Below are 72,089 nucleotides of genomic sequence, written 5' to 3' on the forward strand. Positions count from 1 at the left end.
GTCCCCTGGGTGTGGGCCCCCTATACCCTGGTATCCTAGGTGTGACACCAACCCGTCCCCTGGGTGTGGCCCCCTATACCCTGGTATCCTAGTGTGACACCAACCTGTCCCCTGGGTGTGGCCCCCTATACCCTGGTATCCTCGGTGTGACACCAACCCGTCCCCTGGGTGTGGCCCCCTATACCCTGGTATCCTCGGTGTGACACCAACCCGTCCCCTGGGTGTGGCCCCCTATACCCTGGTATCCTAGGTGTGACACCAACCTATCTCCTGGGTGTGGCCCCCTATACCCTGGTATCCTAGGTGTGACACCAACCTATCCCCTGGGTGTGGCCCCCTATACCCTGGTATCCTAGATGTGACGCCAACCCGTCCCCTGGGTGTGGCCCCCTATACCCTGGTATCCTAGGTGTGACGCCAACCCATCCCCTGGGTGTGGCCCCTATAACCAGGTATCCTAGGTGTGACACCAACCTATCCCCTGGGTGTGGCCCCCTATACCCTGGTATCCTAGGTGTGACACCAACCCGTCCCCTGGTGTGGCCCCCTATACCCTGGTATCCTAGGTGTGACACCAACCCGTCCCTGGGTGTGGCCCCCTATACCCTGGTATCCTAGGTGTGACACCAACCCGTCCCCTGGGTGTGGCCCCCTATAACCAGGTATCCTAGGTGTGGCAGCCGGAGTCTATGACCTGGAACAAGCATGTAGCCAGTATAGTCAGGACTCCATTCGCTCAGGAAGTATTGAGGGGAGTGGACAGGAATGTGGGCGGAGACAATTCAGCTGTGACGGCGGTGGGGGGATGGCGATGATTTCATGCAGCAATCAGTCTGATTGGCCGCAGTTTTCCCGTACGGCGGAGTTTATGTTGGGAGGGGGGTGGGGAGTTTTGTTGCCGGTGTCTCCTCAGGGGAGGGGAACATGTTTTGTCCATCTGCCAATAGAATGGGGTGACATACGACTACAATTCCCATCCTCCCGCTCACCGCTGGTATACATAATGTTCTGATTGGCTGTTTGTTCTGCCTTTTAATAATTCGCCATTTTCGTGTCCCTCCCCTCCCCCGTTCTCTCTCCTCACAGCGGAGTTGGACGCCAATAACCCGGAGTCATGTGACGTCTTCCTGGACCGCCCCCCGCGGATGGGTCAGGCGGAGGCCCGCATGCATTACGCCAGCGAACGCCCGAAGAGCGCAGGTGAGGCTCCGCCCCCCCCTCTCTTCCCGCCCCTGGATCAAATTGATTTGATCGTTGCATTTTCCGCCTCTGCCCCCCTGTAACCCCCCCGCTCTTCTTCCATCCTCAGGTGACCTGGTTGTGGGATCCCAGCACCCCCGCTCCTCTTCTTCCCGCCTGCTGGTTCCTCGCTCCATGTCTGCTCCCTACCCCTCCCCTCCTCTCCTCCCCCTCCCCCCGCTCGCCGGGCTGAAGGCTACATCCTCTCTCTTCTCCGCCGCCAGCTACGCACCCCCTACATGCGCTCGGTCTCCGCTGAGCGCCCCACCCCCCCTCCTCCACCCCCTCCCCCACCTCCTCCCGCTCCAGCCTGTAGAATGACCACCACCTCTTACACCCCTGTCCATCGGGGCCCCCGAAGAAGCACCCGCCCCTGCTGAAGGGCCGCAGCGTGGAGGGCTCTCCCCCGAGACCCCCCCGGAAATGTCTGTCGGCGGAGGAGCCGCCACGGAAAAGGGGAGGGCGCAGGACGCCGCGGTCTCTGTCTGAGACGAGCCTGAGGGACCCCATCCAGCAGCAGGAGGAGTGCGCGGAGGTCGGGGTGCACGCCGAAGCGTGGGACGGCTCAGGGGGAACTTGGCGGCCTGGGGTCACCCAGAAATCACAGGGAAAGCTGGGCCAATGCCCGATCGCACACTGAGGGGTTGGGCCGACCAGCGGCCCTTCGTCCCAGAGTGGGGCCCCATGCAGGAAGGAGGGCGGTGCTACACCCTGGGCAGAGACGGGAGGGCCCCGCCGGTGAGGCTCGGCCCCCCTGCAGGAAGTGGAGATCGACTGCCGAGATCAGCGCCGGGGTGCCGGAGGTGGAGCCGCGGGTCGATTCGGAGGGGGAAGAGGAGGAGGAAGAAGGGAGCTGGTGTGGCCAATGCAGCTTCCTCCCCGCGATGCCGAGGGGCGCCCCCAGGTGTTCAAAGTGAAAGCCTCACAGGCGCTAAAGAAAAAGATCATGCGCTTTCACACGGGGTCACTCAAGGTCATGACCACAGTGTGAACCCAGCAGAGCCGCCCGGCGTACGCCATGACGTCACATCCCAGCATAATGGACAAGTGCAGAGAACAGCAAACCCCGCCCCTGGACCTCAAGATTCTCCCTGCTGAGGGGCGGGGCATGGTCGCAGTGGGAGGGGCACTGTCACAGACGGTTCCTTCACTGTTCTTCCTCCTTTGTGTGCCGGTTTTGTTCTAGTTCATAAAGTGCCAACGTAGTCTGCAGCGCAGTACAGAGCCCCGGATCCTTGGCAGAAGAGCTTGCAGTCTGGTGGGAAGTCTCTGCGGTTTCGGGCTCCACACTTCGCATTTGTGGCGGTCTTGGCGCAAAGAGCCGCCATCTTTTTTCGGGTGGTGATTATAACGCTCTGTACGTGCACCTCGTGACCTGTAGATACAAAATTCAACCAATCGGGTTTCGTTTCTCTCTGGGACCATCACATGGGATGTCTGGTTGCTATGGGCGATGGCGCCATGTTCACAGTCATACGTTCTGCCCACACAGGGATCAAAGTGCCTGAAATAAAAACTGTCTGTCGCTGGAGGCAACCAATGGGAATTCCTGACCGGCTGTGGTGGTATGATGGAAGGATCTGGTTGTTATGGGTAACGCAGACAGTTCTGATTTCAGGCCCATTGATAGGCCCAGCATCTCACACACGGTACTACAACTCCCATCGGCCTCCGATTTTCAGCATGCTATAATGGGAACTGTCTGTGCTGCACAGAGCCTCCAATCAGATCTGTTCAGAGCTGGAATCTGGAGTGCCAATCTGATTGGTGGCTTCTGGCATCAGAGACTCCTAATCCACCCAAGCTGCCTCTCCTCTACCCATAATGCTTTGCATTGCTGTGTGCCATTCACTACCTGACTGGCGTCATCCCTGGCTGTCCAGCGGGGGGCGCTGCACTGTGTATACTGATAATCAGCTGATATTGGACAATCACTTGTACACTGTCCACCTTTGGTACTGAAATTCCTGGCTGCTCCCGGCACTTCAGTTCTTCAGTGGCCATCCCTGGGGGGGGGGGTATGGGGGGGAGGCGATGTGACTGGCTGTCCCTCGGGGGCGGGTGGCGATGTGACTGGCTGTCCCTCGGGGGCGGGTGGCGATGTGACTGGCTGTCCCTCGGGGGCGGGTGGCGATGTGACTGGCTGTCCCTCGGGGGCGGGTGGCGATGTCCCTTAGTGGAGGCAACGATCTGACTGGCTGTCCCTCGGGGGGCAGTGTGACGGCTGTCCTTCGGGGGGGCGGTGTGCTCGGTGGTGGCAATTTGGCTGTCCCTCGGGGTGGGCTGCTGTCCCTTCACGGGGTGATCTGACTGGCTGTCCCTTGGGGGGGGAGGGGGGCAGTAGTGTCAGGCTGTCCTCGGGAAGGCAGTGTGGGCTGTCCCTCGGGAGGGGGCGGAGCAGTCGTGTGACAGGCTGTCCCTCGGGGGGTGGTGGTGCGCAGCTGTGTTACAGGCTGTTCCTCGAGGGAGGGGGCATGACAGTAATGTGATGGGCTGTCCCTCTGGGGGGGGGGGGGGGGTTGGCGGTGTGTTGGGCTGTCCCTCTGGGGGGGAGATCGGCGGTGTGACGGGCTGTCCCTCTGGGGGGGAGATCGGCGGTGTGACGGGCTGTCCCTCTGGGGGGGGATCGGCGGTGTGACGGGCTGTCCCTCTGGGGGGGATCGGCGGTGTGACGGGCTGTCCCTCTGGGGGGGATCGGCGGTGTGACGGGCTGTCCCTCTGGGGGGGATCGGCGGTGTGACGGGCTGTCCCTCTGGGGGGGGGGGGGGGTTGGCGGTGTGTTGGGCTGTCCCTCTGGGGGGGAGATCGGCGGTGTGTTGGGCTGTCCCTCTGGGGGGGATCTGGCGGTGTGACGGCTGTCCCTCTGGGGGGGGGGGGGGGGGGTTGGCGGTGTGTTGGGCTGTCCCTCTGGGGGGGAGATCGGCGGTGTGTTGGGCTGTCCCTCTGGGGGGGAGATCGGCGGTGTGACGGGCTGTCCCTCTGGGGGGGAGATCGGCGGTGTGACGGGCTGTCCCTCTGGGGGGGATCGGCGGTGTGACGGGCTGTCCCTCTGGGGGGGATCGGCGGTGTGACGGGCTGTCCCTCTGGGGGGGATCGGCGGTGTGACGGGCTGTCCCTCTGGGGGGATCGGCGGTGTGACTTGCTGTCCCTCTGGGGGGGGGGAGATCGGCGGTGTGACGGGCTGTCCCTCTGGGGGGGGGGGGGGGGGGAGATCGGCGGTGTGACGGGCTGTCCCTCTGGGGGGGGGGGGGGGATTGGCGGTGTGACGGGCTGTCCCTCTGGGGGGGGGGGGGAGGGAGATCAGCGGTGTGACGGGCTGTCCCTCTGGGGGGGGGGGGAAATCGGCGGTGTGACGGGCTGACCCTCGGTGGGAGGGGTCGGCGGTGTGACGGGCTGACCCTCGGTGGGAGGGGTCGGCGGTGTGACGGGCTGACCCTCGGTGGGAGGGGTCGGCGGTGTGACGGGCTGACCCTCGGTGGGAGGGGTCGGCGGTGTGACGGGCTGACCCTCGGTGGGAGGGGTCGGCGGTGTGACGGGCTGACCCTCGGTGGGAGGGGTCGGCGGTGTGACGGGCTGACCCTTGGGGGGTGGTGTTGTCACAGGCTGTCCCTCGGGAGGGGGGTGGGGCATTGGTGTGTCGGGTTGTCCCTTGGGGGCGGTCCTGGTTTTCTTCCTCCCTACTATTGGTCCTGCAGTGATACAATGTATATCCCGGGCTCTCCCCCGCTGTATATGGATGTATATATGGTCACATGGCCCTGTATATAGGATGTGTATATGTACATGCGCTGTATATACTCTGGATGGTTTTCTATTGGACGATGTAAATAAAGTGTTTCTGGTCACTTCTTGTCGCCTCGTTTTTATATATCATTGCCAAAGCAACTGAAGGTTTGTTGTGGGTCGGATGAGGGGGGGTAACTCGAGACATCGGGGGGCAATATAGAGGGGAAAGAAGGGGAGTCCGGGGACATGGGGGAATAAGGGATAATATTAGGGGGGAGGGGACATTATCGGGGGGTAACATGGGGGATGGGGGGGCTAAGGAATAATATAAGGGCAGCGGGTATAATATAAATGGAGGGAGGTGACATCGGGGGGGGAAAGGATAATATAAAGGGGGGGGGGGAGTCCAGGGACATAATTGTGGGGGTGGGAAGGGATAGTATAAAGGGGGGGGGGGGGGGGAGTCCATGGATTTAGAAATCCCCCCCCCCCTTGTCTCCTATCTAGATCAGATAAATTGTAACATTACTAAATCAAGTGCAGAGTTCCAGTCTGGTGGGAATTGGGGGGGGTTATAGGGAGTATATTGGGGGGGTATAGAGGGACTATACTGGGGGGTTATAGAGGGAGTACAGTCAGGTCCATAAATATTGGGACATGGACACAATTCTAACATTTTTGCTCTATACACCACAATGGATCTGAATGAAACGAACAAGATGTGCTTTAACTGCAGACTGTCAGCTTTAATTTGAGGGTATTTACATCCAAATCAGGTGAACGGTGTAGGAATGACAACAGTTTGCATATGTGCCTCCCACTTGTTAAGGGACCAAAAGTAATGGGACAATTGGCTTCTTAGCTGTTCCATGGCCAGGTGTGTGTTATTCCCTCATTATCCCAATTACAATCAGCAGATAAAAGGTCCAGAGTTCATTTCAAGTGTGCTATTTGCATTTGGAATCTGTTGCTGTCAACTCTCAAGATGAGACCCAAAGAGCTGTCACTATCAGTGAAGCCATCATTAGGCTGAAAAAAAACAAAACAAACCCATCAGAGAGATAGCAAAAACATGAGGCGTGGCCAAAACAACTGTTTGGAACATTTTTAAAAAGAAGGAACGCTCCGGTGAGCTCAGCAACACCAAAAGACCCGGAAGACCACGGAAAACAACTGTGGTGGATGAGCGAAGAATTCTTTCCCTGGTGAAGAAAACCCCCTTCACAACAGTTGGCAGATCAAGAACACTCTCCAGGAGGTAGGTGTATGTGTGTCAAAGTCACCAATCAGGAGAAGACTTCACCAGAGTGAATACAGAGGGTTCACCACAAGATGGAAACCATTGGTGAGCCTCAAACACAGGAAGGCCAGATTAGAGTTTGCCAAACGACATGTAAAAAAGCCTTCACAGTTCTGGAACAACATCCTATGGACAGATGAGACCGACATCAACTTGTACCAGAGTGATGGGAAGAGAAGAGTATGGAGAAGGAACTGCTCATGGTCCTCAGCATACCACCTCATCAGTGATCATGGTGGTGGTAGTGTCATGGCGTGGGCATGTATGGCTGCCAATGGAACTGCTTCTCTTGTATTTATTGATGATGTGACGGCTGACAGAAGCAGCCGGATGAATTGTGAAGTGTTTCGGGAATATTATCGGCTCATATTCAGCCAAATGCTTCACAACTCATTGGGCGCTTCACAGTGCAGATGGACAATGACCCAAAGCAGACTGCAAAAGACACCAAAGAAGTGGAATGTTCTGCAATGGCCAATCACCTGACCTGAATCCGATGGAGCATTTCACTTGCTGAAGACAAAACTGAAGGGAAAAATGCCCCAAGAACAAGCAGGAACTGAAGACAGTTGTAGTAAAGGCCTGGCAGAGCATCACCAGGGATGACACCCAGCGTCTGGGGATGTCTATGCGTTCCACACTTCAGGCTGTCATTGACTGCAAAGGATTTGCAACCAAGTATTAAAAAGTGAAAGTTTGATTTATGATTATTCTGTCCCATTACTTTTGATCCCTTAACAAGTGGGAGGCACCTATGCAAACTGTTGTCATTCCTACACCGTTCACCTGATTTGGATGTAAATACCCTCAAATTAAAGCTGACAGTCTGCAGTTAAATGACATCTTGTTCGTTTCATTTCAAATCCATTGTGGTGTATAGAGCCAAAAATGTTAGAGTTGTGTCCATGTCCCAATATTTATGGACCTGACTGTATATTGGAGGGGTTATAGAGGGGCTATATTGGGGGGGGGGGTGGTGTATGGAATATATAAGCGAGTAGTAGGATGATTCCTCTCTGAGTGTATATATATATATATATATATGTGTGTGTGTGTGTGGATCGCAGAGCTCTCGGTCCTCCGCAGTCGCACACAATGGACCTTCTGTCTCTTTTCATCCTCCGGTCGTCATGGAAACTGAATAAAAACCCTCCAGTCCAAATATAACACAGAAGATGATTCATCGGCTCTGTACGGGGGATGGATGATGTGTAGACAGGTACAGCCAATTCCAGGGGCCACTTCACTCCCTGCCTGGGGGCCAAAATCACCCCAAATACCAGAGAAAGCCGACCCTTCACTTCCTGACTCATCAGTCTCTGTACCAGAGGAGCTTACACTCTAATGTCCCCTCCCCCCACAGGGAAACCTCCACGTCATAATAAGCTGACCTCCTGGGTAGGAGGGACCTCGATCGGGCGAGCATGTCGGGTTTTCTGGACTCTACTCCAGGACTGGGAAATGGCAGTTCTCCTGTGAGTCCTGGGTAGGAGGGACCTCGATCGGGCGAGCATGTTGGGTTTTCTAAACTCTACTCCAGGACTGGGAAATGGCAGTTCTCCTGTGAGTCCTGGGTAGGAGGGACCTCGATCGGGCGAGCATGTTGGGTTTTCTGGACTCTACTCCAGGACTGGGAAATGGCAGTTCTCCTGTGAGTCCTGGGTAGGAGGGACCTCGATCGGGCGAGCATGTCGGGTTTTCTGGACTCTACTCCAGGACTGGGAAATGGCAGTTCTCTTGTGAGTTCTGGGTAGGAGGGACCTCGATCGGGCGAGCATGTCGGGTTTTCTGGACTCTACTCCAGGACTGGGAAATGGCAGTTCTCTTGTGAGTTCTGGGTAGGAGGGACCTCGATTGGGCGAGCATGTTGGGTTTTCTGGACTCTACTCCAGGACTGGGAAATGGCAGTTCTCCTGTGAGGTGACAGAGGACATCACAGCAGATGAGGTGGTGAAAGCTATTGATCAGCTTGCCATGAAGAAGTCGCCTGGGCCAGACGGATTGACAGCCGAGTTTTATAAGCACTTTACGGTTCCTCTGGCCCCATATTTGCTGGAACTTTTTAATGGCTGTCAGAGAGGGTTCGCTCTCTCCCTCCATGCGACAATCTGCAGTGATTCTTCTGTCAAAGGGTAAAACTTCTTCCAGAATTGAGAATTGGCGGCCCATTAGCCTTCCCAATGTTGATAGGAAGATACTGGCAAAGATACTTTCTTAATTGAATTGTAAGTTTTGCCGGCCATATTCAGAAGCTGGATTAGGATACTGATGTTGGATGAGAAGACCGGACTCACCATCAGCGTTCTAATTCTGTAGGGTTGAGGTCAGGGCTCTGTACAGGACACTGAAGTTCCTCCACACCACACTGGTCACACCATGGAGCTGGTCCACACCATGTTACATAGTTACATAGTCTGGCTGAAAAAAGACAAAAGTCCATCCAGTGCAACCATAAAAAAAAAAAAATCCTTCACCCACAGTGTATCCAGAGGAAGGCAAAAAAAAACAGCAAAGCACGATCCAATTTGCTCCTGCAGGGGAAACAATTCCTTCCTGATCCCCCGAGAGGCAATCGGATATTCCCTGGATCCACTTTCCCTATAAATGTTCTATCCAGTTATATTCTGTGTATCCAAGAAAGAATCCAGGACTTTCCTACAGCAATCCACTGAGCTGGCCACACCCAACTCTGGAGGGAGTCTATTCCACATTCTCAGCTCTTACTGTGAAGAAACCTTTCCGTGTTTGGAGATGACATTTCTTTTCCTCCAGACAAATAGAGCGCCCCCTTATCCTCTGTGATGACCTCAGGGGGAATGACTACACCGAGTTCACTATATGAACCACTGATGTATTTATACATGGAGATCATATCCCCCCTTATGTATTATACCATGGAGATCATATCCCCCCTTATGTATTATACATGGAGATCATATCCCCCCTTATGTATTATACATGGAGATCATATCCCCCCCCTTATGTATTATACATGGAGATCATATCCCCCCTTATGTATTATACATGGTGATCATATCCCCCCCTTATGTATTATACATGGAGATCATATCCCCCCTTATGTATTATACATGGTGATCATATCCCCCCCTTATGTATTATACATGGAGATCATATCCCCCCTTATGTATTATACATGGAGATCATATCCCCCCTTATGTATTATACGTGGTGATCATATCCCCCCTTATGTATTATACATGGATATCATATCCCCCCTTATGTATTATACATGGAGATCATATCCCCCCTTATGTATTATACATGGAGATCATATCCCCCCTTATGTATTATACATGGAGATCATATCCCCCTTATGTATTATACATGGAGATCATATCCCCCCCTTATGTATTATACATGGAGATCATATCCCCCTTATGTATTATACATGTAGATCATATCCCCCCTTATGTATTATACATGGAGATCATATCCCCCCCTTATGTATTATACATGGAGATCATATCCCCCCTTATGTATTATACATGGAGATCATATCCCCCCCCTATGTATTATACATGGAGATCATATCCTCCTTATGTATTATACATGGAGATCATATCCCCCCTTATGTATTATACATGGAGATCATATCCCCCCTTATGTATTATACATGGGGATCATATCCCCCCCTTATGTATTATACATGGAGATCATATCCCCCCTTATGTATTATACATGGAGATCATATCCCCCTTATGTATTATACATGGAGATCATATCCCCCCTTATGTATTATACATGGAGATCATATCCCCCCCTTATGTATTATACATGGAGAACATATCCCCCTTATGTATTATACATGGAGGTCATATCCCCTTATGTATTATACATGGAGGTCATATCCCCCCCTTATGTATTATACATGGAGATCATATCCTCCTTATGTATTATACATGGAGATCATATCCCCCCTTATGTATTATACATGGAGATCATATCCCCCCCTTATGTATTATACATGGGGATCATATCCCCCCCTTATGTATTATACATGGAGATCATATCCCCCTTATGTATTATACATGGAGATCATATCCCCCCTTATGTATTATACATGGAGATCAATTCCCCCTTAATCTCTTCTTCTCAGTAGAGAATACATTCAGTTCCTCTAATCTTTACTAATGATTTGTACCGGGGGGGGGGGGGGGTGATATCTCTCTCTCTGGAGTCTGTAGCTCTCCTAGTACAAGAGAGGATTTTGCTCGCTTTGGAATTCGCAACTTGTGATCTACCAGAACCCCCAGATCCTTCTCCACCATTGCCCCCCCCCCCAGATCTTTCTCCACCATTGACCCCCCCAAATCCTTTTCCACCATTGACCCCCCAGATCCTTCACCATTGGCCCCCCAGTTGTACCCCCCCTAGTATGTATGATGCATACAAATTCTTAGCCCCCCAGTGCAGAACCTTACATTTATCACCATTAGCCCTCATTGGCCCCATAGTCCCCCAATTACACAGAGCATTGAGGTCGGATGTAAGTTGGAGACATCCTGTAAGGACGTTTTTCCCCGGCACAGCTTGGTGTCATCTGCAAAGACTGAGATCCCCGACACCATATCATATATATAGATTACAAAGTAAGGGTCCCAACACTGAACCTTGGGGTACCCCACTAATCACACTGAACCTTGGGGTACCCCACCAACAACACTGAAACTTGGGGTCCCTCACTAATGACACTGAACCACGGGGTACCCCACTGATGACCCTAGACCATTCAGAGTATGAATCATTAACCACTACTCTTTGAATACGATCTTTTAGCCAGTTTTATATCCATGTCTTTATGGAGCTGGTCCACACTGGTCAAACCATGTCTTTATGGAGCTGGTCCACACTGGTCAAACCATGTCTTTATGGAGCTGGTCCACACTGGTCACACCATGTCTTTATGGAGCTGGTCCACACTGGTCACACCATGTCTTTATGGAGCTGGTCCACACTGGTCACACCATGTCTTTATGGAGCTGGTCCAAACTGGTTACACCATGTCTTTACAGAGTTGGTCCAAACTAGTCACACCATGTCTTTATGGAGCTGGTCCACACTGGTCACACCATGTCTTTATGGAGCTGGTCCACACTGGTCACACCATGTCTTTATGGAGCTGGTCCACACTGGTCACACCATGTCTTTATGGAGCTGGTCCAAACTGGTTACACCATGTCTTTACAGAGTTGGTCCAAACTAGTCACACCATGTCTTTATGGAGCTGGTCCACACTGGTCACACCATGTCTTTATGGAGCTGGTCCACACTGGTCAAACCATGTCTTTATGGAGCTGGTCCACACTGGTCACACCATGTCTTTATGGAGCTGGTCCACACTGGTCACACCATGTCTTTATGGAGCTGGTCCACACTGGTCACACCATGTCTTTATGGAGCTGGTCCAAACTGGTCACACCATGTCTTTACAGAGTTGGTCCAAACTAGTCACACCATGTCTTTATGGAGCTGGTCCACACTGGTCACACCATGTCTTTATGGAGCTGGTCCACACTGGTCACACCATGTCTTTACGGAGTTGGTCCACACTGGTCACACCATGTCTTTACGGAGTTGGTCCAAACTGGTCACACCATGTCTTTACGGAGCTGGTCCACACTGGTCACACCATGTCTTTATGGAGCTGGTCCACACTGATCACACCATGTCTTTATGGAGCTGGTCCACACTGGTCACACCATGTCTTTATGGAGCTGGTCCAAACTGGTCACACCATGTCTTTACGGAGCTGGTCCAAACTGGTCACACCATGTCTTTATGGAGCTGGTCCAAACTGGTCATACCATGTCTTTATGGAGCTGGTCACACTGGTCATCCATGTCTTTATGGAGCTGGTCCACACTGGTCATCCATGTCTTTTTGGAGCTGGCTTTGTACACAGGGGATAGTCATGGGGGCAGCAGAAAAGGGTTTTCACCAAACCATTACCACAAGGTTGGAAGAGCAGAATTGTCTCCAATGTCTTTGTATGATGGAGGGTTATCAAGACCCTTCACAGGAGACACATGAACTCCATCATTGGAGAAGTCACATACATCTCTATATGGTGTATATTGTTTCCGGCTCTCTACACTTTCCATAAAATTACAGATTGTCCAAAAATGATCCAAATTTCTATTAGTAGAGAGGGACCCATCTTAGCACATCACTTCTTTGATTAAAAGCCATTGAATACAAAGGACACTCGCAAGGACTGAACACTTGGTAACAGCACGGTATGTGTGATGATGTTGCTTCCTCCGCGAGGACCTGGAGCGGTGCAGGGCTGCAGACTGGGGAAAGTTCCTGCTGGCATTGGATCAGGCCAAAGCTTTTGATCGAGTCAATCATGAGTACCTATGGCTGCTTCTTGGCAAATATGGCCTGGAGGGGGGCTTTATCGATTGGCTAAAGACTTTATACAGAGGGGCTCAAAGCTTCATGCTTGTAAATGGTTGGATTGGATGGCCCTTTTGGGTTGGCTTAGGTGTGCATCAGGGGTGTCCTTTGAGTCCTCTGCTATATGCATTCACAATCGATCCCTTCGTTCGGAGGTTAGAGAGCGGACCGTTGTGTGGAGTTCCTTTGGGCATTCCTGGGGAGCCCCCTCTGAGGGTCGTGGCCTATGCTGATGACGTGTCTGTTTTCATCTCTGGGACGCAGGAGGAGGCAGGAGGTGGAGGAGGTGGTCTCGGTGATGGAACAGTATGCTGAGGCAGGAGGCGGAGGAGGTGGCCTCGGTGATGGAACAGTATGCTGAGGCAGGAGGCGGGGGAGGTGGTCTCGGTGATGGAACAGTATGCTGGGGCAGGAGGCGGAGGAGGTGGTCTCGGTGATGGAACAGTATGCTGAGGCAGGAGGCGGAGGAGGTGGTCTCGGTGATTGAACAGTATGCTGAGGTAGGAGGCGGAGGAGGTGGTCTTGGTGATGGAACAATATGCTGAGGCAGGAGGCGGCGGAGAAGGTCTCGGTGATGGAACAGTGTGCTGAGGCAGGAGGCGCAGGAGAAGGTCTCGGTGATGGAACAGTATGCTGAGGCAGGAGGCGGAGGAGGTGGTCTTGGTGATGGAACAATATGCTGAGGCAGGAGGCAGGAGGCGGAGGAGGTGGCCTCGGTGATGGAACAGTATGGTGAGGCAGGAGGTGGTCTCGGTAATGGAACAGTATGGTGAGGCAGGAGGCGGAGGAGGTGGTCTCGGTGATGGAACAGTATGGTGAGGCAGGAGGCGGAGGAGAAGGTCTCGGTGATGGAACAGTATGCTGAGGCAGGAGGCGGGGGAGGTGGTCTCGGTGATGGAACAGTATGCTGAGGCAGGAGGCAGAGGAGGGGGTCTCGGTGATAGAACAGTATGCTGAGGCAGGAGGCGGGGGAGGTGGTCTCGGTGATGGAGCAGTATGCTGAGGCAGGAGGCGGAGGAGGTGGTCTCTGTGATGGAACAGTATGCTGAGGAAGGAGGCGGTGGAGGCGGTGGAGGCGGTCTCGGTGGTGGAACAGTATGCTGAGGCAGGAGGCGGAGGAGGTAGTCTCGGTGATGGAACAGTACGCTGAGGAAGGAGGCGGTGGAGGCGGTCTCGGTGGTGGAACAGTACGCTGAGGCAGGAGGCGGAGGAGGTGGTCTCGGTGATGGAACAGTACGCTGAGGCAGGAGGCGGAGGAGGTGGTCTCGGTGATGGAACAGTATGCTGAGGCAGGAGGCGGAGGAGGTGGTCTCGGTGATGGAACAGTATGCTGGGGCAGGAGGCGGAGGAGGTGGTCTCGGTGATGGAACAGTATGCTGAGGCAGGAGGCGGAGGAGGTGGTCTCGGTGATGGAACAGTGTGCTGAGGTGGAGGAGGTCGTCTCGGTGATGGAACAGTATGCTGAGACAGGAGGCGGAGGAGGTGGCCTCGGTGATGGAACAGTATGCTGAGGCAGGAGGCGGGGGAGGTGGTCTCGGTGATGGAACAGTATGCTGGGGCAGGAGGCGGAGGAGGTGGTCTCGGTGATGGAACAGTATGCTGAGGCAGGAGGCGGAGGAGGTGGTCTCGGTGATTGAACAGTATGCTGAGGTAGGAGGCGGAGGAGGTGGTCTTGGTGATGGAACAATATGCTGAGGCAGGAGGCGGCGGAGAAGGTCTCGGTGATGGAACAGTGTGCTGAGGCAGGCGGCGCAGGAGAAGGTCTCGGTGATGGAACAGTGTGCTGAGGCAGGAGGCGCAGGAGAAGGTCTCGGTGATGGAACAGTATGTTGAGGCAGGAGGCGGAGGAGGTGGTCTTGGTGATGGAACAATATGCTGAGGCAGGAGGCAGGAGGCAGGAGGCGGAGGAGGTGGCCTCGGTGATGGAACAGTATGGTGAGGCAGGAGGTGGTCTCGGTAATGGAACAGTATGGTGAGGCAGGAGGCGGAGGAGGTGGTCTCGGTGATGGAACAGTATGGTGAGGCAGGAGGCGGAGGAGAAGGTCTCGGTGATGGAACAGTATGCTGAGGCAGGAGGCGGGGGAAGGTGGTCTCGGTGATGGAACAGTATGCTGAGGCAGGAGGCAGAGGAGGGGGTCTCGGTGATAGAACAGTATGCTGAGGAAGGAGGCGGTGGAGGCGGTCTCGGTGGTGGAACAGTATGCTGAGGCAGGAGGCGGAGGAGGTAGTCTCGGTGATGGAACAGTACGCTGAGGAAGGAGGTGGTGGAGGCGGTCTCGGTGGTGGAACAGTACGCTGAGGCAGGAGGCGGAGGAGGTGGTCTCGGTGATGGAACAGTACGCTGAGGCAGGAGGCGGAGGAGGTGGTCTCGGTGATGGAACAGTATGCTGAGGCAGGAGGCGGAGGAGGTGGTTTCGATGGCGGAACAGTATGCTGAGGCAGGAGGCGGAGGAGGTGGTCTTGGTGATGGAACAGTATGCTGAGGCAGGAGGCGGAGGAGGGGGTCTCGGTGATGGAACAGTATGCTGAGGCAGGAGGCGGAGGAGGTGGTCTTGGTGATGGAACAGTATGCTGAGGCAGGAGGCGGAGGAGGGGGTCTCGGTGATGGAACAGTACGCTGAGGCAGGAAGAGGAGGAGGTGGTCTCGGTGATGGAACAGTACGCTGAGGAAGGAGGCGGTGGAGGTGGTCTCGGTGATGGAACAGTATGCTGAGGCAGGAGGCGGAGGAGGTGGTCTCGGTGGCGGAACAGTATGCTGAGGCAGCAGGCGGAGGAGGTGGTCTCGGTGATGGAACAGTATGCTGAGGCAGCAGGCGGAGGAGGTGGTCTCGGTGATGGAACAGTATGCTGAGGCAGGAGGCGGAGGAGGTGGTCTCGGTGGCGGAACAGTATGCTGAGGCAGGAGGCGGAGGAGGTGGTCTCGGTGATGGAACAGTACGCTGAGGCAGGAGGCGGAGGAGGTGGTCTCGGTGATGGAACAGTATGCTGAGCCAGGAGGCGGAGGAGGTGGTCTCGGTGATGGAACAGTATGCTGAGGCAGGAGGCGGAGGAGGTGGTCTCGGTGATGGAACAGTATGCTGAGGCTGGAGGCGGAGGAGGTGGTCTCGGTGATGGAGCAGTATGCTGAGGCAGGAGGCGGAGGAGGTGATCTCGGTGATGGAACAGTATGGTGAGGCAGGAGGCGGAGGAGGTGATCTCGGTGATGGAACAGTATGCTGAGGCAGGAGGAGGAAGAGGTGGTCTCGGTGATGGAACAGTATGCTGAGGCAGGAGGAGGAAGAGGTGGTCTCGGTGATGGAAAAGTATGCTGAGGCGGAGGAGGTGGTCTCGGTGATAGAACAGTATGCTGAGACAGGAGGCGGAGGAGGTGGTCTCGGTGATGGAGCAGTATGCTGAGGTAGGGGGAGGGGGAGGTGGTCTCGGTGATGGAACAGTATGCTGAGGCAGGAGGCGGAGGAGGTGGTCTCGGTGGCGGAACAGTATGCTGAGGCAGGAGGCGGAGGAGGTGGTCTCGGTGGCGGAACAGTATGCTGAGGTGGAGGAGGTCGTCTCGGTGATGGAACAGTGTGCTGAGGTGGAGGAGGTCGTCTCGGTGATGGAACAGTATGCTGAGACAGGAGGCGGAGGAGGTGGTCTCGGTGATGGAGCAGTATGCTGAGGTAGGGGGAGGGGGAGGTGGTCTCGGTGATGGAACAGTATGCTGAGGTGGAGGAGGTGGTCTAGGTGATAGAACAGTATGCTGAGGTGGAGGAGGTCGTCTCGGTGATGGAACAGTGTGCTGAGGTGGAGGAGGTCGTCTCGGTGATGGAACAGTATGCTGAGACAGGAGGCGGAGGAGGTGGTCTCGGTGATGGAGCAGTATGCTGAGGTAGGGGGAGGGGGAGGTGGTCTCGGTGATGGAACAGTATGCTGAGGCGAAGGAGGTGGTCTCGGTGATGGAACAGTATGCTGAGGCAGGAGGTGGAGAAGGTGGTCTCGGTGATGGAACAGTATGCTGAGGCAGGAGGCGGAGGAGGTGGTCTCGGTGATGGAACGGTACGCTGAGGCAGGAGGCGGAGAAGGTGGTCTCGGTGATGGAACAGTATGCTGAGGCAGGAGGCGGAGGAGGTGGTCTCGGTGATAGAACAGTACGCTGAGGCAGGAGGCGGAGGAGGTGGTCTCGGTGATGGAACAGTATGCTGAGGGAGGAGGCGGAGGAGGTGGTCTCGGTGATAGAACAGTATGCTGAGGCAGAAGGCGGAGGAGGTGGTCTCGGTGATGGAACAGTATGCTGAGGCAGGAGGTGGTCTCGGTGATGGAACAGTATGCTGAGGGAGGAGGCGGAGGAGGTGGTCTCGGTGATAGAACAGTATGCTGAGACAGGAGGTGGTCTCGGTGATGGAACAGTATGCTGAGGCAGGAGGTGGTCTCGGTGATGGAACAGTATGCTGAGGCAGGAGGTGGTCTCGGTGATGGAACAGTATGCTGAGGGAGGAGGCTGAGGAGGTGGTCTCGGTGATAGAACAGTATGCTGAGACAGGAGGCGGAGGAGGTGGTCTCGGTGATGGAACAGTATGCTGAGGTGGAGGAGGTGGTCTAGGTGATAGAACAGTATGCTGAGGTGGAGGAGGTCGTCTCGGTGATGGAACAGTGTGCTGAGGTGGAGGAGGTCGTCTCGGTGATGGAACAGTATGCTGAGACAGGAGGCGGAGGAGGTGGTCTCGGTGATGGAACAGTATGCTGAGGCGGAGGAGGTCGTCTCGGTGATGGATCTGTATGCTGAGGATTTCTGGATGGGAGAGGAAGGTGAAGGCTTTACCCTTCCGGATGCCTTCCCAGAGCCCCAGCAGGAAATTAAAGTTTTAGGCATCAGATTTGGTCCCGGTGATTACGGCACATTGGGTAAGCAGGCTACAAGATGCCGATGCCAAGGTGGCCAGCTGGAAGGAGTGGAAACTCTCTTACAGGGAAAGGATTGACCTGATTAGAACTTACCTGATCCCGGTATTTCTGTATGTCAGCTTTGTCTGTGTTCCAGTGTCTCTCTATGCGAGGATCTACAGTTGTTTCTTCCAGCTGTTATGGGGGCACAAACTGAACCTCATTAAGAGGTCTGTAACCTACCTTCCCAGGCGGATGGGTGGCCTAGGTATGGTCAACCCGGTGGTTTTCTTTTCTCTGATGTTTTTGAAACATAATTTTGGTAGCATGCTGGCAGAGGAACCGCCTGGGTGGGTTGGTATTTTTCAGTCCTGGTTTAGGCCTTTTCTGCGGAGCTGGGAGAATGGTGGGCCAGTGAAGAGCCTGAGGGTCCAACATGGTAAGCTCCCGGCTTATGTTGCCCCGTGTCTGAAAATGCTTCGGCAATGGCGAGTGACGGCGGAGGAAATTAAATCTCTTCCTAGGAAGGCCCTGGAGAGGAGGGTTGTTGAATCTGCCTTTAGCGAGCCATTGGCCTTGAGGGATTGCCCAGGCCCGGTTATGGGGGAGGGATTGCCCAGGCCCGGTAATGGGGGAGGGATTGCCCAGGCCCGGTTATGGGGGAGGGATTGCCCAGGTCCGGTTATGAGGGAGGGTCTGCGTTTGATGAATCTGGAGAGAATCCCTTTAAAGTTTTGGGATTTGGCCTGGATCTCGTTCCATGGCAGACTCTATGTGAAGGGCAACGTGAAGCATCGCTCTGCGGAGAACCGTGGTTGGCCAAGAGTGGAGTGCGGTGGGGTGGAGGTGGTGGAGTGGAGTGTGGTGGGGTGGAGGAGACAATGGACCATTTCTTGCTTCAGTGCCCCTTCAATATAGATGTCTACAAGCGGGTGGGTGGGGCTCTGGGGATCCCTTTCCTTTCCCGCTTGAGTTACGCGGAGTGGTCTTACGGAGCCTTTCAGACGCTCCGGGACTTTGATTTTGAGACACTTTTTCTAGTTAGCTTAGTAGTCCATTACTACACGTGGAATGCACGGGGTCAGGTTTCCTCCTGCTGAGGTGGTGGTGTACAACATTCTGGGTGAGGTTGGGAAGATTCGGGGTCTTGAGAAGGACGGGTGGCGGCCGGGAACCTGGACAAAGGCGTGGAGGAATGTCAGGTCCCCAAAGTTGTTGTCTGTCTCTGGGGGCGTGGCTTCTCTGGCCTCTAACGTCCCCTAGATTTTTTTTTTTCGAAGGCTGCATGTATGGGTTCAAGGTTCAGTCGTTTCTGGGCGGGGTTTGTTGAGGGGCATTATAATGACAACAATAAATCAATATCGTATATTAAAATGTTTGGTTTGTATTTTTATTTTAGTTTTTTTTTTTTTTCTTTCCTGGCAAAAAAAAAAAGAAATTTCCTGTTTTTTGTTTGTTTTTGCTGAAGTAAGCAATTTATGTTTTATTTTTATATATGGGAGAAAGTCAAAAAATGAGAATCTGGTGCATTCATTCATTCATTCATTCATTGATTTCAGTGCAGCAACTTAGAAGGTGACACTAATATATGAGACTCATTCCATGCAAAGCAAGATAGTTCCAGCCGTGATTTGTCATCATTGTGATGATTATGGCTTACAGCTCATGAAAACCCCAAATCCACAATCTCAGAAAATGAGAATATTCCATGCAATCAATAAAACACGGATTGTACATAGAACAATATCGCACCTCTGAGAAGTAGAAGCTGCATATGTACTCAGTACTTGGTTGGGGCCCCTTTTGCAGCAATTACTGCCTCAATGCGGCGTGGCATGGAAGCTATCAGCCTGTGGCACTGCTGAGGTGTTATGGAAGACCAGGATGCTTCAATAGCGGCCTTCAGCTCTTCTGCATTGTTCGGTCTCATGTTTCTCATCTTTCTCTTGGCAATGTTCCATAGATTCTCTATGGGGTTCAGGTCAGGCCAGTTTGCTGGCCAATCAAGCACAGTAATCCCACGGTCATTGAACCAGGTTTTGGTGCTTTTGGCAGTGTGGGCGGAGCCAAGTCCTGCTGGAAAATGAAGTCAGCATCCCCATGAAGCTCGTCTGTGGAAGGAAGCAGGAAGTGCTCCAAAATCTCCTGGTAGACGGCTGCGGGGACCCTGGACTTCATGAAGCACAGTGGGCCAACACCAGCAGATGACATGGCTCCCCAAATCAACACAGACTGTGGAAACTTCACACTGGACTTCAAGCATCTTGCAGTGTGTGCCTCTCCATTCTTCCTCCATACTCGGGGTCCTTGGGCCTCTCCATTCTTCCTCCATACTCGGGGTCCTTGGGCCTCTCCATTCTTCCTCCATACTCTGGGCCCTTGTGCCTCTCCATTCTTCCTCCATACTCGGGGTCCTTGTGCCTCTCCATTCTTCCTCCATACTCGGGGTCCTTGTGCCTCTCCATTCTTCCTCCATACTCGGGGTCCTTGGGCCTCTCCATTCTTCCTCCATACTCGGGGTCCTTGGGCCTCTCCATTCTTCCTCCATACTCTGGGCCCTTGTGCCTCTCCATTCTTCCTCCATACTCGGGGTCCTTGTGCCTCTCCATTCTTCCTCCATACTCGGGGTCCTTGTGCCTCTCCATTCTTCCTCCATACTCGGGGTCCTTGTGCCTCTCCATTCTTCCTCCATACTCGGGGTCCTTGGGCCTCTCCATTCTTCCTCCATACTCGGGGTCCTTGGGCCTCTCCATTCTTCCTCCATACTCGGGGTCTTTGGGCCCCTCCATTCTTCCTCCATACTCGGGGTCCTTGTGCCTCTCCATTCTTCCTCCATACTCGGGGTTCTTGTGCCTCTCCATTCTTCCTCCATACTCGGGGTCCTTGGGCCTCTCCATTCTTCCTCCATACTCGGGGTCCTTGGGCCTCTCCATTCTTCCTCCATACTCGGGGTCCTTGTGCCTCTCCATTCTTCCTCCATACTCGGGGTCCTTGTGCCTCTCCATTCTTCCTCCATACTCGGGGTCCTTGTGCCTCTCCATTCTTCCTCCATACTCGGGGTCCTTGGGCCTCTCCATTCTTCCTCCATACTCGGGGTCCTTGGGCCTCTCCATTCTTCCTCCATATTCGGGGTCCTTGTGCCTCTCCATTCTTCCTCCATACTCGGGGTCCTTGGGCCTCTCCATTCTTCCTCCATACTCGGGGTCCTTGGGCCTCTCCATTCTTCCTCCATACTCGGGGTCCTTGGGCCTCTCCATTCTTCCTCCATACTCGAGGTCCTTGGGCCTCTCCATTCTTCCTCCGTACTCGGGGTCCTTGGGCCTCTCCATTCTTCCTCCATACTCGGGGTCCTTGTGCCTCTCCATTCTTCCTCCACACTCGGGGTCCTTGGGCCTCTCCATTCTTCCTCCACACTCGGGGTCCTTGTGCCTCTCCATTCTTCCTCCACACTCGGGGTCCTCGGGCCTCTCCATTCTTCCTCCACACTCGGGGTCCTCGGGCCTCTCCATTCTTCCTCCACACTCGGGGTCCTCGGGCCTCTCCATTCTTCCTCCATACTCGGGGTCCTCGGGCCTCTCCATTCTTCCTGCATAATCGGGGTCCTTGGGCCTCTCCATTCTTCCTCCGTACTCGGGGTCCTTGGGCCTCTCCATTCTTCCTCCGTACTCGGGGTCCTTGGGCATCTCCATTCTTCCTCCATACTCGGGGTCCTCGTGCCTCTCCATTCTTCCTCCATACTCGAGGTCCTTGGGCCTCTCCATTCTTCCTCCATACTCGGGGTCCTTGGGCCTCTCCATTCTTCCTCCATACTCGGGGTCCTTGGTTTCCAAATGAGGTGCAAAAGTTGCTCTCATCAGAAAAGAGGACTTTGGACCACTGAGGACAGACCAGGTCTGTTTTTCTTTAGCCCAGGTAAGACGCTTCTGACGTTGTTTGTTGTTCAGGAGCGGCTTGACAAGAGGAATACGACATTTGAAGTCCATGTCCAGGATCCGTCTGTGTGTGGTGGCTCTTGATGCACTGACTCCAGCCTCAGTCCACTCCTTGTGAAAGTCCCCAACACTTTTGAATGGCCTTTTCCTGACAATCCTCTCCAGGCTGCGGTCATCCCTGCTGCTTGTGCACCTTTTTCTTCCACACTTTTCCCTCCCACATACCTGTCTATTAATGTTCTTTGATACAGCACTTTGGGAACATCCAACTTCTTCTGCAATTCCCTTCTGAGGCTTTCCCTCCTTATGGAGGGTGTCAGTGATGGTGTCAGGTCAGCAGTCTTTCCCATGATTGGGATTCCTACTGAACCAGACTGAGAGACCATTGAAAGGCTCAGGAACCCTTTGCAGGTGTTATGGCTGAATGAGCTGATTAGAGTGGGACACTTTGAGCCGAGATTATTCCACCCTTTCACCAGATTCTCATTGCTCCACCTCCTCCTGTATATGGAGAGTATATATATCATTCATTTATAATAACGATACATTAATATATATTACAATGTTTCCTTTGCTTTTTCATTATTTTTTTCCTGGCCAAAAAAAACAAAGTTTCATGGGGGGGGGGGGTTTGTTTTGTTTTTGCTGCATTTTTTGTTATATATATAAATTTGTTTTTTTTGTTGTTTTTCAGAATTTTAATAAACAAAGATTTACGCTCCCATGCCCCTCCCCCCGGTATACTGGAATACTCTTTATTGGGAGGTGTCCCCTGGTAGAGTCAGGTGATCACTGTATACAATGAGGGGGGGCCCCTGGGACCGGGCCCCGCCACACCCTGCAATTATCAGTTTCTCGGTTCAGTGATTGGAGTCACATCTGTCTCCTCCACCTGTCCGCTCCGCACAATCCTCCCGTCCTCCGGCTGGACCTGCACCCGTCTCCAGGTGAGTGAGGGGTAGATTGGGGGGCCACAGGGGCCCCGGGTGTACACGGGGGGGGGGGGGACATGAGTCTCTCCCACCTGATTCCAGGTAACCATCCCAGAAAGGACAATACACCGGGATGGATGGGGATCCGGATATCCTGTCCTATGGGAGATGGCGGATCAGGAGCAGCTTCCTTCGGAGCCTTCCTCTCTGCCGCCGGTTCTGCAGTGAATCCCACTTTCTCTGAACATTCGCTGCAGGTGAATCTTCCAGGCGGCGGTGACCCCTCCCCCCCAGTGACACCATGTAGCATCACGCTTGGGCCCGGGTTATGCGCAAAGGGCGGGGCGATTCAATGGTCCGCCCGACATGTGACAGACGCCGGTTTTGCTGCGGTTTCCCCCCCCCCCCCACGTGCCCAGATGTGTGAATTGGTTGGCGTGTTTTTGGGGCGCCATTAATGAGGAATGTCCGGCGGGTCACATTCACCGCTTTCTGCGTCCACTCTGCGTGAATCCGAGCCTCTGATCTTCCATCGATGATTTCCCGATCCGTCCCAGGAACTCTGATCGACTTCCCTCGGATCGTTCCCCTTTCCATCGACTTCCCTCGGATCGTTCCCCTTTCCATCAGCTTCCCTCGGATCGTTCCCTTTCCATCGACTTCCCTCGGATCATTCCCCTTTCCATCGACTTCCCTCGGATCGTTCCCCTTTCCGTCGCCTTCCCTCGGATCGTTCCCCTTTCCGTCGCCTTCCCTCGGATCGTCCCCTTTCCATCGACTTCCCTCGGATCGTTCCCCTTTCCGTCGCCTTCCCTCGGATTGTTCCCCTTTCCGTCACCTTCCCTCGGATCGTTCCCCTTTTCCATCGCCTTCCCTCGGATCGTTCCCTTTCCGTCACCTTCCCTCGGATCGTTCCCCTTTTCCATCGCCTTCCCTCGGATCGTTCCCCTTTCCATCAGCTTCCCTCGGATCGTTCCCTTTCCATCGCCTTCCCTCAGATCGTTCCCCTTTTCCATCGACTTCCCTCGGATCGTTCCCCTTTCATCGCCTTCCCTCGGATCGTTCCCCTTTCATCGCCTTCCCTCGGATCATTCCCCTTTCCATCAGCTTCCCTCGGATCGTTCCCCTTTCCATCGCCTTCCCTCGGATCGTTCCCCTTTCCATCGCCTTCCCTCGGATCGTTCCCTTTCCATCGCCTTCCCTCAGATCGTTCCCCTTTTCCATCGACTTCCCTCGGATCGTTCCCCTTTCCATCAGCTTCCCTCGGATCGTTCCCTTTCCATCGCCTTCCCTCAGATCGTTCCCCTTTTCCATCGACTTCCCTCGGATCGTTCCCCTTTTCCATCGACTTCCCTCGGATCGTTCCCCTTTCCGTCGCCTTCCCTCGGATCGTTCCCCTTTCCGTCGCCTTCCCTCGGATCGTCCCCTTTCCATCGACTTCCCTCGGATCGTTCCCCTTTCCGTCGCCTTCCCTCGGATTGTTCCCCTTTCCGTCACCTTCCCTCGGATCGTTCCCCTTTTCCATCGCCTTCCCTCGGATCGTTCCCTTTCCATCGCCTTCCCTCGGATCGTTCCCCTTTCCGTCGCCTTCCCTCGGATCATTCCCCTTTCCATCGACTTCCCTCGGATCGTTCCCCTTTCCGTCGCCTTCCCTCGGATCGTTCCCCTTTCCGTCGCCTTCCCTCGGATCGTCCCCTTTCCATCGACTTCCCTCGGATCGTTCCCCTTTCCGTCGCCTTCCCTCGGATTGTTCCCCTTTCCGTCACCTTCCCTCGGATCGTTCCCCTTTTCCATCGCCTTCCCTCGGATCGTTCCCTTTCCGTCACCTTCCCTCGGATCGTTCCCCTTTTCCATCGCCTTCCCTCGGATCGTTCCCCTTTCCATCAGCTTCCCTCGGATCGTTCCCTTTCCATCGCCTTCCCTCAGATCGTTCCCCTTTTCCATCGACTTCCCTCGGATCGTTCCCCTTTCATCGCCTTCCCTCGGATCGTTCCCCTTTCATCGCCTTCCCTCGGATCATTCCCCTTTCCATCAGCTTCCCTCGGATCGTTCCCCTTTCCATCGCCTTCCCTCGGATCGTTCCCCTTTCCATCGCCTTCCCTCGGATCGTTCCCTTTCCATCGCCTTCCCTCAGATCGTTCCCCTTTTCCATCGACTTCCCTCGGATCGTTCCCCTTTCCATCAGCTTCCCTCGGATCGTTCCCTTTCCATCGCCTTCCCTCAGATCGTTCCCCTTTTCCATCGACTTCCCTCGGATCGTTCCCCTTTCATCGCCTTCCCTCGGATCGTTCCCCTTTCATCGCCTTCCCTCGGATCGTTCCCCTTTCCATCGCCTTCCCTCGGATCGTTCCCGTTTTCCATCGCCTTCCCTCGGATCGTTCCCCTGTCCATCGCCTTCCCTCGGATCGTTCCCCCTTTCCATCGACTTCCCTCGGATCGTTCCCCTTTCATCGCCTTCCCTCGGATCGTTCCCCTTTCATCGCCTTCCCTCGGATCGTTCCCCTTTCCATCGCCTTCCCTCGGATCGTTCCCGTTTTCCATCGCCTTCCCTCGGATCGTTCCCCTTTCCATCGCCTTCCCTCGGATCGTTCCCCTTTCCATCGCCTTCCCTCGGATCGTTCCCTTTCCATCGCCTTCCCTCGGATCGTTCCCTTTCCATCGCCTTCCCTCGGATCGTTCCCTTTCCATCGCCTTCCCCCGAATCCGTCGATGTATCAGAATTTCCCGCCTGCAGAGCCGATCGAATATTTCCCCGATCCTCGCAGATCGTCCTCGTGGCGGCAGGAAGGGATGGAGACGGAGATTTGCCGGCCGGGCTTGGAACGCATTGCAGAGTCGATCGGATGAAATCGGTTTTCAGGCGTTTCTTTCCCGTCTGCTGTGTGTGACGCGCCGGAATCACAAAAGGACTGGAAAACCATCGATTGATCGCCGGAATTCGATTGATTGTGGGAGCTGAGCTTTGATTGGTCCGTTTTCTCCTTGATTTCGGGACCAGACGCTGTCATGTCAGCTATAATAAAGTTGATTGAATGGTTGGGGGGCGGTAACACATCGCGGGTTTCTGTTCTCAAAAAACAGGTGCAGGACCCCCCTCCCCCCGAGTCACTTCTTGTCTCCGCCCCCCTACCTGCCTCTGAACTGTCTCTTGGTTCCGCCCACCTCCCAGCCCCGCCCCTTTTAGAGAATACAGAACCAAGTATCAATTTTTGGTGCTAAATCATTTGTATGGAATAACAAGAAAATAGACCAACAATAGACCCCCCCAGCAACAATAGACCCCCCAGCAACAATAGACCCCCCAGCAACAATAGACCCCCCAGCAACAATAGATCCCCCAGCAACAATAGACCTCCTAGCAACAATAGACCCCCCAGCAACAATAGACCCCCAGCAACAATACATCCACAAGCAACAAAAGACCCCCCGAGCAACAAAAGACCCCCCAGCAACAATAGACCCCCCAGCAACAATACATCCACAAGCAACAATAGACCCACCAGCAACAATAGACCCCCCCCAGCAACAATTGATCCCGAGCAACAATACAATCACAAGCAACAATCGCCCCCCCAGCAACAATAGAACCCCCCGAGCAACAATAGACCCCCAAACAACAAGAGACCCCCAGCAACAATAGACCTCCCAGCAACAATACATCCAGAAGCAACAATAGACCCCCCCAGCAACAATCGATCCCCGAGCACAATACAATCACAAGCAACAATCGCCCCCCCCAGCAACAATAGAGCCCCCGAGCAACAATAGACCCCCCAGCAACAATAGACCCCCAGTAACAATAGACCCCCGAGCAACAAAAGACCCCAGCAACAATAGACCCCCCAGCAACAATAGACCTCTCAGCAACAATACATCCACAAACAACAATAGACCCCCAGCAACAATAGATCCCCGAACAACAATAGATCCCCGAACAACAACAGACCCCCCAGCAACAATACATCCACAAGCAACAATACAATCACAAGCAACAATCGCCCCCCCCAGCAACAATAGAGCCCCGAGCAACAATAGACCCCCCAGCAACAATAGACCCCCAGTAACAATAGACCCCCGAGCAACAAAAGACCCCCAGCAACAATAGACCCCCCAGCAACAATAGACCTCTCAGCAACAATACATCCACAAACAACAATAGACCCCCAGCAACAATAGATCCCCGAACAACAATAGATCCCCGAACAACAACAGACCCCCCAGCAACAATACATCCACAAGCAACATTCGACCCCCCAGCAACAATAGATCCCCGATCAATAATAGCCCCCCCAGCAGCAATAGACCCCCCCAGCAACAATAGATTCCCCTGCAACAATGCTTCCCCCATCAACAATAGTTCCCCTTTAGCAACAATAGTTCCCCCAGCAACAATAGATCCCCCCAGCAACAACAGACCCCCCAGCAACAATACATCCCCCATCAACAATAGTTCCCCCTCAGCAACAATAGTTCCCCCCAGCAACAATAGTTCCCCAGCAACAATAGTTCCCCCCAGCAACAATAGATCCCCCCAGCAAACAACAGACCCCCCAGCAACAATACATCCCCCATCAACAATAGTTCCCCCTCAGCAACAATAGTTCCCCCCAGCAACAATAGTTCCCCCCAGCAACAACAGTTCCCCCTCAGCAACAATAGTTCCCCCCAGCAACAATAGTTCCCCCCAGCAATAATAGATTCCCCTAGCTCACATAGCTGATGTGTCCAGCCAGGGACGCTGACTGTATGAAGGTAAGTATCAGGCTGTCCGGAGGGGATCCATCCAGGTACAGCATCTGCTGAGCACCTTTACCTGTAATTATCATCTCCGCAGAGCTCACCTGTCGCCTGGATACGCCCCCTTTGGGATATTCCGCCTGGATACGCCCCCCCCCCCGGGATAGTCCACCTCATCGCCCCTGGCCACCAATCACATCCCGGCTTCGGCTCTCTGTCAACCTTCGGATTGGTGGTTGTGGGAATATTTCAGATGGGTGAATGTGACATTCTCTGCAGGTGAACCTCCGAGGTCCATGTGTGTTATATGATGGATTCCCCGGCAGAGAATATTGGGTGAATTCACATTCACTGCCCAGTGAACACGCCGTAATCGTCACATTGTGAATCGTTTGCAGGATGTCCAACAACATGGTGAAGATTGCTGAGGCTCGCAAGGCCGTGGAGCAGCTGAAGATGGAGGTCAATATAAACCGCATGAAGGTAAGTGACCGCGCATGTCCATACGTGAGAGATGAGGGGTGCCGTATCCCTAACAACCAATCACATGGAAGCTTGCAGGACTTCAAGCGTAGCATCAGTTTGGCTAATGAGCTGACAAAAATGACCTCCCCCTCCCAGTACAGAGCTCCCCCCTCCATAATACAGAGCCAACAGCTGAGGTCATGTCCCCATGTTCTTCCTCCTAGGATTAGGTCATGTCCCCATGTTCTTCCTTCTAGGTTGAGGTCATGTCCCCATGTTCTTCCTTCTAGGTTGAGGTCATGTCCCCATGTTCTTCCTTCTAGGTTGAGGTCATGCCCCCATGTTCTTCCTCCTAGGTTGAGGTCATGCCCCCACGTTCTCCCTTCTAGGTTGAAGTCATGCCCCCACGTTCTCCCTCCTAGGTTGAGGTCATGCCCCCTATGTTCTTCCTTCTAGGTTGAGGTCATGCCCCTATGTTTTTCCTTCTAGGTTGAGGTCATGCCCCTATGTTCTTCCTTCTAGGTTGAGGTCATGCCCCTATGTTCTTCCTTCTAGGTTGACGTCATGCCCCCATGTTCTCCCTTCTAGGTTGAGGTCATGCCCCCATGTTCTTCCTTCTAGGTTGAGGTCATGTCCCCATGTTCTCCCTTCTAGGTTGAGGTCATGCCCCCATGTTCTCCCTCCTAGGTTGAGGTCATGCCCCTATGTTCTTCCTTCTAGGTTGAGGTCATGCCCCCATGTTTTCCCTTCTAGGTTGAGGTCATGCCCCCATGTTCTTCCTTCTAGGTTGAGGTCATGCCCCTATGTTCTTCCTTCTAGGTTGAGGTCATGCCCCCATGTTCTTCCTTCTAGGTTGAGGTCATGCCCCCATGTTCTCCCTTCTAGATTGAGGTCATGCCCCTATGTTCTTCTTTCTAGGTTGAGGTCATGCCCCCATGTTCTTCCTTCTAGGTTGAGGTCATGCCCCATGTTCTCCCTTCTAGATTGAGGTCATGCCATGTTCTTCCTTCTAGGTTGAGGTCATGCCCCTATGTTCTTCCTTATAGGTTGAGGTCATGCTCCCATGTTCTTTCTTCTAGGTTGAGGTCATGCCCCCATGTTCTTCCTCCTAGGTTGAGGTCATGCCCCCATGTTCTTCCTCCTAGGTTGAGGTCATGCCCCCATGTTCTCCCTTCTAGTTTAAGGTCATGCCCCCATGTTCTCCCTCCTAGGATTAGGTCATGTCCCCACATTCTCCCTCCTAGGTTGAAGTCTTGTCCCCATGTTCTTCCTTCTAGGATGAGGTCATGTCCCCATGTTCTTCCTTCTAGATTGAGGTCATGCCCCCATGTTCTTCCTTCTATGTTGAGGTCATGTCCCCATGTTCTTCCTTCTAGGTTGAGGTCATGCCCCCATGTTCTTCCTTCTAGGTTGAGGTCATGTCCCCATGTTCTTCCTTTTAGGATGAGGTCATGTCCCCATGTTCTTTCTTTTAGGATGAGGTCATGTCCCCATGTTCTTCCTTCTAGGTTGAGGTCATGTCCCCATGTTCTTCCTTTTAGGATGAGGTCATGTCCCCATGTTCTTTATCCTAGATTGAGGTCACGTCCTCATGTTGTTCTTCCTAGATTGAATTCTTGTCCACATGTTCCTTGTCCTAGATTGAGGTCACATTCACATTATCTTCTTCCTAGGTTGAAGTCATGTCCCCATGTTCTTCCTTCTAGGTTGAGGTCACGACCCCATGTTCTTCCTTCTATGTTGAGGTCATGACCCCATGTTCTTTATCCTAGATTGAGGTCATGTCCTCATGTTGTTCTTCCTAGGCTGAATTCTTGTCCACATGTTCCTTGTCCTAGATTGAGGTCAAAATTACCTTACATATCTTCTTCCTAGGTTGAGGTCACATCCCCATGTTCTTCTTCCTGAACTGAAGTCATGTCCCCATGTTCTTCTTCCTGAACTGAAGTCATGTCCCCATGTTCTTCTTCCTGAACTGAAGTCATGTCCCCATGTTCTTCTTCCTGAACTGAAGTCATGTCCCCATGTTCTTCTTCCTGATCTGAAGTCATGTCCCCGTGTTCTTCCTCCTAGGTTGAGGTCATGCCCCCATGTTCTTCCTTCTAGTTTGAAGTCATGTCTCCGTGTTCTTCCTGTTAGTGCAAGGTCAGGTCCCTATGTTCTTCCTGCTAAGCTGAAGTCATGTCCCCATGTTCTTCCTCCTAGCTTGAGGTCACGTGCTCATGCTGTTCTTCCTAGGCTGAATTCTTGTCCACATGTTCCTTGTCCTAGACTGAGGACACACTTCCATTATCTTCTTCCTAGGTTGAGGTCAGGTCCCCATGTTCTTCTTCCTGAACTGAAGTCATGTCCCCGTGTTATTCCTCCTATGTTGAGGTCATGTCCCTATGTTCTTCCTACTAGCTTGGGCTCATGTCCCCATGTTCTTCCTTCTAGATTAAGGTCACGACCTTATGTGCCTTCTCCTAGATTGAGGTCACATTCCCATGATCTTCCTAGGTTGAGGTCATGTCCCTAAGTTCCACTTCCTAGGTTGAGATCACATCCCCATTTTCTTCCTCCTAGGTTGAGATCACATCCCCATGTTCTTCCTCCTAGGTTGAGGTCATATCCCCATGTTCATTCTCCAAGGTTGAGATCATGCCCGTGTTCTTCTTCATAGGTTGAGGTCATGCCCCCGTGTTCTTATTTATTGGTTGAGGTAAAGCCCCTTTGTTTTTCCTCCTAGATTGAAGTCAGTTTCCCATGAGCTTCTTCTTAGGTTGAAGTCATATTCCTGTCTTTTTCCTCCTAGGTTGAGTCCCTGTATTTTTTTGCTAGGTTGAGGTCATGTCCTCATGTTCTTCTTCCTAGGTTGAGGTCATGTCCCCATTTTCTTTCTCCTAGGTTGAGGTCATGTCCCCATTTTCTTTTTCCTAGGTTGAGGTCATGTCCCCATTTTCTCTTTTCTAGATTGAGGTCACGTCCCTATGTTCTTCCTCCTAGGTTGAGGTCATGCCTGTGTTTTCTTCCTCTTAGGTTGTGGTCATGGCCAAGGGTTCTTCCTCTTAGGTTGAGGTCATGTCCCCATGTTCTTCCTCCTAGATTGAGGTCATGCCCCCATGTTATTCCTTCTAGGTTGAGCTCATGTTCCTGTGTTCTTCCTAGGCTGAAGTCACGTCCCCATGTTCTTCTTCCTAGGTTAGGGTCGTGTAACTGAGTTCTTCCTGCTAGGTTGAGATCATACCCTCATGTTTTTCCTCCGAGATTTAGGTCATGTCCCCATGTTATTCTTCCTAGGTTGAGGTGTGTCCATTTATTCTTACTGGTTCCTTTCCCCCTTTTCTTCCTCCTAGGTTACAGTCATGTCCATTCGTTCTTCCTGATAAGTTGAGGTCATGTCCCAGTGTTCTTCTTGTTAGTATAGGGCAGTGATGGCGAACCTATGGCACGCAGAGCCATCTCAGTGGGCACGCCAGAAGGAAGAGAGGAAGAGGAAGAGAACGCGCTCCTGCGCACCTCCGGGGGCGCGCACCGGGCGATCTCCGTGATCGCTGTGTCCTGCGGACACAGCTGATCACGTGACATGGTAAAAGGCCAATCACAGCGGCCTTTTACCACGTGATCAGCCGTGTCCAATGACGCGCTGATCACCGGGAAATGCAAATGCCGGTTCTCGGCTGCACTTTCCTCACGCTGTCAGATCGTGAGGAAAGTACTGCCGAAAACCGGCAGTTGTCAGAGCGGGGATGGCACCGATCATCAGGGTCACTGATCATCAGTGCCCTGATAATCGGTGCCCACCTGTGCCACACACAAGTTCCGCCCACTTGTGCCCAGGAATGCGCCCACCTGTGCCCAACAGTGCGCCCACCTGTGCCCAGCAGTGTGCCACCTGTGCCCAGCAATGCACCGTGTGCCCAGCAATGCACCCACCTGTGCCCAACAGTGCGCCCACCTGTGCCCAGCAATGCACCCACCAGTGCCCACCTGTGCCCACCAGTGCAGCCCAGCAGTGTTGCCAGTCAGTGCCACCAGTCAGTGCCCAGCGGTTGTACCAGTCAGTGCCCAGGCAGTGATGTCAGTCAGTGCCACCTATCAGTGCTGTCTATCAGTACCCATTATCAGTGTCGCCTATCAGTGCCACCTATCTGTGACACCTCATTAGTGCTGCCTATCAGTGCCACCCATCAATGATGCCCAGCAGTGCCGCCGGTCAGTGCCGTCTGTCAGTGCCTCCAGTTGGTGCTGTCAGTGCCGCTTATCAGTGCCCATCATTTCCTGCATATCAGTGCATCATCAGAGCCTCCTCATCAATGCTCACCAGTGCCGCCCCATCAGTGCTACCTATCTGTGCCGCCTCATCAATGCCCATCAGTGCTGCCTATCTGTGCCGCCTCATCAATGCCCATCAGTGCTACCTATCTGTGCCGCCTCATCAATGCCCATCAGTGCTACCTATCTGTGCCGCCTCATCAATGCCCATCAGTGCTGCCTATCAGTGCAGCCTCACCAACGCACATCAAAGAAGAAATATTACCTGTTTGCAAAATTTTAGAATAGAAGCAAAGGAAACCTTTTATGTTTTTAATTTTTTGCTCTTTTTTCATTTATAGTGCAAAAAATAAAACACCCAGTGGTGATTAAATACCACCAAAAAAAAGCTCTATTTGTGTGAAAAAATGATAAAAATTGCATATGGTTACAGTGTTGCATGACCGCACAATTGTCTTTGTTAAGTGCAACAGCACTGAAAGCTGAAAATTGTCCTGGGCAGGAAGGGGGTAGAAGTGCCCGGTAGGCAAGTGATTAATTCCAGTGTTGGCACTTTGAAATAAAAAAGTTTGTTTTGTGTTGCAGTTTGGGCACTCGGGCTCAAAAAGGTTCGCCATCACTGCCCTATAGGGTCATGTCCCCATGTTTTTCCTTCTAGATTGAGGTCATGTCCTCATGTTGTTCTTCCTAAGTGGAGGTCCTGTCCCCCTTTCTTCCTCCTTGATTGAGGTTACATTCCTATGAGCTTATTCTTAGTTTGAGGTCATGTCCCCAGGTTCTTCCTAGGTTAAAGTCATATACCTGTGTTCTTCCTCCTAGGTTGAGGTCACGTCCCTGTATTCTTCCTGCAAGGTTGAAATCATGTCTCCATGTTCTTCTTCCTAGGTTGAGGTCATGTCCCTGTGTTCTTCCTGTTAAGTTGAGGTCATGTCCCCTTGTTCTTTTTCTTAGGTTTAGGTCATGTCCCCATGTTCTTCCTCCTAGATTGAGGTTATGTTCCTGTGTTCTTCCTCCTAGGTTGAGGTCATGCCCCTGTTTTCTTCCTCTTAGGTTGAGGTCATGGCCCTGGGTTCTTCCTCTTAGGTTGAGGTCATGTCCCCATTGTCTTCCTCCTAGATTGAGGTCATGTACCCATGTTCTTCCTCCTAGGTTGAGCTCATGTTCCTGTCTTCTTCTTCCTAGGCTGAGATCATGCCCATTTTCTTCCTCTTAGATTGAGCTCATGTCCCCATGTCCTTCCCCTTAGATTGAGGTTATGTCCTGTGTTCTTCCTCCAACATTCAGGTCATGTCCCCTTGTTCTTCTTCCTAGGTTGAGGTCATGCCCCTGTTTTCTTCCTCTTAGTTTCTGTTCATGTCCCCATGTCTTTCCTCCTGGATTGAGGTCATGTCCCTGTGTTCTTCCTCCTAGGTTGAGGTCAAGTTCCCAAGATCTTCTTTTTAGGTTGAGGTCACGTCTGCATGTTCCTCTTCTTCTTTCTAGGTTGATGCCATGTCCTTTTGTTCTTCTTCCTACTGTAGGTTGATGCCATGTCCTTTTGTTCTTCTTCCTACTGTAGGTTGAGGTCATGTCCCCGTGTTCTTTTTCCTAGATTGAGGTCACATTCCCATGATCTTCCTGGGTTGAGGTCATGGCTTTGTGTTCTTGCTTCTGGGTTGAGGTCATGTCCCCATGTTCTTACTCAGACAAAAAAGTAAGCAACAAAACAACCCCTCCCCCCAAAACGGGGAAGACTCTATGAACCGCTTGGTCTTTTTCTTCCATCACATTTCTATGTCCCCATGTTTTTCTTCCTACGTTGAGGTCACTTCCCTGTATTCTTCATGCTAGATTGAGGTCATGTCCCTGCATTCTTCCTGCTAGGTTGTGGTCCTGCCCCAATGATCTTCCTCCTAGATTGAGGTCATGCTTCCATGGTCTTCCTCCTAGATTGAGGTCATGTCCCTATGTTCTTCCTCCTATGTTGAGGTCCTGCCCCTGTGTTCTGCCTCTTAGATTGAGCTCATGTCCCCATGTCCTTCCTCTTAGATTGAGGTTATGTCCTGTGTTCTTCCTCCAACATTCAGGTCATGTCCCCTTGTTCTTCTTCCTAGGTTGAGGTCATGCCCCTGTTTTCTTCCTCTTAGTTTCTGTTCATGTCCCCATGTCTTTCCTCCTGGATTGAGGTCATGTCCCTGTGTTCTTCCTGTTAGGTTGATGTCATATTCCCATGTTCTTCTTCCTAGATTGAGGTCATGTCCCTGTGTTCTTCCTCCTAGGTTGAGGTCAAGTTCCCAAGATCTTCTTTTTAGGTTGAGGTCACGTCTGCATGTTCCTCTTCTTCTTTCTAGGTTGATGCCATGTCCTTTTGTTCTTCTTCCTACTGTAGGTTGAGGTCATGTCCCCATGTTCTTTTTCCTAGATTGAGGTCACATTCCCATGATCTTCCTGGGTTGAGGTCATGGCTTTGTGTTCTTGCTTCTGGGTTGAGGTCATGTCCCCATGTTCTTACTCAGACAAAAAAGTAAACAACAAAACAACCCCTCCCCCCAAAAAAGGGGAAGACTCTATGAACCGCTTGGTCTTTTTCTGCCATCACATTTCTATGTCCCCATGTTTTTCTTCCTACGTTGAGGTCACTTCCCTGTATTCTTCATGCTAGATTGAGGTCATGTCCCTGCATTCTTCCTGCTAGGTTGTGGTCCTGCCCCAATGATCTTCCTCCTAGATTGAGGTCATGCTTCCATGGTCTTCCTCCTAGATTGAGGTCATGTCCCTATGTTCTTCCTCCTATGTTGAGGTCCTGCCCCTGTGTTCTGCCTCTTAGGTTGAGGTCATGTCATCCTGTTCTTTTCCCAGGTTGAGGTCACGTCCCCATGTTCTTCCTGCTGGGTTGAGGTCATGTCTCGTGTTCTTCCTGCTGGGTTGAGGTTACGTCCCCGTGTTCTTCCTGCTGGGTTGAGGTCATGTCTCATGTTCTTCCTGCTGGGTTGAGGTCATGCCCTCATGTTCTTACTATAAAATCATGTCCCCGTGTTCTTCCTGGTAAGTTGAGATCATGTCCCCATCTCTGAGAAGGACAAGGCCACCCCCCACCTGAAGACCCCCACAACCACTGCCCAGGGTTGTGGGGGTCTGCAGGTGGTTGGCTTAGTGGAATTTAAAAATCTCCATTATTATTAGGGGCTCAATGTCAGTGGGGGGGGGGGGGGTCACTCTCAGTATGGTGGGTCAGTGTGACGGGTTGCTTATGTCTGTTAGTGATGGTCCTATACAAAAATGTATAAAATATAAAGAACAAGAACGCCTTGCACCCCAAATCAGAGCTCAGAGCACCCCAAATCAGAGCACCCCAAATCAGAGCTCAGAGCACCCCAAATCGAGGCACAGAACACCTCAAATCAGAGCTCATAACACCCCAAATCAGAGCTAAGAACACTCCAAATCAGAGCACCCCAAATCAGAGCTAAGAACACTCCAAATCAGAGCACCCCAAATCAGGGCACAGAACACCCCAAATCAGAGTTCAGAGCACCCCAAATCAGAGCTAAGAACACTCCAAATCAGAGCACCCCAAATCAGGGCACAGAGCACCCCAAATCAGGGCACAGAACACCCCAAATTAGAGTACAGAGCACCCCAAATCAGAGCACAGAGCACCCCAAATCAAAGCACAGAGCACCCCAAATCTGAGCTCAGAACACTCCAAATCAGAGCACAGAGCACCCCAAATCAGGGCACAGAGCACCCCAAATCAGAGCACCCCAAATCAGGGCACAGAGCACCCCAAATCAGAGCTCAGAACACCCCAAATCAGAGTACAGAGCACCCCAAATCAGAGCACAGAGCACCCCAAATCAAAGCACAGAGCACCCCAAATCTGAGCTCAGAACACCCCAAATCAGAGCACAGAGCACCCTAATCTTTATGGGGGGGGGTCACTCTCAGTATGGTGGGTCAGTGTGACGGGTTGCTTATGTCTGTTAGTGATGGTCCTATACAAAAATGTATAAAATATAAAGAACAAGAACGCCTTGCACCCCAAATCAGAGCTCAGAGCACCCCAAATCAGAGCACCCCAAATCAGAGCTCAGAGCACCCCAAATCGAGGCACAGAACACCTCAAATCAGAGCTCATAACACCCCAAATCAGAGCTAAGAACACTCCAAATCAGAGCTAAGAACACTCCAAATCAGAGCACCCCAAATCAGGGCACAGAGCACCCCAAATCAGGGCACAGAACACCCCAAATCAGAGTTCAGAGCACCCCAAATCAGAGCACAGAGCACCCCAAATCGGAGCTCAGAGCACCCCAAATCAGGGCACAGAACACCTCAAATCAGAGCTCATAACACACCAAATCAGAGCTAAGAACACTCCAAATCAGAGCACCCCAAATCAGAGCTAAGAACACTCCAAATCAGAGCACCCCAAATCAGGGCACAGAGCACCCCAAATCAGGGCACAGAACACCCCAAATCAGAGTTCAGAGCACCCCAAATCAGAGCACAGAGCACCCCAAATCAGGGCACAGAGCACCCCAAATCAGGGCACATAACACCCCAAATCAGAGTACAGAGCACCCCAAATCAGAGCACAGAGCACCCCAAATCAAAGCACAGAGCACCCCAAATCTGAGCTCAGAACACTCCAAATCAGAGCACAGAGCACCCCAAATCACAGCACCCCAAATCAGGGCACAGAGCACCCCAAATCAGAGCTCAGAACACCCCAAATCAGAGTACAGAGCACCCCAAATCAGAGCACAGAGCACCCCAAATCAAAGCACAGAGCACCCCAAATCAGAGTACAGAGCACCCCAAATCAGAGCACAGAGCACCCCAAATCTGAGCTCAGAACACCCCAAATCAGAGCACAGAGCACCCTAATCTTTATGCACATAGCAGCAATATTATGCTTTTTATGGAAATGTATTTCATTCAGCCAATGATGAGGGTTATCCTGCTGACTGTATCAATGTTACCATTATATATATACAGAGCCTTGAAGAAGTTCCTCCCCGAAATGTCCCCCATGTTGTCATGTGACCACCAGAGCCATCCGTGTGTATGGATTGGGATTGGATGTGATGGACACAAAGTGGCAGATAATTGTGAAGTGGAAGGAGAATGAGAAATGGTTCCAACATTTGTGGCCAATAAATCTGTGAGAAGTGTGGCGGCATTTGTATTCGGCCCCCCGGAGTCAGTACTTTGTAGGACCCCCTTTGGCTGCCATTCCAGCTGCAAGTCTTTTTGGGGATGTCTCTTTGCACATCTAGAGAGGGACATTTCTGCCCGTTCTTCTTTGCAGAATCCCTCAAGCTGTCAGATTGGATGGAGGGCGTCTGGGAACAGCAATTCTCAGGTCTGGCCACAGATTCTCCATTGGATTTGGGTCTGGACTGTGATTGGTCCATTCTAACCCATGAAGATGCTTTGATGGGAACCATTCCATTGTAGGTCTGGCTGGATGTTTCGGGTCGTTGTCCTGCTGGAAGGGGAACCTCCGCCCCGGTCTCAGGTCTTCTGCAGACTCTAACAGGTTTTCTTCTAAGATTGCCCTGTATTTGGCTCCATCCATCTTCCCATCAACTCTGACCAGCTTCCCTGTCCCTGCTGAAGAGGAAGCATCCCACCATATGATGCTGCCACCACATGTTTCACGGTGGGGATGGTGTGTTCAGGGGGATGGGCGGTGTTATTTTTCTCCACACTTTTAGGCCGTAAAGTCCCATGTTGGTCTCCTCTGACCAGAGCCCCTTCTTCCACATGTTTGCTGTGTCCCCCACATGGCTTCTCACAAACTGCAGACGGGACTTCTTATGGCTTTCCTCCAACAATGGCTTCTTCTTGTCACTCTTCCATAAAGGCAGATTTGTGGAGTGACGACTAATAGTTGTCCTGAGGACAGATTCTCCCCCCTGAGCTGTGATCTCTGCAGCTCCCTCCAGAGTTCCCATGAGCCTCTTGGCTGCTCCTCTGATGAATGCTCTCCTTGCCCGGCCGGTCAGTTTTGGTGGACGGCCAGGTCTTGGTAGGTTGGCAGTTGTGCCGTACTCCTCCCATGTTCGGATGATGGATTGAACACAGCGCTCCGTGAGATGGGCAAAGCCTCGGGAGATTGTTTTATACCCTAACCCTGCTTTACACTTCTCTACAACTTTATCCCTGACCTGTCTGGTGTGTTCCTTGGCCTTCATGATGCTGTTTGTTCACTAATGTTCTCTAACCAAACCTCTGAGGGCTTCACAGAACAGCTGGATTTATCCTGAGATCACATGACACACCGAGGGGGGGGGGGCTCTATGTACTAATCAGGTGACTACTGAAGGCAGTTGGTTCCACTAGATTGTAGTTAGGGGATCAGAGTAAAGGGGGCTGAATACAAATGCCGCCACACTTCTCACAGATTTATTGGTCACAAATGTTGGAAACTATTTCTCATTTTCCTTCCACTTCACAATTATGTGCCACTTTGTGTCCATCACATCCAATCCTGGTTCTGGTGGTCACATGACAACATGGGGACATTTCAGGGGTGTGAAGACTTTTCCAGGCTCTGTATATACTGTCTCCCTGTTACCATATACTATGATATATATTGGGATTCCTCTTGGCCGTGATGCAGATCCGGACGCATGGCGGTCTGCCATTGATGTGATAAAACTCCGCCCACCTTCCCCTGACAGGACGATTCTGGGGGCGTTCTCTGTGAAGGGCGGAGCTGATTCAGGCGTTCCCGGTGTTTATTTTCCAGTTGTTTTATGTTCAGCAGTAGACCTGCACTGACTGAGTTGCATTGTGTGTCACCTCTCTCTTCCCCCCTCCAGGTGTCTGCGGTGGTCTCCGACATTATGACCTTCTGCCAGTCTCATGCCGTCTCCGATCCGCTCGTTGCTCCGGTTCCGGCAGCGGAGAATCCATTCCGGGACAAGCGATTGGTCTGCATCCTACTGTGAGATCCTTCCAGCCTTCCCCCTCCCCTCCCCCGCGGAATGTCTGGAAGTTCACATTGAAATAAATAAAAGTTGTCAGCTCCTGGCTGTGTCTGGTGTCGGGTTCTGTGTGTCGGCCAATCACCGGAGGGTCCGCCCCTTCATGGTGACTCCATTACATTGTTACATTGTTATCACTCAGATAGATATTATGGGGGCATTATATGTCTATGGACTGTGAATGGGATGCTGGGGCGCCGCCTGCTGGACACTGCCAGTACTGCGTCTCCTCCCGGTGGACTGGGGCTCCACCTGCTGGACTCTGCCAGTACTGCATCTCCTCCCGGTGGACTGGGGCGCCACCTGCTGGACTCTGCCAGTACTGTGTCTGCTCCCGGTGGACTGGGGCGCCACCTGCTGGACTCTGCCAGTACTGCATCTCCTCCCGGTGGACTGGGGCGCCACCTGCGGGACTTTTCCAGTACTGCGTCTCCTCCCGGTGGACTGGGGCGCCACCTGCGGGACTTTTCCAGTACTGCGTCTCCTCCCGGTGGACTGGGGTGCCAACTGCTGGACTCTGCCAGTACTGCGTCTCCTCCCGGTGGACTGGGGCGCCGCCTGCTGGACTATGCCAGTACTGCATCTCCTCCCGGTGGACTGGGGCGCCACCTGCTGGACTCTGCCAGTACTGTGTCTCCTCCCGGTGGACTGGGGCGCCACCTGCTGGACTCTGCCAGTACTACGTCTGCTCCCGGTGGACTAGGGCGCCACCTGCTGGACTCTGCCAGTACTGCATCTCCTCCCGGTGGACTGGGGCGCCACCTGCGGGACTTTTCCAGTACTGCGTCTCCTCCCGGTGGACTGGGGCGCCACCTGCTGGACTCTGCCAGTACTGCGTCTCCTCCCGGTGGACTGAGGCGCCACCTGCTGGTCTCTGCCAATACTGCATCTCCTTCTGGTGGACTGGGGCGCCACCTGCTGGACTCTGCCAGTACTGCAATGCCTCCTGGAGGACTGGGGCGCCACCTGCTGGACTCTGCCAGTACTACGTCTCCTCCCTGTGGACTGGGGCACCACCTGCTGGAATTTTCCAGTACTGCGTCTCCTCCCGGTGGACTAGGGCGCCACCTGCTGGACTCTGCCAGTACTACGTCTGCTCCCGGTGGACTGGGGTGCCACCTGCTGGACTCTGCCAGTACTGCGTCTCCTCCCGGTGAACTGGGGTGCCACCTGCTGGACTCTGCCAGTACTGCAATGCCTCCTGGAGGACTGGGGCGCCACCTGCTGGACTCTGCCAGTACTGCGTCTCCTTCCGGTGGACTGGGGCGCCACCTGCTGGACTCTGCCAATACTGCATCTCCTCCCGTTGGACTGGGGCACCACCTGCTGGACTCTGCCAGTACTGCATCTCCTCCCGGTGGACTGAGGCGCCACCTGCTGGACTCTGCCAGTACTGCATCTCCTCCCGGTGGACTGAGGCTCCACCTGCTGGACTCTGCCAGTACTAGGTCTCCTCCCGGTGGACTGGGGCGCCACCTGCTGGACTCTGCCAGTACTGCAATGCCTCCTGGAGGACTGGGGCGCCACCTGCTGGACTCTGCCAGTACTACGTCTCCTCCCTGTGGACTGGGGCACCACCTGCTGGAATTTTCCAGTACTGCGTCTCCTCCTGGTGGACTAGGGCGCCACCTGCTGGACTCTGCCAGTACTACGTCTCCTCCTGGTGGACTGGGGCGCCACCTGCTGGACTCTGCCAGTACTGCAATGCCTCCTGGAGGACTAGGGCGCCACCTGCTGGACTCTGCCAGTACTACGTCTCCTCCCGGTGGACTGGGGCGCCACCTGCTGGACTCTGCCAATACTGCATCTCCTTCTGGTGGACTGGGGCGCAACATGTTGGACTCTGCCAGTACTGCAATGCCTCCTGGAGGACTGGGGCGCCACCTGCTGGACTCTGCCAGTACTACGTCTCCTTCTGGTGGGCTGAGTCGCCACCTGCTGGACTCTGCCAATACTGCATCTCCTCCCGGTGGACTGGGGCGCCACCTGCTGGACTCTGCCAGTACTGCATCTCCTCCCGGTGGACTGGGGCACCACCTGCTGGACTCTGCCAGTACTGCATCTCCTCCCGGTGGACTGAGGCGCCACCTGCTGGACTCTGCCAATACTGCATCTCCTTCTGGTGGACTGGGGCGCCACCTGCTGGACTCTGCCAGTACTACGTCTCCTCCCGGTGGACTGGGGCGCCACCTGCTGGACTCTGCCAGTACTGCAATGCCTCCTGGAGGACTGGGGCGCCACCTGCTGGACTCTGCCAGTACTGCGTCTCCTCCCGGTGGACTGGGGCGCCACCTGCTGGACTCTGCCAGTACTGCAATGCCTCCTGGAGGACTGGGGCGCCACCTGCTGGACTCTGCCAGTACTGCAAAGCCTCCTGGAGGACTGGGGCGCCACCTGCTGGACTCTGCCAGTACTACGTCTCCTCCCGGTGGACTGGGGCGCCACCTGCTGGACTCTGCCAGTGCTGCAATGCCTCCTGGAGGACTGGGGCGCCACCTGCTGGACTCTGCCAGTACTACGTCTCCTCCCGGTGGACTGGGGCGCCACCTGCTGGACTCTGCCAGTACTGCGTCTCCTCCCGGTGGACTGAGGCGCCACCTGCTGGACTCCGCAAGTACTGCATTGCCACCTGGCAGACTGGGGCGCCACCTGCGGGAATTTTCCAGTACTGCGTCTCCTCCCGGTGGACTAGGGCGCCACCTGCTGGACTCTGCCAGTACTACGTCTCCTCCCGGTGGACTGGGGCGCCACCTGCTGGACTCTGCCAGTACTGCATCTCCTCCTGGCAGACTGAGGCACCACTTGCTGGACTTCAGTACTGCATCTGCTCATCTGCAGTAGAGCGCACACACCTACAGCAAACACTACACACACACCTACTGCTGGGGGATCTATTGTCACTGGAGGGGATCTGTTTGTATGTGGGGAATCTATTGTTGCTGGGGGGGATCTCTATTTCCGGAATATTGATGCTGGCTGCTGGTCTGTTGTTGATGGGGTGGATTTATTGTTCCTGGGAGGGTGTTTTGTTGCGGGGGCAGGGTCCATTTGTGCTGGGGGGTTTATTATTGGGGGGATGTACTGATTCATAGATCCACTTAGCACAACAAAACAATACTTGGTTCTGTATTCTCTAGAAAGAGGGGGGATGCTGGGAGGTGGGTAGGGGGAAAAGATAAGGGGTGACCCCGGAGGGGGGGGGGATTTCCTGCACCTATTCTTCTTCCCTGGCTTCATCTACAGACTGATTATACGGTTTCTAAAAATAAATGGCCGTTTTTGGCACGACCCGTCAGATTTCCAATATGCCGACATAGCAGGGGGTGCAAACTTCAGCAGGACTGTATCTTACAGTATGAAGTCCTGTATGTGTCCAGCAGGGGGAGGCAGAGTCCAGGGATTGAAGAACCATACAGATGACATTGAAAGTCCTCCCCGTGTGAGTGTCAGCTCTGCGGTCCAGCCGTGCCATCCTTCTCCAGGGACCGAAATGCCCGCATCTCATGAGGACCGGAAATTCTCTGTTATGTTCTGTGTGATCTGCCAGCATGCTGGGTGTCTGCTGTGTAACAAATGGCAGTTGCATTGTTACATTGTATACATGACTTCCTGCCATGGCCCGTCCCGCATTCTGCGCACAACTGCCACTTATCACAAATGGGAGTGGAAAGCGAATTGATTTCCCGTATTTATGAATCGGTGGGAATGGGGGGCAGCGCAGGCGGTCATATAAACCCTCCCGCTGCGGTCAGCCAGTGTGAGACAGATAACAGAATAAAAACTCCTCCTACAAAACCTAGATCTGTTGGCAGAAAATTGCCAGCATGCTGGAAAATCTCTGCAGCCAATCAGTCAGGGGGAAGAGGAGTTTACTGTCATCACACTGATGATCTTCCTTTTACCCCAGTGAGCCCTCATCGACCCCTTCCTCCTCAATATCACCCCCAGACCCAGGAAGATCAGAGTCTGCCAGTGTACCCCAATATCACCCCCAGACCCAGGAAGACCGGAGTCTGCCCCTGTACCCCAATCCCACCCCAGACCCAGGAAGATCAGAATGTGCCCGTGTACCCCAATATCACCCCCAGACCCAGGAAAATAAGAGTCTGCCCGTGTACCCCAATATAACCCCCAGACCCAGGAAGATCAGAGTCTGCCCCTGTACCCCAATATAACCCCCAGACCAAGGAAGATCGGAGTCTGCCCGTGTACCCCAATATAACCCCCAGACCCAGGAAGATCAGAGTCTGCCCCTGTACCCCAATATAACCCCCAGACCCAGGAAGATCAGAGTCTGCCCGTGTACCCCAATATAACCCCCAGACCCATGAATATAGGAGTCTACCCGTGTACCCCAATATCACCCCAGTCCCAGGAAGATCGGAGTCTGCCCGAGTACCCCAATATGACCCCCAGACCCAGGAAAATAAGAGTCTGCCCGTGTACCCCAATATAACCCCCAGACCCAGGAAGATCAGAGTCTGCCCGTGTACCCCAAAATAACCCCCAGACCCATGAAAATAGGAGTCTACCCGTGTACCCCAATATCACCCCAGTCCCAGGAAGATCGGAGTCTGCCCGAGTACCCCAATATCACACCCCAGACCCAGGAAGAATGGAGTCTGCCCGTGTACCCCAATATTACCCCAGACCCAGGAAGATCAGAGTCTTCCCGTGTACCCCAATATCACCCCCAGACCCAGGAAGATCGGAGTCTGCCCCGTGTACCCCAATCCCACCCCAGACCCAGGAAGATCAGAGTCTGCCAGTGTACCCCAATATCAACCCCCAGACCCAGGAATATAAAAGTCTACCTGTGTACCCCAATATCACCCCAGTCCCAGGAAGATCGGAGTCTGCCCAAATACCCCAATCCCACCCCAGACCCAGGAAGATCGGAATCTGCCCGTGTACCCCAATATCACACCCTAGACCCAGGAAGAATAGAGTCTGCCCGTGTACCCCAATCCCACCCCAGACCCAGGAAGATCAGAGTCTGCCCGTGTACCCCAACATTTTCCTGTGTGTGCAACACCCAATCTGGCACACATTCATTGGCCACCAATCCAAATACCCTTCCTATACCAGCCCCCCCAATCCCTCTATTGTACCCCAATTCCCCTTCTACAACCCTCTATGGTACCCAAGTCTCTACATTCTTTTATTGTACTCCTGCCCCCTTACATTCCTCTTTTGTACCCCAATCCTCCCCCATCCCTCTATTGTACCCCAATCCTCCCACATCCCTTATTGTACCCCAATCCTCCTCTACATCCCTCTATTGTACCCCAATCCTCCCACATCCCTTATTGTACCCCAATCCTCCCCCATCCCTCTATTGTGCCCCAATCCTCCTCTACATCCCTCCATTGTACCCCAATCCTCCTCTACATCCCTCTATTGTACCCCAATACTCCCCCATCCTTCTATTGTACCCCAATCCTCCCCCATCCCTCTATTGTGCCCCAGTCCCCTTCTACAACCCTCTATGGTACCCAAGTCTCTACATTCTTTTATTGTACTCCTGCCCCCTTACATTCCTCTTTTGTACCCCAATCCTCCCCCATCCCTCTATTGTACCCCAATCCTCCCACATCCCTTATTGTACCCCAATCCTCCTCTACATCCCTCTATTGTACCCCAATCCTCCCACATCCCTTATTGTACCCCAATCCTCCCCCATCCCTCTATTGTGCCCCAATCCTCCTCTACATCCCTCCATTGTACCCCAATCCTCCTCTACATCCCTCTATTGTACCCCAATACTCCCCCATCCTTCTATTGTACCCCAATCCTCCCCCATCCCTCTATTGTGCCCCAGTCCCCTTCTACATCCCTCTATTGTACCCCAATCCTCTTCTACATCCGTCTTTTGTACCCCAATCCTCCCCCATCCCTAATTGTACCCCAATCCCCTTCTACATCCCTCCATTGTACCCCAATCCTCCTCTACATCCCTCTATTGTACCCTAATACTCCCCCATCCTTCTATTGTACCCCAATCCTCCCCCATCCCTCTATTGTACCTCAAACTCCCTCTACATCCCTCCATTGTACCCCAATCTTCCACTACATCCCTCTATTGTACCCCAATCTTCCCCCATCCCTCTGTTGTATCCCAATCCTCCTCTACATCCCTCTATTGTACCCCAATCCTCCTTTACATCCCTCTATTGTACCCCGATCCTCTACATCCCTCTATTGTACCCCAATCTTCCCCCATCCCTTATTGTACCCCAATCCTCCTCTACATCCCTCTATTGTTCCCCAATCTTCCCCCATCCCTCTATTGTATCCCAATCCTCCTCTACATCCCTCTATTGTACCCCAATCCTCCTTTACATCCCTCTATTGTACCCCAATCCTCTACATTCCTCTATTGTACCCCAATCTTCCCCCATCCCTTATTGTACCCCAATCCTCCTCTACATCCCTCTATTGTTCCCCAATCTTCCTCTACATCCCTCTATTGTACCCCAATCCTCCTCTACATCCCTCTATTGTACCCCAATCCCCTACATCCCTCTATTGTACCCCAATCTTCCTCTACATCCCGCTATTGTACCCCAATCTTCCCCCATCCCACTGTTGAATCCCAATCCTCCTCTACATCCCTCTATTGTACCCCAATCCTCCTCTACATCCCTCTATTGTACCCCAATCCCCTACATCCCTCTATTGTACCCCAATCCTCCTCTACATCCCTCTATTGTACCCCAATCCTCTCCCATCCCTCTATTGTACCCCAATCCTCCTCTACATCCCTCCATTGTACCCCAATACTCCTCTACATCCCTCCATTGTACCCCAATACTCCTCTACATCCCTCCATTGTACCCCAATCCTCTCCCATCCCTCTATTGTACCCCAATCCTCTCCCATCCCTCTATTGTACCCCAATCCCCCCATCATATCAATAATATATCTACAATCTAGTCTCCAGTGTTCCCTCTGCACACCAATCTCTAATGTGCGCCCCGATTCCCTGTGAGTGTGACCCGGAGCGAGCGGTGTCATCCGGAGCAGTGTCCTCAGCCATTACAAGTATGCAAATCTTGACCCCCCCCACGCACATAAACACCCCCTGCACCCCCCCCCCCACACACACATAAAAACCCCCTGCACCCCCCCCCCCACACACACATAAACACCCCCTGCACCCCCCCACACACACACATAAACACAGACCTCCAACCCCCCACCCCCACACACACACACAGTCTAAAATGTAAAAAAGTAAATATTACTTAGTCCCCCCTCACTATTGAGTGCCCCCCTCACATCACAGTCCCCCTCACATCAGACATCAGAGTCCCCCCTCACCATCAGAGTGCCCGCTCTCATATCAGAGTCCCCCTCACATCAGACATCAGAGTCCCCCCTCACCATCAGAGTGCCCCCCTCACAGAGTCCCCCTTATGTATCAAAGGCCCACCTGCACCATGGCAGCTCATGCCACTGATCCAGGGCAAGCTGAGTCCTGGGCTTAGGGCCCCCCTGGACGACCCACTCAGAAGATGTTAATTACCCTCTTCATGCTGCGCTAGGAAGGGTTAATAAACACTGCCACTGGCCACCAATAGGGGGGGGGGGCATTAGCATAATACTACTGACCACAAATGTAGGTGTAATTATTGTTTAAAGTGTTTCCAGTGCTGGGGGTTATTATTGTGTGTACTGGCACCAATGCTGGGGGTTATTATTGTGTGTACTGGCACCAATGCTGGGGGTTATTATTGTGTGTACTGGCACCAATGCTGGGGGTTATCATTGTGTGTACTGGCACCAATGCTGGGGGTTATTATTGTGTGTACTGGCACCAATGCTGGGGGTTATAATTGTGTATACTGGCACCAATGCTGGGGGTTATCATTGTGTATACTGGCACCAATGCTGGGGTTATTATTGTGTGTACTGGCACCAATGCTGGGGGTTATTATTGTGTATACTGGCACCAATGCTGGGGGTTATTATTGTGTGTACTGGCACCAATGCTGGGGGTTATTATTGTGTATACTGGCACCAATGCTGGGGGTTATTATTGTGTGTACTGGCTCCAATGCTGGGGGTTATTATTGTGTGTACTGGCACCAATGCTGGGGGTTATTATTGTGTGTACTGGCACCAATGCTGGGGGTTATAATTGTGTATACTGGCACCAATGCTGGGGGTTATTATTGTGTATACTGGCACCAATGCCGGGGTTATTATTGTGTATACTGGCACCAATGCCGGGGTTATTATTTTGTGTACTGGAACCAATGCTGGGGGTTATAATTGTGTATACTGGCACCAATGCTGGGGGTTATAATTGTGTATAGTGGCACCAATGCTGGGGGTTATTATTGTGTGTACTGGCACCAATGCTGGGGGTTATAATTGTGTATATTGGCACCAATGCCGGGGTTATTATTTTGTGTACTGGCACCAATGCTGGGGGTTATTATTGTGTATAGTGGCACCAATGATGGGGGTTATTATTGTGTATACTGGCACCAATGCTGGGGGTTATTATTGTGTACACTGGCACCAATGCTGGGGGTTATAATTGTGTATACTGGCACCAATGCTGGGGGTTATTATTGTGTATACTGGCACCAATGCTGGGGGTTATTATTGTGTGTACTGACACCAATGCTGGGGGTTATAATTGTGTATACTGTCACCAATGCCGGGGTTATTATTTTGTGTACTGGCACCAATGCTGGGGGATATAATTGTGTATACTGGCACCAATGCTGGGGGTTATTATTGTGTATACTGGCACCAATGCTGGGGGTTATTATTGTGTATAGTGGCACCAATGCCGGGGTTATTATTGTGTATACTGGCACCAATGCTGGGGGTTATTATTTTGTGTACTGGCACCAATGCTGGGGGTTATTATTGTGTATACTGGCACCAATGATGGGGGTTATTATTGTGTATACTGGCACCAATGCCGGGGTTATTATTGTGTATAGTGGCACCAATGATGGGGGTTATTATTGTGTATACTTGCACCAATGCTGGGGGTTATTATTGTGTGTACTGGCACCAATGCCGGGGTTATTATTGTGTATAGTGGCACCAATGATGGGGGTTATTATTGTGTATACTTGCACCAATGCTGGGGGTTATTATTGTGTATACTGGCGCCCATGCTGGGGGTTATTATTGTGTGTACTGGTGCCCATGCTGGGGGTTATTATTGTGTGTACTGGCACCCATGCTGGGGGAAATTATTGTGTATACTGGCACCAATGCTGGGGGTTATTATTGTGTGTACTGACACCAATGCTGGGGGTTATAATTGTGTATACTGGCACCAATGCCGGGGTTATTATTTTGTGTACTGGCACCAATGCTGGGGGATATAATTGTGTATACTGGCACCAATGCTGGGGGTTATTATTGTGTATACTGGCACCAATGCTGGGGGTTATTATTGTGTATAGTGGCACCAATGCCGGGGTTATTATTGTGTATACTGGCACCAATGCTGGGGGTTATTATTTTGTGTACTGGCACCAATGCCGGGGTTATTATTGTGTATACTGGCACCAATGATGGGGGTTATTATTGTGTATACTGGCACCAATGCCGGGGTTATTATTGTGTATAGTGGCACCAATGATGGGGGTTATTATTGTGTATACTTGCACCAATGCTGGGGGTTATTATTGTGTATACTGGCGCCCATGCTGGGGGTTATTATTGTGTGTACTGGTGCCCATGCTGGGGGTTATTATTGTGTGTACTGGCACCCATGCTGGGGGAAATTATTGTGTATACTGGCACCAATGCTGGGGGTTATTATTGTGTACACTGGCACCAATGCTGGGGGTTATTATTGTGTGTACTGGCACCAATGCTGGGGGTTATTATTGTGTATACTGGCACCAATGCTGGGGGTTATTATTGTGTATACTGGCACCAATGCTGGGAGTTATTATTTTGTATACTGGCACCAATGCTGGGGGTTATTATTGTGTATACTGGCACCAATGCTGGGGGTTATTATTGTGTATACTGGCGCCCATGCTGGGGGTTATTATTGTGTATACTGGCACCATTGCTGGGGGGTTTTATTGTGTATACTGGCACCAATGCTGGGGGTTATTATTGTTTGTACTGGCGCCCATACTGGGGTTTATTATTGTGTATACTGGCACCAATGCTGGGGGTTATTATTGTGTGTACTGGCTCCAATGCTGGGGGTTATAATTGTGTATACTGGCACCAATGCTGGGGGTTTATTATGGTGTATACTGGCACCAATGCTCGGGGTTATTATTGTGTGTACTGACACCAATGCTGGGGTCTATTATGTATACTTTCACCAGTCCTGGGGGTTATTATTATGTATACTGGCACCAATGCTGGGAGTTCTTATTGTGTACACTGGCACCAGTGCTGGGGGTTATTATTGTGTATAGTGGCACCAGTGCTGGGGGTTATTATTGTGTACACTGGCACCAACGCTGGGGGTTATCATTGTGTATACTGGCACCAATGCTGGGGGTTCTTATTGTGTATACTGGCTCCAACGCTGGGGGTTATTATTGTGTATACTGGCACCAATGCTGGGGGTTATTATTGTGTGTACTGGCTCCAATGCTGGGGGTTATTATTGTGTGTACTGGCACCAATGCTGGGGGTTATTATTGTGTATAGTGGCACCAATGATGGGGGTTATTATTGTGTATACTGGCACCAGTGCTGGGGGTTATTATTGTGTATACTGGCACCAATGCTGGGGGTTATAATTGTGTATACTGGCACCAATGCTGGGGGTTATTATTGTGTATACTGGCACCAATGCCGGGGTTATTATTTTGTGTACTGGCACCAATGCTGGGGGATATAATTGTGTATACTGGCACCAATGCTGGGGGTTATTATTGTGTATACTGGCACCAATGCCGGGGTTATTATTGTGTATACTGGCACCAATGCTGGGGGTTATTATTTTGTGTACTGGCACCAATGCCGGGGTTATTATTGTGTATACTGGCACCAATGATGGGGGTTATTATTGTGTATACTGGCACCAATGCCGGGGTTATTATTGTGTATAGTGGCACCAATGATGGGGGTTATTATTGTGTATACTTGCACCAATGCTGGGGGTTATTATTGTGTATACTGGCGCCCATGCTGGGGGTTATTATTGTGTGTACTGGTGCCCATGCTGGGGGTTATTATTGTGTGTACTGGCACCCATGCTGGGGGAAATTATTGTGTATACTGGCACCAATGCTGGGGGTTATTATTGTGTACACTGGCACCAATGCTGGGGGTTATTATTGTGTATACTGGCACCAATGCTGGGGGTTATTATTGTGTATACTGGCACCAATGCTGGGGGTTATTATTGTGTATAGTGGCACCAATGCTGGGGTATATTATTGTGTATACTGGCACCAATGCTGGGGGTTATTATTGTGTATACTGGCACCAATGCTGGGGGTTATTATTGTGTATACTGGCGCCCATGCTGGGGGTTATTATTGTGTATACTGGCACCATTGCTGGGGGGTTTTATTGTGTATACTGGCACCATTGCTGGGGGGTTTTATTGTGTATACTGGCACCAATGCTGGGGGTTATTATTGTTTGTACTGGCGCCCATACTGGGGTTTATTATTGTGTATACTGGCACCAATGCTGGGGGTTATTATTGTGTATACTGGCACCAATGCTGGGGGTTATTATTGTGTGTACTGACACCAATGCCGGGGTCTATTATGTATACTTTCACCAGTCCTGGGGGTTATTATTATGTATACTGGCACCAATGCTGGGGGTTATTATTATGTGCATTGGCACCAATGCTGGGAGTTCTTATTGTGTACACTGACACTAGTGCTGGGGGTTCTTATTGTGTACACTGGCACCAACGCTGGGGGTTATCATTGTGTACACTGGCACCAATGCTGGGGGTTATCATTGTGTATACTGGCACCAATGCTGGGGGTTATCATTGTGTATACTGGCACCAATGCTGGGGGTTCTTATTGTGTGTACTGGCACCAACGCTGGGGGTTATCATTGTGTATACTGGCACCAATGCTGGGGGTTATCATTGTGTATACTGGCACCAATGCTGGGGGTTATCATTGTGTATACTGGCACCAATGCTGGGGGTTATCATTGTGTATACTGGCACCAATGCTGGGGGTTATTATTGTGTATACTGGCACCAATGCTGGGGGTTATTATTGTGTATACTGGCACCAATGCTGGGGGTTATTATTGTGTATACTGGCACCAATGCTGGGGGTTATCATTGTGTATACTGGCACCAATGCTGGGGGTTATTATTGTGTATACTGGCACCAATGCTGGGGGTTATTATTGTGTATACTGGCACCAATGCTGGGGGTTATCATTGTGTATACTGGCACCAATGCTGGGGGTTATCATTGTGTATACTGGCACCAATGCTGGGGGTTATCATTGTGTATACTGGCACCAATGCTGGGGGTTATCATTGTGTATACTGGAACCAATGCTGGGGGTTATTATTGTGTGTACTGGCACCAATGCTGGAGGTTCTTATTGCTAAAACGTGCACCACTGCTGATGCGGGGGTGGGCACAGTTTTCCGTTTTTTTTCCCTGGGCCCCAGACAACCTGGTCCCGGCACTGACTACATTCTGGAGCTGTAATTATTTGTAATTCCCAGATTTGGGGTTCAGGGGGGCTGAGGACTGTGCCTCCCCCCCCCCCCGGTGATGGATATCTGTTTGTTCTTCTTTTCACTGATGAACTCTTTGCCTTCATGGAGGGAAATGATGGCCACACTTCCTCTGAGATTCAGCTGATGTAGCTGTTTGCTATCTCTGTGGTTGAGGGAGCTGAACTGTCACTTCTCTTTTTTTGTTCTTTCAAATGATTTTTAATTTGATAAAAAATAAATAATAACAACGTGCAGGACGTCTGTGGGAGGAGAAATGGCTGAATAGCTGCGTTGAGAATGGAAAAAAACCCAGAACCCGCCGTGGAGTGTACCCACTGTCCATGTGAATGAGCCCCATACCCACAGCCGTCTCCATCAGGATCAGCGCGATGACGTCACTTTCCATCTTTACTTGTCTGAGAGACACACTGGCGGGCTCCTGGCCCCCCGGGGGCCCGATTGGACAGCTCTGGTGTAGACGGGGACATTTGCAGGGACAGATGGTGATGGAGGGACAGATCGGTGTCTCGGCGCCCCCCGCCATGCTATTTGCCATCCTCCGGAATATTCTGCTGTACAGGAAGCTTTTAGTGTCATCTGTGTTTGTCTAGTTGATGGCTGCACATCCTATCCGGATAATGGGGGAGGGGGGGGGGGGGGTGAGTGCACGGCAGTAACATATTACAGGCGGCGGCGGCGGGGGTGGGGGGCGCGGTGACACAAGCCATGGCTCTCGGGAAATGCTGATATATAACAAAATCATAGACAGGGATATAAACAACGGAGCACGGGCCAAAATCTTCCGCCAAGTGCCAGAGAGACCAGTCCAGGACTGAGGGGGGAGTCACAGCACCTGGGCCCCCAATCCACTATTCACAGGGGCCCCATAGGGGACAAGCAAGTGTAACAAGCCTATCAGGTCAGAGAATGGAAAGGGAGGAGCCAACACTGGGGCCCCTCATTACTGTAAGGGCCCCTAATCTCCTGGGTCCTTTGCAGACAAGAGAGGGACTTTCACTCTGAGCACCCGCACCTCCTGGGCCCCTAGAAAAGGGAAAGAGAGGAGCCAATTATATGGGGCCCTTCAACTGGTGTCAGTTAACAGTAGATGGCGGTGGATGGTGTCAGTTAGCAGTAAATGGTGATGGATGGTGTCAGTAGTAGATGGCGGTGGATGGTGTCAGATAGCAGTGGATGGCGGTGGATGGTGTCAGTTAACAGTAGATGGCGGTGGATGGTGTCAGTTAGCAGTAGATGGTGATGGATGCTGTCAGTTAGCAGTAGATGGCGGTGGATGGTGTCAGATAGCAGTGGATGGCGGTGGATGGTGTCAGTTAGCAGTAGATGGTGATGGATGGTGTCAGATAGCAGTGGATGGTGGTGGATGGTGTCAGTTAACAGTAGATGGCGGTGGATGGTGTCAGTTAGCAGTAGATGGCGATGGATGCTGTCAGTTAGCAGTAGATGGCGGTGGATGGTGTCAGATAGCAGTGGATGGTGGTGGATGGTGTCAGTTAGCAGTAGATGGTGATGGATGGTGTCAGTGGTAGATGGCGGTGGATGGTGTCAGTTAGCAGTAGATGGTGGTGGATGGAGTCAGATAGCAGTGGATGGTGGTGGATGGTGTCAGTTAGCAGTAGATGGCGGTGGATGGTGTCAGTTAGCAGTGGATGGTGGTGGATGGTGTCAGTTATCAGTAAATGGTGATGGATGGTGTCAGTAGTAGATGGCGGTGGATGTTGTCAGTTAGCAGTAAATGGTGATGGATGGTGTCAGTTAGCAGTAAATGGTGATGGATGGTGTCAGTAGTAGATGGCGGTGGATGGTGTCAGTTAGCAGTAAATGGTGATGGATGGTGTCAGTTAGCAGTAGATGGTGATGGATGGTGTCAGTGGTAGATAGCGGTGGATGGTGTCAGTTAGCAGTAGATGGCGGTGGATGGTGTCAGTTAGCAGTAGATGGTGATGGATGGTGTCAGTTAGCAGTAGATGGCGGTGGATGGTGTCAGTTAGCAGTAGATGGTGATGGATGGTGTCAGTTAGCAGTAGATGGCGGTGGATGGTGTCAGTTAGCAGTAGATGGCGGTGGATGGTGTCAGTTAGCAGTAGATGGTGATGGATGGTGTTAGTTAGTAGTAGATGGCGGTGGATGGTGTCAGTAGTAGGTGGCGGTGGATGGTGTCAGTTAGCAGTAGATGGTGATGGATGGTGTCAGTTAGCAGTAGATGGCGGTGGATGGTGTTAGTTAGTAGTAGATGGTGGTGGATGGTGTCAGTTAGTAGTAGATGTTGGTGGATGGTGTCAGTTAGTAGTAGATGGCGGTGGATGGTGTCAGATAGCAGTAGATGGTGATGGATGGTGTCAGCAGTAGGTGGTAGTGGATGGTGTCAGTTAGCAGTAGATCTGGGAATGGATGGTGTCAGTTAGCAGTTGGTGGCGGCGGATGGTGTCAGTTAGCAGTAGATGGTGGTGGATGGTGTCAGCAGTAGATGGCGGTGGGTGGTGTCAGTAGTAGGATGGTGTCAGTTAGCAGTAGATCTGGCGGTGGATGGTGTCAGTTAGCAGTAGATGGCGGTGGATGGTGTCAGTTAGCAGTTGGTGGCGGTGGATGGTGTCAGTTAGCAGTTGGTGGCGGTGGATGGTGTCAGTTAGCAGTAGATGGCGGTGGATGGTGTCAGTTAGCAGTTGGTGGCGGTGGATGGTGTCAGTTAGCAGTTGGTGGCGGTGGATGGTGTCATTTAGCAGTTGGTGGCGGTGGATGGTGTCAGTTAGCAGTTGGTGGCGGTGGATGGTGTCAGTTAGCAGTAGATGGCGGTGGATGGTGTCAGTTAGCAGTTGGTGGCGGTGAATGGTGTCAGTTAGCAGTTGGTGGCGGTGGATGGTGTCATTTAGCAGTTGGTGGCGGTGGATGGTGTCAGTTAGCAGTTGGTGGCGGTGGATGGTGTCAGTTAGCAGTTGGTGGCGGTGGATGGTGTCAGTTAGCAGTAGATGGCGGTGGATGGTGTCAGTTAGCAGTTGGTGGCGGTGGATGGTGTCAGTTAGCAGTTGGTGGCGGTGGATGGTGTCATTTAGCAGTTGATGGCGGTGGATGGTGTCAGTTAGCAGTAGATCCAGCAGTGATCATCCCCCCCCACCCAGTGTTGGATATTTCTGGGTCTCCTCAGGCAATGAGATGAAACATTTCCAGTCTTCTGTCTTCGCTCTGCGTTATCACAGTGACACCCTCCTGCCGGCACAGCGCCACGCGGGAGGAACCCCAAATTTACTGCCAGATGGAGACTATCTATCAGCAGCTCCGCCCCCTCTTACTGTTCATTCCTCAGATCAGAAAATGTAAAGAAATCTCTGAAGTTGCAGCAAAGCGACGAAACCTGAGCAGCGCAAGGAAGCGGCAGCTTCACTGAGGGCAGCAGAAGTGCGCCCCCAGAGGACAAACACTGTCATTACATCAGAAGGGCGCCCCCAGAGGACAAACACTGCCATTACATCGGAAGGGCGCCCCCAGAGGACAAACACTGCCATTACATCGGAAGGGCGCCCCCAGAGGACAAACACTGCCATTACATCGGAAGGGCGCCCCCAGAGGACAAACACTGCCATTACATCGGAAGGGCGCCCCCACAGGACAAACACAGTCATTGCATCGGAAGGGCGCCCCCAGAGGACAAATGTATATGGCGGTGATGTGATGTGTTACATTGTATATGATGATGATGTGATGTGTTACATTGTATATGATGGTGATGTGTTACATTGTATATGGTGATGATGTGATGTTGCATTGTATATGGTGATGATGTGATGTGTTACATTGTATATGATGATGATGTGATGTGTTACATTGTATATGATGGTGATGTGTTACATTGTATATGGTGATGATGTGATGTTGCATTGTATATGGTGATGATGTGATGTGTTACACTGTATATGATGATGATGTGATGTGTTACATTGTATATGATGATGATGTGATGTGTTACATTGTATATGATGGTGATGTGATGTGTTACATTGTATATGGTGATGATGTGATGTGTTACATTGTATATGGCGATGATGTGATGTGTTACATTGTATATGGCGATGATGTGATGTGTTACATTGTATATGGCGATGATGTGATGTGTTACATTGTATATGGCGATGATGTGATGTGTTACATTGTATATGGCGATGATGTGATGTGTTACATTGTATATGGCGATGATGTGATGTGTTACATTGTATATGGTGATGATGTGATGTTGCATTGTATATGGTGATTGTGACAATCGCAACGTCAGACCCCAGCCCTTCACACCAAACTCGTGACCGAAGGAGTAGCCGACCTAAAACCGCGATGTCACGTGCGTAACAATACCACACCCAGCTGCACCCTGCACAACGATTTTCCAGCTAATGGACCACAATCGATGTACCTGCAGCCTGAGCGCGATTGTTACTGGGTCAGGTTAATTACGTAACTAACCCTTCACACTGCCACCACCTCCTTTTTGTACAGAGAAAGAGGAAACTCGGCAATATCAGCAATAACACTATGATGGTTGGATAATCGTCTGCATAACACGGTCACCGCAGGCCGGTTATACAGAGGGTTAAACACACACAGTAGCGCTCTTCAGCGGCAGGAATTCGTAGTTTGCATTAAAGGCGTAACAAACAGTTCAACACTTTCAGAAAGTAAGATTTATTACTAAAAGGTCAAGAGGGTGCAATAAAATATTTACAGAAAAGATGTAACCAATATATATATATAAATATACAGAGAGCGATAACACAGAGATATCAGGGAGGAATTTAGAGGGTTCAAGTACTTGCCGTCAGCCTGGGTTAAGCAGATCAGGTTTCATAAACCAAAAGGATGCTTTCATCTCCCACTGTTAGTTTCGATGTTAAGACAGGAGATCTTCAACTCTCACACACACCACTCCAAGCATAACAGCCTTTCTCTTGGATCTCAGCAGGGTGTCTCCTTACAGCAGAGAGCCAATTGCCTCATTTGGGGAGGGGTGTTGGGGCGGAGACCCAGGCTAGAATAAAAATCCCTCCTAGCTTATATTATGTTCCATAACTTTTCCTCGGGGCATTTAGCAGCCTGGTCACTAGTAGATTAATATGCAGACGCATCTGCGGAACGGTTAGATATGAAATATGAAATATTCGTGGAAATGGTTCAGGAGATATAATTTTCTGCTTTTCTATATATGCCAGCTAAGGGGTGTAACCTATCAGGAATCTTGTATCAAAGTGACCAATCGGAAGATATGCCTTGTTTTTATGTAAGTCCCTCACGTTCCAAGATATGACATCATAGGGGAGAATGGATGTTGAATGTGGTGTCTAGTTTATGACTTCTCTGGAATGTCTTTGAACTCAGTGAAGGACTTGGTTTACGCTTTTACGATATCCCAGATTGCACAGCTACCAGACAGCGTGGCCCCAGCTCCATGGGGGTTCTATAGCTCGGAGCTCCCTGCTGTGCTTTGGCAGGCTGTGATCTCTGTCATCACCCAGACCACGTAACCCCACAGAGAGGGAGGAGGAGGGACTGGAGGAGGCAGCCTGCATTGGGAGTGAGAAATGGTACAACATGGAAAATTCTTAACAAAATGGAGGTTCGTATCCACCTCTGGGTGCACGAATGCTACAGTGATGATGTGATGTGTTACATTGTATATGGCGATGATGTGATGTGTTACATTGTATATGGCGGTGATGTGATGTGTTACATTGTATATGGCGGTGATGTGATGTGTTACATTGTATATGGCGATGATGTGATGTTGCATTGTTGATGGCGATGATGTGATGTGTTGCATTGTATATGGCGATGATGTGATGTGTTACATTGTATATGGCGGTGATGTGATGTGTTACATTGTATATGGCGATGATGTGATGTGTTACATTGTATATGGCGATGATGTGATGTTACATTGTATATGGTGATGATGTGCTGTGTTACATTGTATATGGCGGTGATGTGATGTGTTGCATTGTATATGGCGGTGATGTGATGTGATGTGTTACATTGTATATGGCAGTGATGTGATGTTGCATTGTATATGGCGGTGATGTGATGTGTTACATTGTATATGGTGATGATGTGATGTGTTGCATTGTATATGGCGATGATGTGATGTGTTACATTGTATATGGCGGTGATGTGATGTGTTGCATTGTATATGGTGATGATGGGATGTGTTACATTGTAAATGGCGGTGATGTGATGTGTTACATTGTATATGGCGGTGATGTGATGTGTTACATTGTATATGGTTTGATGTGATGTGTTGCATTGTATATGGCGATGATGTGATGTGTTACATTGTATATGGCGGTGATGTGATGTGTTGCATTGTATATGGTGATGATGGGATGTGTTACATTGTAAATGGCGGTGATGTGATGTGTTACATTGTATATGGCGGTGATGTGATGTGTTGCATTGTATATGGTGATGATGTGATGTTGCATTGTATATGGCGATGATGTGATGTGTTGCATTGTATATGGCGATGATGTGATGTGTTACATTGTATATGGCGATGATGTGATGTTGCATTGTATATGGCGATGATGTGATGTGTTACATTGTATATGGCGGTGATGTGTTACATTGTATATGGCAATGATGTGATGTTGCATTGTATATGGTGATGATGTGATGTATTGTATTGTATATGGCGGTGATGTGATGTTGCATTGTATATGGCGATGATGTGATGTGTTACATTGTATATGGCGGTGATGTGATGTGTTACATTGTAAATGGCGATGATGTGATGTGTTGCATTGTATATGGCGATGATGTGATGTGTTACATTGTATATGGCGGTGATGTGATGTGTTACATTGTATACGGCGGTGATGTGATGTGTTACATTGTATACGGCGGTGATGTGATGTTGCATTGTATATGGCGGTGATGTGATGTGTTACATTGTATACGGCGGTGATGTGATGTGTTACATTGTATATGGCGATGATGTGATGTTGCATTGTATATGGCGGTGATGTGATGTGTTACATTGTATATGGCGGTGATGTAATGTGTTACATTGTATATGACGATGATGTGATGTGTTGTATTGTATACGGTGATGATGTGATGTTACATTGTATATGGCGGTGATGTGATGTGTTACATTGTATATGGCGGTGATGTAATGTGTTACATTGTATATGACGATGATGTGATGTGTTGTATTGTATACGGTGATGATGTGATGTTACATTGTATATGGCGGTGATGTGATGTGTTACATTGTATATGGCGATGATGTGATGTTGCATTGTATATGGCGATGATGTGATGTGTTACATTGTAAATGGCGATGATGTGATGTGTTACATTGTATATGGCGATGATGTGATGTGTTACATTGTAAATGGCGGTGATGTGATGTGTTGCATTGTATATGGCGATGATGTGATGTGTTGCATTGTATATGGCGATGATGTGATGTGTTACATTGTATATGGCGATGATGTGATGTTGCATTGTATATGGCAATGATGTGATGTGTTACATTGTATATGGCGGTGATGTGATGTGTTACATTGTATATGGCGATGATGTGATGTTGCATTGTATATGGCGATGATGTGATGTGTTGTATTGTATATGGCGGTGATGTGATGTGTTACATTGTATATGGCGATGATGTGATGTGTTACATTGTATATGGTGATGATGTGATGTTGCATTGTATATGGCGATGATGTGATGTGTTGTATTGTATATGGCGATGATGTGATGTGTTACATTGTAAATGGCGATGATGTGATGTGTTGCATTGTATATGGCGATGATGTGATGTGTTACATTGTATACGGCGGTGATGTGATGTGTTACATTGTATACGGCGGTGATGTGATGTGTTACATTGTATACGGCGGTGATGTGATGTTGCATTGTATATGGCGGTGATGTGATGTGTTACATTGTATACGGCGGTGATGTGATGTGTTACATTGTATATGGCGATGATGTGATGTGTTATATTGTATACGGTGATGATGTGATGTTACATTGTATATGGCGGTGATGTGATGTGTTACATTGTATATGGTGATGATGTGATGTTGCATTGTATATGGCGATGATGTGATGTGTTACATTGTAAATGGCGATGATGTGATGTGTTGCATTGTATATGGCGATGATGTGATGTGTTACATTGTATATGACGGTGATGTGATGTGTTACATTGTATATGGCGGTGATGTGATGTGTTACATTGTATATGGCGGTGATGAGGTGATGTTACATTGTATATGGCGGTGATGAGGTGATGTTACATTGTATATGGCGGTGATGAGGTGATGTTACATTGTATATGGCGGTGATGAGGTGATGTGTTACATTGTATATGGCGGTGATGAGGTGATGTTACATTGTATATGGTGGTGATGATGTGATGTGTTACATTGTATATGGTGATGATGTGATGTGTTACATTGTATATGGTGATGATGTGATGTTACATTGTATATGGTGATGATGTGATGTGTTATATTGGCGGTGATGAGGTGATGTTACATTGTATATGGTGATGATGTGATGTGTTACATTGTATATGGTAATGAGGTGATGTTACATTGTATATGGCGGTGATGAGGTGATGTTACATTGTATATGGCGGTGATGTGATGTGTTACATTGTATATGGCGATGATGTGATGTTGCACTGTATATGGCGATGATGTGATGTGTTACATTGTATATGGCGGTGATGGGGTGTGTTACATTGTATATGGCGATGATGTGATGTGTTACATTGTATATGACGGTGATGTGATGTGTTACATTGTATATGGCGGTGATGTGATGTGTTACATTGTATATGGCGGTGATGAGGTGATGTTACATTGTATATGGCGGTGATGAGGTGATGTGTTACATTGTATATGGCGATGATGTGATGTGTTACATTGTATATGGTGATGATGTGATGTTACATTGTATATGGTGATGATGTGATGTGTTATATTGGCGGTGATGAGGTGATGTTACATTGTATATGGTGGTGATGATGTGATGTGTTACATTGTATATGGTGGTGATGATGTGATGTGTTACATTGTATATGGTGGTGATGATGTGATGTGTTACATTGTATATGGTGATGATGTGATGTTACATTGTATATGGTGATGATGTGATGTGTTATATTGGCGGTGATGAGGTGATGTTACATTGTATATGGTGATGAGGTGATGTTACATTGTGTATGGCGGTGATGAGGTGATGTTACATTGTATATGGTGATGATGTGATGTGTTACATTGTATATGGCGATGATGTGATGTTGCATTGTATATGGCGATGATGTGATGTGTTACATTGTATATGGCGGTGATGTGATGTTGCATTGTATATGGCGATGATGTGATGTGTTACATTGTATATGGCGGTGATGTTGCATTGTATATGGCGATGATGTGATGTGTTACATTGTATAAGGCGATGATGTGATGTGTTACATTGTATATGGCGGTGATGTGATGTGTTACATTGTATATGGCGGTGATGTGATGTGTTACATTGTATATGGCGGTGATGTGATGTTGCATTGTATATGGCGATGATGTGATGTGTTACATTGTATATGGCGATGATGTGATGTGTTACATTGTATATGGCGATGATGTGATGTGTTACATTGTATAAGGCGATGATGTGATGTGTTACATTGTATATGGCGGTGATGTGATGTGTTACATTGTATATGGCGGTGATGTGATGTGTTACATTGTATATGGCGGTGATGTGATGTGTTACATTGTATATGGCGGTGATGTGATGTGTTACATTGTATATGGCGGTGATGTGATGTTGCATTGTATATGGCGATGATGTGATGTGTTACATTGTATATGGCGATGATGTGATGTGTTACATTGTATATGGCGATGATGTGATGTGTTACATTGTATATGGCGATGATGTGATGTTGCATTGTATATGGCGATGATGTGATGTGTTACATTGTATATGGCGATGATGTGATGTGTTACATTGTATATGGCGATGATGTGATGTGTTACATTGTATATGGCGATGATGTGATGTGTAACATTGTATATGGTGATGTGATGTGTTACATTGTATATGGCGGTGATGAGGTGATGTTACATTGTATATGGCGGTGATGATGTGATGTGTTACATTGTATATGGCGGTGATGAGGTGATGTTACATTGTATATGGTGATGATGTGATGTGTTACATTGTATATGGCGGTGATGAGGTGATGTTACATTGTATATGGCGGTGATGAGGTGATGTTACATTGTATATGGCGATGATGTGATGTGTTACATTGTATATGGCGGTGATGTGATGTGTTACATTGTATATGGTGATGATGTGATGTTACATTGTATATGGTGATGATGTGATGTTACATTGTATATGGCGAAGATGTGATGTGTTACATTGTATATGGCGATGGTGTGATGTGTTACATTGTATATGGTGATGATGTGATGTTACATTGTATATGGTGATGATGTGATGTTACATTGTATATGGCGATGATGTGATGTGTTACATTGTATATGGCGGTGATGAGGTGATGTTACATTGTATATGGTGATGATGTGATGTTACATTGTATATGGTGATGATGTGATGTGTTACATTGTATATGGCGATGATGTGATGTGTTACATTGTATATGGCGATGATGTGATGTGTTACATTGTATATGGCGATGATGTGATGTGTTATATTGGCGGTGATGAGGTGATGTGTTACATTGTATATGGCGGTGATGAGGTGATGTCTCGCAGTTTCTGAGTCTGCTGTCTGTCTGGGGGGGAGGGGGGGTTGTTAATAAATTCCGCACATTCTTAGCGCTGGAATAGCAGAGGGTCTGGTGACCCAACATTGCTGGAATAGCGCAGTCACAGCGCCGGAACGTTCTATGGATTGTATTGCTATTGTGTCTCAATGCCGTTTATATCTCCGTATACAATCCCGTATATATCTCCGTATACAATCCCGTATATATATCTCCGTATACAATCCCGTATATATCTCCGTATATATCTCCGTATACAATCCCGTATATATCTCCGTATATATCTCCGTATACAATCCCGTATATATATCTCCGTATACAATCCCGTATATATACCTCCGTATACAATCCCGTATATATCTCCGTATACAATCCCGTATATATCTCCGTATACAATCCCGTATATATATCTCCGTATACAATCCCGTATATATATCTCCGTATACAATCCCGTATATATCTCCGTATACAATCCCGTATATATATCTCCGTATACAATCCCATATATATATCTCCGTATTCAATCCCGTATATATCTCTGTATACAATCCCGTATATATCTCCGTATACAATCCCGTATATATCTCCGTATACAATCCCGTATATATCTCCGTATATATCTCCGTATACAATCCCGTATATATCTCCGTATATATCTCCGTATACAATCCCGTATATATCTCCGTATATATCTCCGTATACAATCCCGTATATATATCTCCGTATACAATCCCGTATATATACCTCCGTATACAATCCCGTATATATCTCCGTATACAATCCCGTATATATCTCCGTATACAATCCCGTATATATATCTCCGTATACAATCCCGTATATATATCTCCGTATACAATCCCGTATATATATCTCCGTATACAATCCCGTATATATATCTCCGTATACAATCCCGTATATATATCTCCGTATACAATCCCATATATATATCTCCGTATTCAATCCCGTATATATCTCTGTATACAATCCCGTATATATCTCCGTATACAATCCCGTATATATCTCCGTATACAATCCCGTATATATCTCCGTATACAATCCCGTATATATCTCCGTATACAATCCCGTATATATCTCCGTATACAATCCCGTATATATCTCCGTATACAATCCCGTATATATCGCTGTATACAATCCTGTGTATGGGTGGACTCTGATGGGGACACACAATGCCCCCTCCCCCACCGTGTATACAGGATGTTGTTAGTAAACAGTCCCACCTGTGTATACACAGCACCATGTTTGTGTCAGCTGATGTTTACAGATTCCTCCCAGATGGGAACTCTCCCCTTCTGTCCGCTCCTCAATCCTCCTCCTGGGGTGCCGGGTCCCTGGAAATGTCCCTGCTTGCAGCATTTGGCTCATTCACTTCTAGAGGAGGGCTGTGTGCGGCCTGAACCCTCATCTGTCACTTGCAGCATTCGGTTCATTCACTCCTAGAGGAGGGCTGTGTGCGGCCTGAACCCTCATCTGTCACTTGCAGCATTCTGCTCATTCACTTCTAGAGGAGGGCTGTGTGCGGCCTGAACCCTCATCTGTCACTTGCAGCATTCTGCTCATTCACTTCTAGAGGAGGGCTGTGTGCGGCCTGAACCCTCATCTGTCACTTGCAGCATTTGGCTCATTCACTCCTAGAGGAGGGCTGTGTGCGGCCTGAGCCCTCATCTGTCACTTGCAGCATTCGGCTCATTCACTTCTAGAGGAGGGCTGTGTGCGGCCTGAGCCCTCATCTGTCACTTGCAGCATTTGGCTCATTCACTCCTAGAGGAGGGCTGTGTGCGGCCTGAGCCCTCATCTGTCACTTGCAGCATTCTGCTCATTCACTTCTAGAGGAGGGCTGTGTGCGGCCTGAGCCCTCATCTGTCACTTGCAGCATTCTGCTCATTCACTCCTAGAGGAGGGCTGTGTGCGGCCTGAGCCCTCATCTGTCACTTGCAGCATTTGGCTCATTCACTTCTAGAGGAGAGCTGTGTGCGGCCTGAACCCTCATCTGTCACTTGCAGCATTCTGCTCATTCACTTCTAGAGGAGGGCTGTGTGCGGCCTGAACCCTCATCTGTCACTTGCAGCATTCGGTTCATTCACTTCTAGAGGAGGGCTGTGTCTGACCTGGGCTCTCATCTGTCACTTGCAGCATTTGGCTCATTCACTCCTAGAGGAGGGCTGTGTGCGGCCTGAGCCCTCATCTGTCACTTGCAGCATTCGGCTCATTCACTTCTAGAGGAGGGCTGTGTGCGGCCTGAGCCCTCAAATGTCACTTGCAGCATTCGGCTCATTCACTTCTAGAGGAGGGCTGTGTGCGGCCTGAGCCCTCATCTGTCACTTGCAGCATTCTGCTCATTCACTTCTAGAGGAGGGCTGTGTGCGGCCTGAACCCTCATCTGTCACTTGCAGCATTCGGTTCATTCACTTCTAGAGGAGGGCTGTGTGCGGCCTGAGCCCTCATCTGTCACTTGCAGCATTCTGCTCATTCACTTCTAGAGGAGGGCTGTGTGCGGCCTGAACCCTCATCTGTCACTTGCAGCATTCGGCTCATTCACTTCTAGAGGAGGGCTGTGTGCGGCCTGAACCCTCATCTGTCACTTGCAGCATTCGGCTCATTCACTTCTAGAGGAGGGCTGTGTGCGGCCTGAACCCTCATCTGTCACTTGCAGCATTCGGTTCATTCACTTCTAGAGGAGGGCTGTGTGCGGCCTGAACCCTCATCTGTCACTTGCAGCATTCTGCTCATTCACTTCTAGAGGAGGGCTGTGTGCAGCCTGAACCCTCATCTGTCACTTGCAGCATTCGGTTCATTCACTTCTAGAGGAGGGCTGTGTCTGACCTGGGCTCTCATCTGTCACTTGCAGCATTTGGCTCATTCACTCCTAGAGGAGGGCTGTGTGCGGCCTGAGCCCTCATCTGTCACTTGCAGCATTCGGCTCATTCATTTCTAGAGGAGGGCCGTGTGCGGCCTGAACCCTCATCTGTCACTTGCAGCATTTGGCTCATTCACTCCTAGAGGAGGGCTGTGTGCGGCCTGATCCCTCATCTGTCACTTGCAGCATTTGGCTCATTCACTCCTAGAGGAGGGCTGTGTGCGGCCTGAGCCCTCATCTGTCACTTGCAGCATTCGGTTCATTCACTCCTAGAGGAGGGCTGTGTGCGGCCTGAACCCTCATCTGTCACTTGCAGCATTCGGCTCATTCACTTCTAGAGGAGGGCTGTGTGCGGCTTGAACCCTCATCTGTCACTTGCAGCATTCGGCTCATTCACTTCTAGAGGAGGCCTGTGTGCGGCCTGAGCCCTCATCTGTCACTTGCAGCATTCGGCTCATTCACTTCTAGAGGAGGCCTGTGTGCGGCCTGAGCCCTCAAATGTCACTTGCAGCATTCGGCTCATTCACTCCTAGAGGAGGGCTGTGTGCGGCCTGAACCCTCATCTGTCACTTGCAGCATTCGGCTCATTCACTTCTAGAGGAGGGCTGTGTGCGGCCTGAGCCCTCAAATGTCACTTGCAGCATTCGGCTCATTCACTCCTAGAGGAGGGCTGTGTGCGGCCTGAGCCCTCATCTGTCACTTGCAGCATTCAGCTCATTCACTTCTAGAGGAGGGCTGTGTGCGGCCTGAGCCCTCATCTGTCACTTGCAGCATTCAGCTCATTCACTTCTAGAGGAGGGCTGTGTGCGGCCTGAGCCCTCATCTGTCACCCGGCTGTTCGGTCACTTGCAGCATTCAGCTCATTAATTTCTAGAGGAGGGCTGTGTGCTGCCTGAGCCCTCATTTGTGTCTCCCGGTCGCGGGTTGGGGAAAATTGGCTGCAGGTCTCTGTTCATTCTTCAGCCAGGTGACACAGATGAGGGCTTGAGCCGCACACAGCTCTCCTCTGGAAGTGAACAAGCCCCTGGCATGAGGACAGACATGGAGGCTGAGGAAGGACATGGAAGCCAAGGACAGACATGGAAGCTGAGCACAGACTGGGAGGCCGAGGAAGGACATGGAAGCCAAGGATAGACATGGAAGCTGAGCACAGACTGGGAGGCCGAGGAAGGACATGGAAGCCAAGGATAGACATGGAAGCTGAGCACAGACTGGGAGGCTGAGGAAGGACATGGAAGCCAAGGATAGACATGGAAGCTGAGCTCAGACTAGGAGGCCAAGGAAGGACATGGAAGCCAAGGACAGACATGGAAGCTGAGCACAGAGTGGGAGGCTGAGGAAGGACATGGTGGCCGAGGTAAGAAAAGGAGAGCGAGGCTGGATTGGAGAAATGTCTTCTTTGTAAAAGTCGGAACCGCAGCCTCAGTGAGCGATGAATTGTAATCGATTTTCCATCTCCAATGATGAGATCACACGCAGAACGTCTCGGACCGTATATACACAGTTGTGTTGAGAATACTAGCCGTCAGACATCACTAACCGGATCAATCGCTGTTTTTGGTGGAAATGATATTCCTACATGGCAAATAATTTCCTAGCAGGTGTAGTAGAGTCATAGAAATCCAACAGACCCAACAGTCATGACATGCATGCTGCTGATTCTGTGTCATTGAATCACTCATTGAAAGGGGCGTGTTCACAATAATATTCTTTGATAAACAGGTGGCAATGATTGCCCTTATTTAAGGAAGGAAGGCAGCAAATGTTGGACATGCTGGTTACAGTGCATTTCTCTCTGAAATTCTGAGGAAAATGGGTGGTTCCAGACATTGTTCAGAAGAACAGCGTACCGCGATTACAAAGTTGATTGGAGGGGAAAACATATAAAGAAGTGCAGAAAATGATCGGCTGCTCAGCTAAAATGATGGCAAATGCTTTAAAATGGCAACCAAAACCTGAAAGACGCGGAAGAAAGCGAAAAACTACCATTGGAATGAATAGAAGAATAGCCAAAATGGGGCGGACTCAGCCAACAATCAGCTCTAGGAAGATGAAAGAAGGTGTGACGTTCCCTGTGAGGACTCAGCCAACAATCATCTCCAGGAAGATGAAAGAAGGTGTGACGTTCCCTGTGAGGACTCAGCCAACAACCAGCTCCTGGAAGATGAAAGAAGGTGTGACGTTCCCTGTGAGGACTCAGCCAACAATCAGCTCCAGGAAGATGAAAGAAGGTGTGACGTTCCCTGTGAGGACTCAGCCAACAATCAGCTCCAGGAAGATGAAAGAAGGTGTGACGTTCCCTGTGAGGACTCAGCCAACAATCAGCTCCAGGAAGATGAAAGAAGGTGTGATGTTCCCTGTGAGGACTCAGCCAACAATCAGCTCCAGGAAGATGAAAGAAGGTGTGACGTTCCCTGTGAGGACTCAGCCAACAATCAGCTCCAGGAAGATGAAAGAAGGTGTGACGTTCCCTGTGAGGACTGTTACAATTAGAAGACGCCGATGTGAAGCCAAGCTATCTGCAAGAAGTCCCTGCAAAGTCCCACTGTTGGGAAAAAGACGTGTGCTGAAGAGGTTACAATCTGCCAAAGAGCACATTGACCGGCCTAAAGAGAAATGGTGCAACATTTTGTGGACTGATGGAAGTAAGATTGTTCTTTTTGGGTCTAGTGGGTGGAGACAGTTTGTCAGACGACCCCAAACACTGAATTCAAGCCACAGTACACTGTGAAGACCGTGAAGCATGGTGGTGCAAGCATCATGATATGGGGATGTTTCTCATACTACGGTGTTGGGCCTATTTATCGCATACCAGGGATCATGGATCAGGTTGAATACATCAGAATACTTGAAGAGGTCATGCTGCCTTATGCTGAAGAGGAAATGCCCTTGAAATGGGGGTTCCAACAAGACAATGACCCCAAACACACCAGTAAACGTGCAACATCTTGGTTCCAGACCAACAAGATGGACGTTATGGAGTGGCCAGCCCAATCCCCGGATCTTCATCCAATAGAAAACTTGTGGGGTGACATCAAAAATGCCGTTTCTGAGGCAAAACCAAGAAATAGAGAAGAACTGTGGAATGTGGTCCAATCATCCTGGGCTGGAATACCTGATCACAGGGGCCAGAAGTTGGGGGACTCCATGCAACACAGATGTACAGCAGTTCTCAGAAACAGTGCGACTACAACCAAATATTCATGAAGTCATTCAAAGGAAAGCAAAATCTTCAAACATTTCTCAGTTTATATAGTGAATGTTGGAGTTTGTAAAGAAGAATACAAACACGGCCATTTTTTTGAACCGTCTAATATTCACTTTTCTTCCATTTTTTTAGAGGAACAACACAAATTTGATGTATTTTTCTTCATGTTGTGATTTGGAATAGAATGTGTCGTGTTCCCAATGCATTTGTGTGGATGGAAAGGAAAGGATTAGAAGGATTTGCAGCTTCAGTCACTTTCTTCATCACACGGATGTTATTGAACACAACGGTGTAAGATTAGGAATCTTTGGGGCCCCAATCTGCAGCTGGTGGCATTGCGAGGTCGTCATCCTCATACGGAGAATCTCCCTAATAAGACGTTGGGATTGTGTTACCCGCCAGGAAATAATATTTGACGTCACAGTCGGGTTTCAGTGGCACTTCTCGTCTCTCCCAATCTCTCCCCTCCCAGGGTCCCAGGCCCCGAGCCTACATGCGCCTCCTGCCCAGCCCTGACCGCGGGTCGCTGTGAGGGTCGCTCCGCTGGGTCAGGCAGGAAGAATAACTGCTAAGCAAACACTGAGGATCGCTTATCGCTCGGTCTGCGTCATTGGCTGCCAGATCCGTGTCATCGTTCATCTTCCCCAAATCTTGAGAAATAAAACCCATTTCCGGGCGACGATTCTCCTCTCTAGATCTGCAGATTCTCATCATCTTCTAGCAGTCATTCGGTTTATTCTGAGCATTTATCCGATGACCTCTTATCTCCAAAAAGAAACATTTTCTGGACTCGTTTTAGATTGATGGTTCACTTATCTTCTCATATACTTTGTAGACTGTTCCAGGGACCCCCCCAGGGATGGAGAGCATCCTTCAGAAGTTGGAGTTTCATCCTAGTAGTGGCTCCAGTGCCCTACCGATATATTATTAACCCAACACTCACCACCAGGACACGGCCTTAATCCATGGGGCCCCAGCACTGAAATCCTGGGACAGTCCTGCAGGATTCGGGAGGACATGACACTAGACGTCATTTAATCACCAACAGACGTTTAGGAGTCCACAATTCGAAAAACCAACTTCTGAACTTAAATAGGTCCTCTAACCCCTACTTTGGGGAGCCCAGATTTCCCACCGGGTTTGAAGCTTCTTGCACCGGTCTGTATCTGAGCCTTCCCCAATCAATCTGGCTATTGGTTCCATTGGTCTCAAAGCTCTGGTAGCCAGATCTCCTACAGATCCTCCCCAGCCAGGTAGGTGGCTCCACTATGTAAGTACCCACCTAACTCCGGACGACCACATAGAGATCTGACTCCTGTGCCTTACCAACATAGCGTGGGATCTCAGCTTTACAATATTCTACTAACCCATACATGTCCAGAGTGACCCTTCTAAACCAAAGACTGGGGGGGGGGAACCTGAGATAGTCCATCTCTGGGGCTGACTGGGAGAAGCCATTCTCTTGGACCTTTAAGTCAAGTATGGCCAGACAAACCAAAGAAAGAAACCATAGACGGTATAGAAGTCCGGCCATATTATATAAGATGATACCATTGATTGCAGACTGGTGCTGGAGATGTGGGGTGGTGGACCTGAAAAAGAGGGTGGACCATGTTTGGTGGACCTCCTCTCATATTAGGCCCTTCTGGAGATCTTTCATCTTTGTCACTTAATTATGGGAATTGCCTGGCCAAGGACCCCAGAAGCGACCCGATTATCTCTCATACCTGGACCAGTCACGAAGAACGGGATAGGCCTACTTTGATTCCTTCTATCTGCAGGCCGAGCATTGACCTTTAGGTATTGGAGAACAATCACAACGACCTTCAGAAGTTGGAGTTTAAGTGTGATTCATCTTGTTAGTGGGTCCAGTGCCCTACCGATACATTATTTATCCAACACTCACTGCCTGGAAACGGCCTGGATCCATGGGACCCCAGCGCTGAAATCCTGGGACAGTCCAGCAGGATCCGGGATGGTATGACACTAAACGTCATTAAAACACTAACAGACGTTTGGGAGTCCACAATTCGAAAAACCAACATTTGAACCTAAATAGGTCCTCTAACCCCTACTTTGGGGAGCCCAGAGTTCCCACCAGGTTTGAAGATTCTCAAACCGGTCTGTATCTGAGCCTTCCCCAATCAATCTGGGTATTGGTTCCATTGGTCTCAAACCTCTGGTAACCAGATCCCCTACAGATCCTCAACAGACAGGTAGGTGGCTCCACTATGTACATACCCACCTAACTCCGGATGACCACATAGACATCTGACTCCTGTGTCTTGCCAACATAGCGTGGGATCTCAGCTTTACAATATTCTACTAACCCATACATGTCCAGAGTGACCCTTCTCAACCAAAGATTGGGGGGAGGGGGGACCTGGGATAGTACATCTCTGGGCCTGACTGGGAGAAACCATTCTCTTGGACCTTTAAGTCAAGTATGGCCAGACAAACCAAAGAAAGAAACCATAGACTTTTACCAGACGGTATAGAAGTCCGGACATATTTTATAAGATGATACTATTGATTCCAGACCGGTGCTGGAGATGTGGGGAAGTAGGTGGTGGACCTGAAAAAAGTGGCAATCCATGTTTGGTGGACCTCTTCTCATATTAGGCCCTTCTGGAGATCTTTCATCTTTGTCACTTAATTATGAAGATCGGGATAGGCCTACTTTCAATCTGGGTATTTGTTCCATTGGTCTCAAACTTCTGATAAACAGATCCCCTACAGATCCTCCCCAGCCAGGTAGGTGGCTCCACTATGTAAGTACCCACCTAACTCCGGATGACCACATAGACATCTGACTCCTGTACCTTACCAACATAGCGTGGGATCTCAGCTTTACAATATTCTACTAACCCATACATGTCCAGAGTGACCCTTCTAAACCAAGAACTGGGGGGAGGGGGGGGTCTGGGATAGTCCATCTCTGGGGCTCACTGGGAGAAGCCATTCTCCTGGACCATTAAGTCAAGTATGGCCAGTCAAACCAAAGAAAGAAACCAAAGATGGTATAGAAGTCCGGCCATATTATATAAGATGATACCATTGATTCCAGACCGGTGTTGGAGATGTGGGGTGGTAGACCTGAAAAAAGTGGCGGTCCATGTTTGGTGGACCTCTTCTCATATTAGGCCCTTCTAGAGATCTTTCATCTTTGTCACTTAATTATGGGAATTACCTGGCCAGGCACCCCAGAAGCGACCCGATTATCTCTCATACCTGGACCAGTCACGAAGATCGGGATAGGCCTACTTTGATTCCTTCTATCTGCAGGCCGAGCATTGACCCCTAGGCATTGGAGACCACAATCCCCACTGTTAGGGAACGAGTAGACGAACCGAACCGAATCATGAGGATGGAAGAGCTCACTGCTGGCCTACAAGATTGGCATTGGAAGTTCATGGTACACCTGGATGGATGTTGTGAACTCACCGGAACTTCAGTCCTTCCTGTACTTCATGTGCAGAGTCTCTATAACATAGCGAGGAACATGCCCTCAGACCCCCCCAGCCGGATATCCCCCCCACCTCACATCCTTAACCCCTTTTCTTCTTTCCCTCGTCTTTCTCTCGCTTCACTTCTTCTTTTCATTTTTTCTTTTTTTTTTCTTTTCATTGACTATTTTTTGGAGGTGAGGAGACATCGTGAGTTTTGTCTCTAGCTGTGACGGACGAG

General features: G+C 50.6%; 1 protein-coding gene and 1 pseudogene across 3 annotated transcripts; both read left to right on the top strand.

The window, feature by feature from the left end:
• Positions 1 to 1,004: 1,004 nt before the first annotated feature.
• LOC149433140 (uncharacterized) lies at positions 1,005 to 3,719 on the top strand (annotated as a pseudogene). Its single transcript, XR_016308868.1, has 2 exons — positions 1,005 to 1,200; positions 1,310 to 3,719. The product of XR_016308868.1 is annotated as an uncharacterized LOC149433140 (transcript).
• On the top strand, positions 1,087 to 38,888 carry LOC149433141 (guanine nucleotide-binding protein G(I)/G(S)/G(O) subunit gamma-8-like). 2 transcript variants are annotated; one of them, XM_089664599.1, is made up of 3 exons: positions 1,087 to 1,200; positions 27,545 to 27,629; positions 38,678 to 38,888. In XM_089664599.1, exons 2-3 carry the CDS (start codon positions 27,546 to 27,548, stop codon positions 38,804 to 38,806), a joined length of 213 nt encoding a protein of 70 aa, XP_089520725.1. In that variant the 5' UTR covers positions 1,087 to 1,200; position 27,545; the 3' UTR covers positions 38,807 to 38,888. The 2 variants fall into 2 exon arrangements, with proteins under 2 accessions (XP_089520725.1, XP_089520724.1); XM_089664598.1 differs by lacking the exon at positions 1,087 to 1,200 and adding an exon at positions 22,274 to 22,424.
• Positions 38,889 to 72,089: the final 33,201 nt, after the last annotated feature.

Source organism: Staurois parvus, unplaced genomic scaffold (assembly GCF_062004578.1).
Source record: "Staurois parvus isolate SC_StPar_1 unplaced genomic scaffold, SC_StPar_1.0 ptg001959l, whole genome shotgun sequence".
Lineage (NCBI taxonomy): Eukaryota > Metazoa > Chordata > Amphibia > Anura > Ranidae > Staurois > Staurois parvus.

What these genes read in the sequence shown, in the direction of transcription:
- LOC149433141 (XM_089664599.1), top strand. Translation starts at nt 27,546, where the DNA reads ATGTCCAACAACATGGTGAAGATTGCTGAGGCTCGCAAGGCCGTGGAG. An exon ending in TCAATATAAACCGCATGAAG is followed by an intron (nt 27,630 to 38,677) that starts GTAAGTGACCGC and finishes TCCCCCCTCCAG; the next exon opens with GTGTCTGCGGTGGTCTCCGA.